Raw genomic sequence first — 60948 nt, 5'->3', positions numbered from 1 at the left:
ACTCTGATGTATGATCTATTTGGGAAAGTGACCAAGTTGGTAATATCAAAGCCACCTGCTAACTCTCCATATTCATTGAATGTAATTTCATCCCCAGCACTGTTGTTGAATGAGATTCTCTGCAGGAATGAGTGGAGCTAAGTGGAAAGAGAATCAAAAAGTTTATAATGCATTCTAATAGTCTGATTAAGATTGTTGGATAGCATCCCTAGATGGAATCCAATCCTTTTCCTCTAGGAGTTAAACACTTCAGTTCACAATGGAATGAAATAGTTCAGTTGCACATACAGGAGGAGTGGGAAACAATGAATCTGTCTCAATTCAACAGTCAAGAGGCTTCCATAAAGAAATGTGAAGGAGAGTTAAGCCTGTAGACCTGTTTGCTTTGCATCAACCTTTGTCAAAACCCAAGAAGGGAAGGAATTTGAGAAGTCAAGTAAGTGATGAGATGGGAGTTCATGTTCTCAAAACATAGGAACGCAATATGAGAACGTCTGACTGGACCTTTCCTTAGTTGATAGAGTGGACTTGAGAATTGGTGTTAGGGACTGACTGGATGCAGAGGAATGGTTAGAGGCACCAGCTGGGGACCCCCAAGCTACCACCACGGAAAGAAGGTTTAGAGCCAGGGGATTGGTGGTGGGATGACAAGGAGTGGTCAATGGCAGAAGAGGGAGCAGACTAGGAAGAGGAGGTGCCAGGAACTGAAGAGGCAACAGGGTTAAGGGAGCAGGAAGAGGCACACAGCAATCAAGGCTCAGAGGCAGAAGAGGAGGATGTAGAGAAGGAGGATCTAGTGACAGTGATCAAATAGTTGCTAACCTCTTCTGGGGAGCAGGTGATCAGGCTAGGTTGGGCTTTAGCAACCAGAAACCCCTGGCATTGGGCAGAGAGGGAAAGATCAGGAGTCAGGGAAGGGCCTTCCAGGACATGCCCAAGCAGCGGAAGCTCCCTGATTGACTGTTTTCTCTTGCACAGGATGAGGATCCCCAGAGAAGACAGTGCCTGGGGTTGGGGTCCTGGTTGTGATCCTTCAGAATTATGGGCCTGGGGCCATGCGTTCCTGGCCCCCAACTTTACACCACTGGGTAACTAGACAGGTTAGAGAGACAGGGACAATTGCGGAGGGATTTGGAGAGAAAACAGAGGGGTTTGCAGTGTGTAGGAGGTGGTTGCCACAGCTTCACTTAAGTGTAGTTATTGGTATACTTTTTTTGGCCAAATCATTTTTATTAAATTTCCAATTATAATTATCACATCAAATATTCCAATTTTACATATAAATATGATCCAAATAATCCATATATATCCAAATACACTGCCATATTATTAATTTTATATGACTTCCCATGCTTCAGACTATCAGGAGTCTTAATGTCGAATTTCCATTGCCTTCCATAGTCCTATCCAATATCTTCAGGTCACTTTCTGATGTTGTCCTTCGTTCTTTTTTCAGGCCACTGGGTTGATCCAACAAGCGAGATAAAACAGCCAAAAATAATCATTTCTGTGTGGATTTTATGTTTGTAGTCTTTTTCTATAAATTGCAGCTCCACCTGACACACTAGTATTTCTTAAGTCCGAACCCAAAAGTTCTTACTGCAGCAGCCGCCATTTTAACACAGCCCCGAAAAAATCCATACAATGCGTTCTGCTTAATATTTTTTTCAAACCGACTACACCAAAAGCCTTTCCAGGGGAGATTGCCTGTCACTGTAAGTTCATATACAGTATAAAGATGAATTAATTTTGGCTTCTTTCCCCCTTTGATTTCAATGGTTCACAGCCCGTTCTTCGACATGACGGTTTCTAATTAAAACTGCATCATAAATCAGAGCCAGACATTTCCAGGACACCGGCCAAAGTTCTTATAACAAAAAGAAAACATCCATTGGCAAGGGGATGCTCTGCCAATTAATAGATTGAAGCACCTTTTTATCCTCTTCCAAACTGCTTCGAAATGTAACTTCTGATTTATAGGAATGGTATTGTTTATCTCTTACTTTCATTTCCACAGTTTATATTTTAGGAACCATATATGTCCACATATATCACACTTTTAAACTTTCCAATCTCGCTTGTTCTGAATGGTGAAAACAGCTCTTCTGGGGGGGGGGGGTTGCCCATTAATGAATTATTATAAAGCAAAGTACAGTAACAAAAGAAGGGGCTCCCCCCCTTTTCGTTCCGTTCCCACATACCGATAAGGAGTTGAAATCTTCTTCCTCTTGGTCTTTCTTCTCTTCTCAGTGGCTGGATTATTTAGCAAAATACTTTTTCTCCTTGTTGTCTGAAGCATGTCCAAAACTTATTATCTAATTATTCATTTTAGTATTGGAACTCGAGCACCAGCGGGGTGGCCTCAGGGAGGGTCGAATTCTCTCGGGGGCTTTCCACCCCAAAGGCCCCCCTGCTCCTTCTTCCTCAGAATTCGGAGCAGAGTTTATGGGCATCCGCGGGTGAGGCAGTGTCTTCCCATAGTCCTGGGAAGATTTGGGAGGCTGCATACACCCATCACAGCCATCAATTACCCCGTGAGAATTAGAACGATGTTATAATCAACCATCACCCATCTGCGCTCGAGCAGAAGTCAGTTGTTGGTATACTGTTGCCTATGAAAGCCTGTGTCGTCTAAAGTCAGTTTACTATAATTACACGAAATATTATAATTCCCATCACTGATACAATAGAATTACTCTATGTTTATATTTAATTTTTTGTTCTATTATTTCTTTCTTGATAATTATATGCCAACACATAATAAAGCAATGCAGTGAATACAATGCAGTAACAGGAAAATATACCTGCCAAGGTTCTACATATTGAGGAGAGAGTTTTCCCATAGCCCTTCTTCCTTTGTGGATGGTTTCAGCCAGCTGCTTTCTATTTAAGGCATGTGCCAAAGCATGGACAGCATTATAGATACTGTAGCTGTGGCCAGTCATGCTCATTTCAAAAAATGGTGCAGGGAGGCTCTCCAGCATCTCTTCTCCAGTACACATGGTTCTTGAGAGAGTGAAATTTGAAAGTGAACAACTGAATGCAACTTCCCAGAAATCTTTGATAAAACCATCTGTCTCTTTCCAATGAGGATGTATACTCTGAAGAAAGTCTTTAAAGTTGTGAATCTCCTTGAAGTGAATTGCAAAGGATATCGCACCATGGAATATTTGTATATTAATATAAATTTTTTGAAGGCTATCTAATATGAAATCAATTTGGGTAGTTGTAATCCAAACTTTTCCTTCACGGGACTTCTTATGAAGAAATACTAGTTGAGTTATCTCCATTATATTTAAAGCATTTGACAACCATATAATAAATCTGCTTTCTCCATATACAAGGATTGCATTGGCACTGCTGGTTGGGAAAGCTGGTAACAAAATCCTTGAGTCATCCAGCATTTCTAGTTTGTTACTGTTATGATTTATATTGAATTGAAGTCTTTCTGTGAATGCCGAACAGATTCCATTCTGGAAAAACATTTTTTCAATTGTCTGTAAGAAACGGTCCCCAGCTTCATTAGCTGGAGTGATGAGCCCGACCCATTTCCATCCAAAATGCAGAAGTAACTGGATAATTCCCCGATACTGAAGGTCTTCATTGGGGACTATGCGGTAAAAGGAAGGGAATGTGGTTCCATCATTTATGCCTGGTTCAAATGAACCATATGAAATCTGGAAAAAGCAAAAGCCAAATGTTTCTAAGTGGAAACAAGAACTCAAGATATTCCATTTTATTTAAATATAAACACACACACACACACACACACACACACAGAGAGAGAGAGAGAGAGAGAGAGAGAGAGAGAGAGAGAGAGAGAGAGAGAGGAGATATATATATCCCAAATGGACAAGTTTAGGGACAACACAAACCCCAGCTTACATAGAAACAAAGAGATAATTTTGCTCAGTGGTTTCTGTAGATATTTATTGTTTTTATTATGACATCATCACAGCTTCATACTTCTGCACATTGATTGCTTCCAAGTAGAAAGGAGCATTTATGAAGGCTCATGTTAATATACTAAGTGGATGATTAAACAAAACTCCAAGGAGGCAGTGGAGTGATAGAAATTGTTGATCATGTGCTTTTGCTCTCTAACCTTTGTAATGATTGTAGGGAGTGGTTGATTTTTAAGAGGAGAAACATTTTTAGTTAGTGTGTTCTCAGTTATTTTTGCCTATGAAGCCAATGTCAATGTCATCATTTAGAAGCTCACAGGAAGCCAGTGCTGTGCTTTCAAGATTGATGCATATGAACCAGTCTAGGTGCCTCATTTACAAACCTGGCAGCTTTACAGAAATCTTCTATTACAGCTATTAAACACAAATTGTCCTTGTTACACACATTGTTGGATATGCATATTATGCCCCTTTTACTTTGTCCATTTCCCCACTCCATATATATGAATCAGTAGATTCCTAATGCAAGGAAAACATGCAATCTCTGTTTTTCAAAACCCATATTCTACCTGTGGAATCTTGAAAAGACCTAAGACGTTTGCCATGCACCAGGAGGTATCAGAGCTAAGGCCCCCAATGACTCCTATTATGTTTTTCTGGATGCCACACCTGTAGTTGGGAACAAAGTGATGTGATTTGAAAAGCAGGTCCAGAGTGTTTCGGTAGGTCATTTTTGAATCAAAATAGCTATCATAGATGTGGAACCCGAGAGAGACATTGGGCAGCATCCTGGGATTCTTGTTGATCTCATCAACAGCAAACACCAAAGCAAGGATGTGCTGGTAGAACTTTGTCACCACCCTGCAAATGAAGTGAGATTTTGTTTGATGGGGAAATTGAACAGTGCCCAGAATCTAGATATGAGAGATTCACCTGCCTGCCGATAAAGAGAGAATGAAGCCAGAAAAGTTTATGCACTTATTTAGGCAATAAAATGATACTGTGTCATTTAAAAAGTTGTTACACATTTCTTCGATATCTTCAACAACCCTTGTTGTTGTAGAGATTTCTAATAAAACCTCTCCACACATATAAAAAATAAAGTTCTAAAGCTATCCCCCCCCCAGTAAATCAAAGTTATTTTCAATTTGATACAGCATATAAGGAATAGATAAAATAATGCTAATTACCGGATACTTACAGTGGGGTATCATCGAAGTCCTGGGAAGGGTGTTTCTTGAAGGATAATTGGGGGACTATGTAATAGATATGAGATGCCATTGCACCGATGACCAGGTCACCTGACTCATGCCACTCGTGTGGAACATGAGCAGGATTACCAGTTGTGCATTTAGCACTTTGTACTTGGGACACCATATTGGGGAGCAGCAGAAGCAGCAGGAGCAACATCCTGATGGCAAATACCCTTGTGTGCATGGACTCCCCTGCTTCTCTCTACAGTATTATTACTCTCCTCCACCTGATCTGAATGAGAAAAATTGGGTGGCAGCTGACTCTGTCAATTTGGTACTTTAAGGGACACGTACCCACCTTATTGTTAACCTGAACACTGCCACAACAGAAAGCCTTGGATGCCAAATAAGATGCAGAGGTTTGATGTGAAAGAGGGAAACTGATAACTGATAAGTAACAGAGGCCAGCCTAGTAGTCTATGGAGCACTGAGGAGCTTATAATCATTTCAGGCTTGCTTGTTGATTCTTTTTCCCCACTGTGACATCTGGAGGATCAGCCAGCTGGATTGATGATTGTAATTTTTATAATGATAGGGGAAAGATTAACTTGTGCAGTGTTTATGGATTATACGGCACATCAGCAATAGGGAAACTGCTAAAAATTACCATTATTAATTTTTTTTATTGATTTCCCAATATTATTCCAATAGCAGCCTAATTATAATAATGCCAATCCTTTAAATGTCAAATTATATAATTTAATTAAACTGCCCCTCTTGCATGCTGGATCTGATGTCTTCATTCTTTTACATAATTTCTGCTTTCAGCTATGTTAATAATTTTCATTACATTCCATGCTAAAAAAATAATCCCTTCTATAACAGCTACAGTCTTGTGATTTCTATTTGTGTTGGTATGTTAGGTAATTCATATAAAGTTTCAAGTGAGGAACTCTAACTGCATTCCTTATTCTTTCCTGCCTGTGACAGGTTTCCCCCATGATATTTTCCCGTCCATATATGCTATTGTATCCTTCATTCCTACAGCGGTTGATGGTTCCCATCATGCCCTGGGAGAAGCAGGTATCCCACAGCTTCCAAAAGTCACTGCATCACTTTGTCCTGTGATTCAGCTTCCAGTAAAAAAGCGGTGTTCACCATTTCTCCCAGCCTAGGAAGAATGGTCTGAACCCAGACTGCAGATAATTAATCCAAAAACTTCTATTCCCGCAGCTGGGAGACTGGAAGCCGGACTTGCCAATGTAATTATATTTGTCACATCACAAAATCACAGGTAAGGAATGAACCTACAAGGTCATCTAGTTCACTTCTTCCTATGGCAGAATATCTAGAGTTGAGCTGGCCCCATCCTTTCCCCACTTCCTAATTTGTTAGAATGGGGGTATCCATCCCTCTCCCACCTACGTAACACTGATCAGACATGGTTTTCCATCACCCTAACTGAATTGTGGCAGCAATTCTGGAGAGCATCCAAGCCTTATCAAGATGTGGGGACCCTGGATAATACACATCAATAGACTTTAGAAACAACACGTCTGTATTCTCTGAAGCCATTTGGTATGCTTGAGATATTCTCTGCCACAACTCTTTTAATCTGGTTAGAAGTGTAATTCAGAAGACTAAAAGCCTTGTCCTGTTAGGGTTAGTAATATCCTATGTGTTTCCCTCCACATATTGTTAAATATGTCTGCTATTTTCGTTTTAAAAACTATTTTAAAAAACAAGGAAAAAATGGCTGTTTTAAACTTCTCCTTCTTCTATTCCCTAGCTGTCTGGTGTGAGGGAAATAAAGAATGTAGAGCCCTCAATTCTTTCACAATATATTATGCTTCTGGTACCCTGTGTTGTCTTCAACACAAATTTGAAGATTACAAGAAATAATTGATAAGAGACTTTTTATTAATAATCAAACACTCATATATGTACACCATTGGCAGACAAAAAAGTTAAGAAGCAAACTCTAAAAATATCCAGAGTAGTGACTCGGAAATTGATACCAGCCAGCAAGTCCATGTAGCCCCAGACCCAACAGAACCATAAATTCTTCTGTCATTTATAACTTTCTTTGTGTTAGCTGCTCTTTGTTGTTCAGTTCAGGCCTCACCACAATGATGTAGCATTTAGGGGCAAAAATGCAAGCCAGTAACCCAGCACCAGAAGCAAAGATGGAGAAGATCTCCACAGCCACCATATATTTCCCTCTGGTGCTCAGGTAGGTGGGAATGAAGGAGAGCCAAACACTGCAGAAGACCAGCATGCTGAAGGTGATGAACTTGGCTTCGTTGAAAGTGTCAGGCAACTTCCTGGCTAGGAAGGCCACAGTGAAGCTGACAGTGGCCAGGAAGCCCATATAGCCCAAAACACAATAGAACAAGGGGACTGACCCTTCATTACAAAGAAATATGATTTCTTCCGTCATTGAGTGCATGTCCACATCTGGGAATGGGGGAGAGGTTGCCAGCCAGAGGACACAGATTCCTACTTGAACAATGGAGCAGGAAAGGACAATGGAATAAGCCAGTTCTTTGCCTACCCATTTCCTCATATTGGTTCCCGGTTTGGTAGCCATGAATGCCAAAACCACCAGTATGGTTTTGGCTAAAATGCTGGAGAGGGCCACAGAAAAGATAATGCCAAAAGCGTTTTGTCGGAGAAGGCAAGTCACCTTATTAGGTTTTCCAATGAACAACAAAGAAGAGAGGAAACACAAGAGGAGGGAGATAAGGAGACCATAGGTGAGGCTTCGGTTGTTGGCTTTGACTATGGCTGTATTGCGATGCTTAATGAAGATGCCGAGCACCAGAATTGTGATCAGAGAGAATAAAAGTGCAGAGAAAGTAGAAACAATGGCCAAGGTTTCATCAAAGGCTAGGAAGTTGGGAATCTTAGGAATGCATAGATCCTGGCCCTTGTTTGGATACTGATCTGCTGGGCAACTGACACAGGTTTCCATGCCTGAAAACAAACAAACAATGTGTGACAATTTGAAACAACCTTAACTCACCTTACAATTTTTCTCATCATTAGTCCATCTAGCATATTGTTTTCTACCTGGGCTGGGTGTTCATCAGTATGCAGATGACACCCAGCTCTCTTTCAAATCAGAACCAGTGAAGGCGATGAAGGTCCTGTGTGAGTACCTGGAGGCGGTTGGAGGATGGATGGCAGCTAACATATTGAGGTTGAATCCTGACAAGACAGAAGTTCTGTTTTTCGGGGACAGGAGGTGGGCAGGTGTGGAGGACTCCCTGGTCCTGAATGGGGTAACTGTGCCCCTGAAGGACCCGGTGCGCAGCCTGGGAGTCATTTTGGACTCACAGCTCTCCATGGAGGCACAGGTTAATTCTGTGTCCAGGGCGGCAGTCTAGCAGCTCCATCTGGTACGCAGGCTGAGACCCTACCTGCCGCGGACTGTCTCGCCGGAATGGTGCATGCTCTGGTTATCTCCTGCTTGGACTACTTCAATGAGCTCTATGTGGGGCTACCTTTGAAGGTGACCCGGAAACTGCAATTAATCCAGAATGCGGCAGCTAGACTGGTGACTGGGAGTGGCCGCCGGGACCACATAACACCGGTCCTGAGAGATCTACATTGGCTCCCAGTACGTTTCCGAGCACAATTCAAAGTGTTGGTGCTGACCTTTAAAGCCCTAAATGGCCTTGGTCCTGTATACCTGAAGGAGCGTCTCCACCCCCATCGTTCAGTCCGGACACTGAGATCCAGCGCCGAGGGCCTTCTGGCAGTTCCCTCACTGCGAGATGCAAAACTACAGGGAACCAGGCAGAGGGCCTTCTCAGTAGTGGCGCCCGTCCTGTGGAACGCCCTCCCAGCAGAGGTCAAAGAGATAAGCAACTACTTGGCATTCAGAAAATACCTGAAGGCAGCCCTGTTTAGGGAAGTTTTTAATCTGTGATATTTTAATGTATTTTAATATTTGTTGGAAGCCGCCCAGAGTGGTTGGGGGGACCCGGCCAGATGGGTGGGGTACAAATATTATTATTATTATTATTATTATTATTATTATTATTATTATTATTATTAACTTCCAGCCCAAATGTCTTCCCACTTGATGCATCAACAATAAAACTCATGTATGAAATCTGGAATTTTTACACCGAGGACATCTGTTTTTATTGCCCTCCTTCCTTTTTCTTAAAACTACATATACTGTGCAGAACATGAGAAATACATTACAGCTAAGATCTTTGAAGCCCAGAAAGATGAGGTAGATGTCATTTTCACCCTCCCATAAAACAACCTAAGTCTTGGAGCAGAAACCACCACTTCTATTCACCCTTGATTTTGCAGACGTTGGAGGTGAAATATATTGCCTACAATTTAAATATTTTTCTTCAAGCCATTTGAAATATAAGGTTACTTCGAAGTTATCTATAAAAAATGAGATCAACGCATCAATTTAATTTAAACCTTCCCTCATTCAGCGGTTTAATAACCATGGAATTGCCAGTGAGCCCAGAGCTTACAAAAATAAAATGCATTGTTTGGTATTGTCTTAAGATGACACTGTCCACCTTTCTCATTTGAGACCATTCCTTCTGGACATGGATCACAATCATAGCAGCAAAACTTCTTCCCCTCCTTCTTTTTCTTCCCGTATCCAGAATGGCAGATGTCATTACATAAAGAAGGGGGTGGCACCTATCCAAAGAGGTAGGAAGAGATAAACATTTTGGGGGATTTATCTAGTATCTAATATCAGCATATTTTACAGTAAATACAAGGACTAACAATGAGAAATATATGATCCATATGTGCACAGGTGTAACATTCGGTGTGGTAAAGAGCTGTTCCTCTAAGCATTATACAAACTCAAGAAAACTGGAATATTCATACGTAGACCATTCACCCTTACAGCTGTGACAGAATTCAGTCTAATTTCACCTCTCAACCTAACTGCATTTTCTTCAAGGATTTCACATATGTTCTTTGTTGTGACTTAAGGAGTTGGGAATTAAAGGTACCCTGTTACAGTGGTTGTGTTCGTACCTGCAAGGGTCACTATGAGAAACTAGTACTAGGAAACAACACCATGGTTTTTGGGCTAGGGTGTCCCAATAGGACCCATTCTGTGTTTTGTTGCCATTTATTATCTGTATGAAACTCTTCAGAATCATATCCTCGGATCCAGAACACAGTGTCATCTGTATGCTGATGATCTGCAGCTCTATCCCTCCATTCCATTTTTAAATGACAGGAGGTGGTGAAGGTACTGGACAGGTGTCTGGAGAGAGTGATGGATTGGATGGGATCTGAATCCTGATAAGAGGGAAATGCTTTGGGTATGTGCTTCCTACTCCTGACCTGTTCAGGGAGAAGTTCTTAAGCCTGGGAGGACTCCTTGAGTCTAACTCACCACTAGAGTCTTAAGTTGCTTCTGTGGCTAGGAGGGCTTACTTCCACCTTAGAACTATTCACCAGCTACAACTGCTCCTAGATGTATGCACCCTGAAATTAGCATCATATAAACTCAAGAATATTACAATGTTCCTCCTCATCCCAAACAATGATATAGCTAGCTTAGTCTTCAATCTAATGCCACTAATTGAAGATTTGCTGCAGGGAATCCACAAACAAGAATGTTGGCCAATGCTGGACTCTCTGGTAGCTGTTGTTCCTTCTTAGTGTGAGATGTCTTCTGTGCCTGTTGATGTTTTGGTATTGTGGCTCCTTTTTATGTACTGATAGATCTTACAGTATTTCTTATAGGACAGTGTTTTCTCCTAGATGGCTTATAGGCATAAAATAAATTTCAGTCTCACATGCAGTATCTTATCATGCATACAGTCGAGCAGGCCGGGCCTCAGAAGCTGAAGGTGCAAACATAGAGGAAAACTCACCCTTACCAATAGAGGACCTCTCCATCAAAGTAGTATTCATGCGGATTGAAATCTTCTTATTTTAAGTCAATATTTCAATAGTGAATATCAAAGTTAATAATGTGTTACGTTCTTTTGTTCCATCCCATTTTGTGGATAGCCACAAATTATGGCATTTTAGGGCCTGTGCCATTATTCCCATACCTGAGTGAAGCCTCTGTGCCATTTGATTCTGTCTTCATTAATGGTGAGCTCTTTGCCAGAAGGGGCCTGAGGATCCAATCTTCCCACTTTGACCCTGATGTATGATCTATTTGGGAAAGTGACCAAGTTGGTAATATCAAGGCCACCTGCTAACTCTCCATATTCATTTAGCGTAATTTCATCCCCAGCACTGTTGTTGAATGAGATTCTCTGCAGGAATGAGTGGAGCTAAGAGGAAAGAGAATCAAAAAGTTTATAAAGCATTCTAATAGTCTGATTAAGATTGTTGGATAGCATCCATTGATGGAATCAAATCCTTTCCCTCGAGGAGTTAACCGTTTCAGTTCACAATGGGGAGCATCCATATTTCAGTTGCACATACAGGAGGATTGGGAAATCATGAATCAATTCAGTTCAAGTCTCAATTCAACAGTCAAGAGGCTTCTATAAAGATATTTTAAGGACAGTTAAGCCTATAGATCTTGGGATCAGCCTTTGTCAAGATTCAAGAAAGGGAAGGAATTTGAGAAGTCAAGTAAGAGAAGAGATGGGAGTTCATGTTCTCAAAAAAATAGGAACGCCATATGAGAACGTCTGACTGGACCTTTCCATAGTTTATAGAGTGGACTTAAGCATTGTTGGTATACCATAGCTGGATATAGAGGAGAGGTAGGACTGGGCAACCCTCAAGGTTCAGAGCCAGGGGGTTGGTGGTTGGATGACAACGAGTGGTCATTGGCAGAATTGGGAGCAGACTGGAAGGAGCAGGTATCAGAAACAGAAGAGACAACATTGTTAAGGGAGTAGGAAGAGGCTGTGGCAGACTGCAATCCAGACTCAGAGGTAGAAGAGAAGAAGGGAGAAAAGCAGGGTCTAGAGTCAGTGATCACACAGTTGCTAGCCTCTTCTGGGGACCTACCAGTAAGACTTCAGTGCCCAGAAACCCCTGGTGGTGGGCATACAGGGAAAGATGAGGAGTCAGGGAAGGGCCTTCCAGGATGTGCCCAGTTAGTGGCAGCTCCCTGATGGGCTGCTCTTCTATTTTCTCCGGGATATGAGGATCCCTGCAAAAGCCAGTGCCTGGGGTTGGGGTCCTGGTTGTGCTCCCTCAGAATTATGCTTCCAGGGCCATGGGCCCCAGGGCCCCAATCTTACACCACTGGGTAACTGGACAGGTAAGAGAGACAGAGAGAATTGGGGAGGGATATGGGGAGAAAACGGAGGGTTTTGCAGTGTGAAGGAGATGGTTGGCAAAGCTTCAGTTACCTGTAGTTGTTGGTAGTCTGTTGCTTCTGAAAGTCTGTGTCATCTAAAGTCTGTTTATTATCATTATAGGAAATACTCTAATTCCCATCTTTCATATAATAAATTTACTTAAGGTTTATTTTTAATTTCTTAAGTTTTATTCTTTTATTTCTTTACTGATGATTAAATGCCAACTCACGTAATGTATCAATGCAGTGAATGATTTGTAAGATGGAACAATACCTGCCAAGGATCTACATATTGAGGAGAGATTCTTCCCATAGCCTTTCTTCTTTTGCTGATTTCTCCAGTCAGCTGCTTTCTATTTAAAGCATGTGCCAAAGCATAGACAGCATTATAGATACTGTAGCTGTGGCCAGTCATGCTCATTTCAAAAAATGGTGCAGGAAGGCTCTCCAGCATTTCTTCTCCAGTACACAGGGTAGTTGAGCTAGTGGTATTTGGAAGTGAACAACTGAATGCATCTTCCCAGAAATCTTTGATAAAACCATCTGTCTCTGTCCAATGAGGACGTATACTCTGAATAAAATCTTTAAAGTTGTGAATCTCCTTGAAGTGAATTGCAAAAGAGATAGCACCATGGAGCATTTGTATATCAACATCAATACTTTTTTGAAGGCTATGTAATAGGAAATCAATTTGGGTAGTTGTAATCCATACTTTTCCTTCTCGAGACTTCTTATGAAGAAATAGTAGCTGAGTTAACTTCATTACCTTTAAAACAGATGACAACCATATAATAAATCTACTTTCTCCGTATACAAGAACTGCATTGGCTTTGCTGGTTGTGAAAGTTGGTAACAAAATCCTTGTGTCTATCATTTCTAGTATGTTACTTTTATAATTTATATTGGGTTTAACTCTTTCTGTAAATGCTGAACAGATTCCATTCTTGAAAAACATTTGTTCAATTGTCTGTAAGAACCGTTCCCCAGCTTCGTTAGCTGGAGTCAAGAGCCCAACCCATTTCCATTCAAAATGCAGAAGTAACTGGATAATTCCGTGATACTGAAGGTCTTCATTGGGGACCATGCGGTAAAAGGAAGGGAACTTGGTTCCATCATTTATGGCGGGTTCAAATAAACCATATGAAATCTGGAAAAAGCAAAAGCCAAATTTTTCCAAGTGGAAACAAGAACTCATGATATTCCAATTTATTTAAATATAAACACACATACCCCATACATATATATTGAATATATATTGAATCTATATCCAAAGTTTACCAAGTTTAGGGACAGCACCCACCCCAACTTACAAAGAAAAACAGAGATACGTTTGCTCAGTGGTTTCTGTACATATTTACTGTTGTTATTATGACATCATCACAGCTTCATACTTGTACATATTGATTGTCTCTAAGTAGAGAGAAACATTTATCAAGGTTCATATTAATATACTAAGTGGATGATTGAACAGAACTCCAATTTGGAGGTGGAGGAATAGAAATTGTTGATCATGCTCCTTTGCTCCGTAACCTTTATAGCGTTTGTAGAGAGAGGTTGCTTCTGCATCTGCTAAAAACTCTCTTGGGAAGATATCTTGGGAAATCCTGAAGATCTCTGAGCACAATAAACCACATCATATAAAATATCAGAAAGATACAGAAAGACCATGCTAAACAGTTCCAGCAAAGATTAAAAGAACAAAAATGAAATCCAACAATGAACCAGAATAGCACAATACTGAAACCAGTACAGGTGAAACTTGAAAAATGAGAATATAGTGGAAAGGTTCATTTCTCTCAGTAATTCAACTTAGAAGGTGAAACTAATATATGAGATAGACTCATGACATGCAAAGCGAGATATGTCAAGCCTTTATTTGTTATAATTGTGATGATTATGGTGTACAGCTGATGAGAAACCCAAATTAACAATTTCAACTTTGGGGTTTTCACCCGCTGTACGCCATAATCATCACAATTATAACAAACAAAGGCTTGACATATCTCGCTTTGCATGTCATGAGTCTATCTCATATATTAAACTCCAGTAGCTAATGTAAACAATTGCTTACATAAATGTACTTTCCCACGATATTTTAATTTTTCGAGTTTCACCTGTATAGAACGCTCTCAAAAGACAGATGAGAGATGACAGAACAACAGCAAGCAAACAGTGTTTTCAATTAGCAACTGAAAGTGATTAAAATCATACTCTGGGAAAGGACTATCTTGATTTTTAAGGGGAGGGACATTTTTAGTTAATGTCTTCTGAGTAATTTTTGCTTATGAAGCCAATGTCAATGTCATATATTGAGTATCTCACAGGCAGCCAGTGCAATGCTTTCAGGATTGATGTATATCAACCAGTCTAGGTGCCTCATATACATACCTGGCAGCTTTAAAGAAATCTCCTATTATATCTATAAAACACAAATTGCCCTTGTTACAAACATTGTTGGATATGATTATTTTGGCTCTTTTATTTTGTCAACATTAACACTCCATATTTATGAATCAGTAGATACCCACTGTAAGGAAAGCATGAAATCTCTGTTTTTCAAAACCCATATTCTACCTGTGGCATCTTGAAAAGACCTAAGACGTTTGTCATGCACCAGGAGGTATCAGAGCTAAGGCCCCCAATGACTCCTATTACGTTTTTCTGGATGCCACACCTGTAGTTGGGAACAAAGTGATGTGATTTAAAGAGCAGGTCCAGTGTGTTTCGGTAGGTCATTTTTGAATCGTAATAGCTATCATAGATGTGGAACCCGAGAGAGACATTGGGCAGCATCCTGGGATTCTCGTTGATCTCATCAACAGCAAACACCAAAGCAAGGATGTGCTGGTAGAACTTTGTAATCACCCTGCAAATGAATTGAGTTAATGTTTAATGGGGAAATTAAAGACTGCACAATATCTAGATATGAGAAATCCACCTGCCTGCCAAAAAAGAGAGGACAAAGACAGGATAGTTTATTTATTTATTTAGGCAATAAAATAATACTGTGTCTTTAAAAAAGCTGTTGCACTTTTCTTCGATATCTTCAGCAACCCATGTTTGTTTTAACCACCTTGAAAATTTGGGTATCGTCAATAAAGTTGAGTACCACACTTCTGGCTAAGGGTTTGTCTTACGTTTTTATGACATCTCTTTTCTCTTTCTCATACTCTCTTTCGCTATCACTTTACAAAATTGAATTTTTTAAAAATCTTAATGTTCATAGCCTATGCACACAGAGATTTCTAATAAAATCTCTCCACATAAAATTCTAAAGCTATTTTTCCCCAGTCAATGAAAGTTATTTTCAGTCAGAAACAGCTTATAAGCAATAGATAAAATAATTTTAATTACTGGTTACTTACAGTGGGGTATCAATGAAGACCTGGGAAGGGTGTTTATTGAAGGATAAGTTGGGCAATATGTAATAGATATGAGATGCCATTGCACCAATGACCAGGTCACCTGACTCATGCCACTCGTGTGGAACATGAACAGGATTACCAGTTGTGCATTTAACACTTTGTACTTGGGACACCATATTGGGGAGCAGCAGAAGCAGCAGGAGCAACATCCTGATGCCAAATACCCTTGTGTGCATGGACTCCCCTGCTTCTCTCTACAGTATTATTACTCTCCTCCACCTGATCTGAACAAGACAAATAGGGTGGCAGCTGACTCTGTCAATTTGCCACTTTAAGGGACACATATCCACCTTATTGTTAACTTGAACACTGTCACAACAAAATGCCCTGGATGCCAAGCAAAATGCAGTTATATTATATGAAAGAGGGAAACTGGCAACTGATAAATAACAGAGGCCAGCCTAGTTGTCTATGGAGCATTAAGGCGCTTACAATCATTTCAGGCTTGCTTGTTGATTCTTTTTCCCTACTGTGACACCTGGAGGTTCAGTCAGGTAGATCGATTATTGTAATTTTAATAATGATAGGGGAGAGAATCACTTGTGCAGTGTTTTTGTATTCTATGGCGCATCAGTAGTAGGGAAACTACTAAAATATTACTATTATTATTTTTAAAATATATTTTTATTGATTTCCCAATATTGTTCCAATAGCAGCGTCATTTTAACAATGCCAATTTTATCTAATTAATGCAATTATGAATGCCAATTATTCAAATGTCAAATGATATAATTTAATTAACCTGGCTCCCTTGCATGCTGGATCTGATGGTTTCATTCTTCTACATAATTTCTGCTTTCCGCTATGTTAATAATTCTCATTACATTCCATGCAAATAAAAGAATCAGACATGGTTTTCCATCACCCTAAATGAATTGTGGCAGCAATTCTGGAGAGCATCCAAGCCTTATCAAGATGTGGGGACCCTGGATAATAACATCAATAGTCTTTAGAAAAAACACATCTAAATTCTCTGAAGTCATTTGGTATGCTTGAGATATTCTCTGCCACAACTCGTTCAATCTGGTTAGAAGTGTAATTCAGAAGACTAAAAGTCTTGTCCTAGTAGGGTTAGTAATATCCAATGTGTTTCCCTCCAGATATTGTTGCATATGTCTGCTACTTTTCCCTTTAAAAACTATGTTAAAAAACAAGGAAAAATTGTTGTTTTAAACTTCTCCTTCTTCTATTCCCCAGCTGTCTGGTGTGAGAGAAATAAAGCATATAGAGCCCTCAATTATTTCACAATATTTTATCCTTCTGGGACAGCATTGTCTTCAACACGAATTTGCGGTGGACAGAGTGTTAGGGGGTGGATAGTAATGGTGGGGAACAAGTCATGCTCCTTCTGGGGTAGTTTGTCTACCTCTGATCCCCACCCTGCACTCAGTTCTCACCTGTGGATCCTAGAAGGTGTCAAGATGCAAGAGCAGCCACAACCCAGGAAACAGATTCAGCTGGCTGCCTAAACCAGGTGAGGGCAGCCAATGGGCCTCAAATTCTCAATGAGTTAGGAAATTTCCCTGCATGCAAAGACCGGATCTGGCAGATTGAGTGGATGAGAGCAAAAGTGGGTCCAATGCTCAAAAAGGTCGCTACTGCAGGTGCTGTACAGGGAAAAGAGGGGCAGATGTGGGTTTTAAACCTAGGAAGGGAGCCCATCTAGGAGGAGGAAACTTTGAACTTAAACCACCACTGCTTTCAGCTTTACTCATTCCTGAAAAAGGCTTTGGGAGTAGACCCTGAAGAAAAATCTGTACCCATTGCCTTTGGGAAATCTTTGGGAGATATAAAAGGTAAAGAGTGAATTCTACAAATATCTGTAATGGGGACCTGGACATTTATACCAGCCACCCAGTCCATGTAGCCTCAGACCTAACAGAACCACAATTTCTTCTTTATTTATAACTTTCTTTGTGTTAACTGCTCTCTGCTGTTCAGGTCAGGCCTCACCACAATAATGTAGCATTTAGGGGCAAAAATGCAAGCCAGTAACCCAGCACCAGAAGAAAAGATGGAGAAGATCTCCACAGCCACCATGTATTTCCCTCTGGTGCTCAGGTAGGTTGGAATGAAGGAGAGCCAAACACTGCAGAAGACCAGCATGCTGAAGGTGATGAACTTGGCTTCATTGAAGCTGTCAGGCAACTTCCTGGCTAGAAAGGCCACCGTGAAGCTGACAGTGGCCAGGAAGCCCATATAGCCCAAAACACAATAGAACAAGGGGACTGACCCTTCATTACAAAGAAATATGATTTCTTCCGTCATTGAGTGCATGTCCACATCTGGGAATGGGGGAGAGGTTGCCAGCCAGAGGACACAGATCCCTACTTGAACAATGGAGCAGGAAAAGACAATGGAATAAGCCAGTTCTTTGCCTACCCATTTCCTCATATTGGTTCCTGGTTTGGTAGCCATGAATGCCAAAACCACCAGTATGGTTTTGGCTAAGATGCTGGAGAGGGCCACGGAAAAGGCAATGCCAAAAGCGTTTTGTCGGAGACAGCAGGTCACCTTATTAGGTTTTCCAATGAACAACAAAGAAGAGAGGAAACACAAGAGGAGGGAGATAAGGAGACCATAGGTGAGGCTTCTGTTGTTCGCTTTGACTATGGCTGTATTGTGATGTTTAATGAAGATGCCGAGCACCAGAATTGTGATCAGAGAGAATAAAAGTGCAGAGAATGTTGAAACAATGGCCAAGGTTTCATCAAAGGCTAGGAAGTTTGGAATCTTAGGAATGCATAGATCCTGGTCCTTGTTTGAATATTGATCTGCTGGGCAACTGACACATGTTTCCATCTCTGAAAACAAATGAGCAATGTGTGACAATTTGAAGCAACCTTAACTAATCTTACAAATTTTCTCTTCATTAGTCCATCTACATGAAAATGTTTCTGAACTTGCAGCCCAAATGTCTTCCCTCTTGATGCATCAACAATGAATCTCATGTATGAAATATGTAATTTTTACACCGAGGACACCTGTTTTTAGTGCCCTCCTTCCTTTTTCTTAAAACCACATATACTGCACAGCAAAATGAGAAATACATTACAGCTGAAATCTTTGAAGCCCAGAATAGTGAGGTTGATGTCATTTTCACCCTCCCATAAAACAACCTAAGTCTTAGTGCAGAAACCACCACTTCTATTCAACCTTAACTTTGCAGAAGTTGGAGGTGAAATATATTTGCTACAATTTAAATAATTTTCCTCAAGCCATTTGAAATATAAGGTTACATCGAAGTTATCTATAAAAAAATGAGATCAACACATCAATTTAATTTAAACCTTCCCTCATTCAGCAGTTTAATAAGCACAGAATTGCCAGTGAGCCCAGAGCATACAAAAAAATAATAATGCATTGTTTGGTATTGTTAGGTGAGGTTACAGGGAACTAGACAGAGGGCCTTTTCGGTAGCGGCCCCCACCCTGTGGAACAGCCTTCCATCAGATGTTAAGGAAATAAGCAGCTACCCTATTTTTAAGAGACACCTGAAGGCAGCCCTGTTTAGGGACGTTTTTAATATTTAATGCTGTATTGTTTTAACATTCATTTGGGAGCCGCCCAGAGTGGCTGGGGAAGCTCAGCCAGATGGGTGGGGTACAAAAAAGATTTATTATTATTATTATTATTATCTTAAGATGACATTGTCCACCTTTCTCATTCGAGATCATTCCTTCTGGACATGGATCACAATCATAGCAGCAAAACTTCTTCCCCTCCTTCTTTTTCTTCCCGTATCCAGAATGGCAGATGTCATTACATAAAGAAGGGGGTGGCACCTATTCAAAGAGGTAGGAAGAGATAAACATTTTGGGGGATTTATCTAGTATCTAATATCAGGTGATTTAACAGTAAATAAGAGGACTTATAATGAGAAATATATGATCCATATGTGCACAGGTGGCATATTGTTGTTGTTCTGTCATTCAGTCATGTCCAACTCTTCGTGACCCCATGGACCAGAGCACGCCAGGCACCCCTATCCTCCACTGCCTTCCGCAGTTTGGCCAAACTCATGCCAGTCGCTTCGAGAACACTGTCCAACCATCTCATCCTCTGTCATCCCCTTCTCCTTGTGCCCTCCATCTTTCCCAACATCAGGGTCTTTTCTAGGGAGTCTTCTCTTCTTATGAGGAGCCTCAACTTCAGGATCTGTCCTTCCAGTGAGCGCTCAGGCCTGATTTCTTAAAGGATGGATAGCTTTGATCTTTTTGCAGTCTATGGGACTCTCAAGAGTCTCCTCTAGCACCATAATTCAAAAGCATCAATTCTTTGGCGATCAGCCTTCTTTATGGTCCAGCTCTCACTTCTGTACATTACTACTGGGAAAACCATAGCTTTAACTATATGGACCTTTGTCGGCAGGGTGATGTCTTTGCTTTTTAAGATGCTGTCTAGGTTTGTCATTTTTTTTCTCTCCCAAGAAGCAGGCGTCTTCTAATTTCGTGACTGCTGTCACCATCTGCAGTGATCATGGAGCCCAAAAAAGTAAAATCTCTCACTGCCTCCATTTCTTCCCTTTCTATTTGCCAGGAGGTGAACAAATTAGCACATTTCAGGGCCTGTGCATTTATTTCCCATACCTGAGTGAAGCGTCTGTGCCATTTGATTCCCTCTTCATTAATGGTGAGCTCTTGGCCATGAGGGGCCTGAGGATCCAGCCTTCCCACTTTGACTCTGATGTATGATCTATTTGGGAAAGTGACCAAGTTGGTAATATCAAGGCCACCTGCCAACTCTCCAAATTCATTTAATGTAATTTCTTCCCCAGCACTGTTGTTGAATGAGATTCTCTGCAGGAATGAAAGGAGCTAAGAGGAAGAGAATAAAAATGTTTATAGAGCATTCTAATAATCTGATTAAGATTATTGAATAGCTTTCCTGTAGTATGAAATAATTAATTCCCCTCCCTCTAGGAGCTGAACATATCAGTTCACAATGTATGGGATCCACATTTCAGTTGCACATACAGGAGGAGTAGGAAACCATGAATCAGTCTCAATTCAATAGTCAATAGTCTTCCATAAAGGTATGTGAAGGAGAGTTAAGCTTATAGACCTGTTTGCTTTGCATCAACCTTTGTCAAAATCCAAGAAAGGGAAGGAATTTGAGAAGTCAGGTAAGCGATGAGATGGGAGCTCATGTTCTCCAAACATCAGAAGGCTACATGAGAACGTCTGACTGGATCTTTCCTTTGTTTATAGAGTGGACTTGAGAATTGGTGACATGGACTTGCTGGATTCAGAGGAGTGGCAGGAAGCAGCTGCTGGGGAACCCCTAAGGGACAGCCCAAGGAAAGGAGGCTCAGAGCCAGGGGATTGGTGGTGGGATGACATTGAGTGGTCTGTGGGAGAAGAGGGAGATGAATGGAAGGAGGAGGTGTCAGAAACTGAAAAGGCAACAGGGTTAAGGGAACAGGAAGAGGCAGACTCTGATCCGGGTCAGAGGTAGAAAAGGACGATGGGGAGAAGGAGGGTCCAGAGACAGTGATCAAACATTTTGCTAGCATCTTCTGGGGAGCTGGTGATGAGGCTAGGTTCGGCTTTATCACCCAGAAACCCCTGGTGTTGGACAGAGAGGGAAAGATGAGGAGTCATGGAAGGGCCTTTCAGGACATGCCCAAGCAGTGGAAGCTTCCTGATTGACTGCTCTTCTGTTTTCTCTTGGACAGGATGAGGATCCCCAAAGAAGCCAGTGTTTGGGGTTGGGGTCCTGGTTGTGATTGCTCAGAATTATGGGCCCCGGTGCCATGCGTTCTTGGCCCCCAACTTTACACCACTGGGTAAGGTTAGAAAGAGGTTAGAGAGACAGAGATAATTGCGGAGGAATTGGAGAGAAAACAGAGGGGTTTGCAGTGTGGAGGAGGTGGTTGTCACAGCTTCACTGACGTGTAGTTGTTGGTACATTTTTGCTTGTGACAGCCTGTGTCATCTATAGTCTGTTTAGTATAATTATACGAAATATTCTAATTCCCATCTTTGATACAACAAATTTACTTAAGTTTTATTATTAATTTCTTAAGTTGTATTCTTTTATTTCTTAACTAAGAGTTAAAAGCCAACTCACACAATAAAGCAATGCAGTGAATACAATGTGGTAGTAGGAAAATATACCTGCCAAGGTTCTACATATTGAGGAGAGAGTCTTCCCCCAGCATCTCTCCTTTTGCAAATGACTCCAGCCAAGTGCTTGCTATTTAAGGCATGTGCCAAAGCATAGACAGCATTATAGATACTGTAGCTGTGGCCAGTCATGCTCATTTCAAAAAATGGTGCAGGAAGGCTCTCCAGCATCTCCTCTCCAGTACACATGGTTCTTCGGGGAGTGGAATTTGAAAGTGAACAACTGAATGCATCTTCCCAGAAATCTTGGATAAAACCATCTGTTTCTGTCCAATTGGGATATATATCCTGAAGAAACTCTTGAAAATTGTGAATGCCCTTGGAGTGAATTGCAAAGGAGATAGCACTATGGAACATTCGTATATCAATATCAACAATTTTTTGTAGGCTATGTAGTATGAAATCAATTTGTGCAGTTGTAATCCATACTTTTCCTCCAAGTGACTTCTTTTGAGGAAATAGTAGCTGAGAAAACTCCATTGTGCTTAAAAACTCCATTGTGCTTAAAGCATTTGACAACCATATAATGAATCTACTTTCTCCGTATACAAGAACTGCATTGGCTTTGTAGGTTGTGAAAGTTGAAAACAAAAACTTTCTTTCTATCGTTTCTAGTAAGTTACTGTAAGAATTAATATTGAATATAACTCTTTCTGTGTATGCAGAACAGATTCCATTCTGGAAAAACATTTTTTCAATTGTCTGTAAGAAATGTTCTCCTGCTTCGTTAGCTGGAGTGATGAGTCCAACCCATTTCCATCTGAAGTGCAGAAGTAACTGGATAATTCCCCGATACTGAAGGTCTTCATTGGGGACCATGCGGTAAAAGGAAGGAAACTTGGTTCCATCATTTATGGCTGGTTCAAATAAACCATATGAAATCTGGAAAAAGCAAAAGCCAAATGTTTCCAAGTGGAAAAAAGAACTCATGATATTCCAACATATTTAGTTATAAACATGCACAGGCACACACACTTAAACATTGAATATATTTTGAATATATATCCCAAATGTACCAAGTTTAGGCACAGCACCGACCCGAGGTTACAAAGAAAAACAGAGATAAGTTTGCTCAATTGTTTCTGTAGATATTTATTCTTATTATTATGGCATCATCACAGCTTCATTCTTTTACATATTGATTGTATCCAAGAATAGGGGAGCATTTATCATTGATAAACCACAGAGCCTAGGGCTTGCTGATCAGAAGGTCGGTGGTTCGAATCCCCGCGACGGGGTGAGCTCCCGTTGCTCGGTCCCTGCTCCTGACCACCTAGCAGTTCGAAAGCTCATCAAAGTGCAAGTAGATAAATAGGTACCGCTGCGGTGGGAAGGTAAACGCCATTTCCGTGCGCTGCTCCGGTTTGTCAGAAGCGGCTTTGTCATGCTGGCCACATGACCCGGAAGCTGTAGTCCGGCTCCCTTGGCCTGTAAAGCAAGATGAGGGCCGCAACCCCCAAGTCGGACACGAATGGACCTGATGGTCAGGGGTCCCTTTACCTTTACCTTTTTATGTTAATATACTAAATGGACGATAGAAATTGTTGATCATGTACTTTTGCTCTGTAACCTTAGTAATGATTTTAGGTAGAGATTGACTCTCTATCTGCTAAGAACTCTCTTGGGAAGACTTCCTGGGACATCCTGAAGATCCCCATTAGATTGTATATGCTATTCTTCTCTGAGCACAATAAACCTAATAATATAAAATATGAGTAAAATACAAAATACCGTACCAGCATTAATTAAAACAACTAAAATGAAATCCAACAATGAAGCAGAATAGCACAACAGTGACACCACTTTATATATAACTCTCTGAAATGAGAGATGACAAATGCCAGAACAATAGCAAGAAAGCAGTGTTTTCAATTAGACTCTGCAAGTGAAAAATGTCGATTAACATCATACTTTGGGAAAGGACTATCTTGATTTTTAAGAAGAGAAACATTTTTAGTTAATGTGGTCTCAGTTATTTTTGCCTATGAAGCCAATGTCAAGGTCATACATTTAGAAGCTCACAGGAAGCCTGTGCTGTGCTTTCAAGATTGATGCATATGAACCAGTCTAGGTGCCTCCTTTACAAACCTGGCAGCTTTACAGAAATCTTCTATTACAGCTATTAAACACAAATTGTCCTTGTTACACACATTGTTGGATATGCATATTGTGCCCCTTTTACTTTGTCCATTTCCCCACTCCATATATATGAATCAGTAGATTCCCAATACCTAAGGAAAACATGCAACCTCTGTTTTTCAAAACCCATATTCTACCTGTGGCATCTTGAAAAGACCTAAGACGTTTGCCATGCACCAGGAGGTGTCAGAGCTAAGTCCCCCAATGACTCCTATTACGTTTTTCTGGATGCCACACCTGTAGTTGGGAACAAAGTGATGTGATTTAAAGAGCAGGTCCAGTGTGTTTCGGTAGGTCATTTTTGAATCAAAATAGCTATCATAGATGTGGAACCCGAGAGAGACATTGGGCAGCATCCTGGGATTCTCGTTGATCTCTTCAACAGCAAACACCAAAGCCAGGATGTGCTGGTAGAACTTTGTCAACACCCTGGAAATGGAGCGAGAGTGGGGAAATTAAACATAATCTAGATATGAGAGATTCACCTGCCTGCCTAAAAAGAGAGGACAAAGCCAGAATAGTTTTATTTATTTATTTAGGCAATAGAATAATACTGTGTCATTGAAAAAGCTGTTGCACCTTTCTTCGATATCTTCAGCAACCCATGTTTGTTTTAACCACCTTGAAAATTTGGGTATCATCAATAAAGTTGAGTACAACACTATTGGCTATTTGTTTATCGTATGTTCTTATGCCATCTCTTTTCTCTTTCTGCTACTCTCTTTTCTGTCTCTCTTTACAGAATTGCCTTTTTAAAAAATCTTAATGTTCATAGCCTATGCACACAGAGATTTCTCATAAAATCCCTCCACATTTAAAAAATAAAATTCTATAGCTATTTCCCCCACCCCCCAATCAATCAAAGTTATTTTCAGTCAGAAACAGCTTATAAGCAATAGATAAAATAATATTAAATATGGGTTACTTACAGTGGGGTATCAATGAAATAAAGTTCTAAAATCTATAAAGTTCAAAAGCTATGTTTTTCCAAATCAATCGAAGTTATTTTCTTTCAGATACAGATATAAGGAATAAATAATGCTAATTACCAGATACTTACAGTGGGGTATCAATGGAGTCCTGGGAAGGGAGTTTCCTGAAGGATAATTTGGGGACCATGTAATAGATATGAGATGCCATTGCACCAATGACCAGGTCACCTGGCTCATGCCACTCGTGTGGAACATGAACAGGATTAGTAGTTGTGCATTTAACACTTTTTACTTGTGAAACCCTATTAGGTAGCAGTAGAAGCAGCAGGAGCAACATCCTAATGGCAAATACCCTTGTGTGCATGGACTCCACTGCTTCTCTCTACAGTATTATTACTCTCCTGCACCGGATCTGAACAAGACAAATAGGGTGGCAGCTGACTCTGTCTATTTGCCACTTTAAGGGACACATATCCACCTTATTGTCAACTTGAACACTGTCACAACAGAATGCCTTGGATGTCAAGCAAGATAAAGTGATTTTATATGAAAGAGGGAAACTGGTACCTGATAAAGAACAGAGGCCAGCCTAGTTTTTCATGGAGCACTAAGGCGCTCACAATCATTTCAGGCTTGCTTGTTGATTCTTTTTCCCCACTGTGACATCTGGAGGTTCAGTCAGGTGGATCGATTATTGTAATTTTAATAATGATAGGGGTGAGAATCTCTTGTGCAGTGTTTTTGTATTCTATGGCGCATCAGTAGTAGGGAAACTACTAAAATATTACTATTATTATTTTTAAAATATATTTTTTATTGATTTCCCAATATTGTTCCAATAGCAGCATCATTTTAACAATGCCAATTTTATCTAATTAATGCAATTATGAATGCCAATTATTCAAATGTCAAATTATATAATATAACTAAACTGGCCCCCTTGCATGCTAGATCTGATGGCATCATTCTTCTACACTATTTCTGCATTCCTCTATGTTAATAATTCTCATTACATTCTATGCAAATAAAATACTGTAATCCCTTCTATAACAGCTACAGTCTTGAACCCAGACTGCAGATAGTTAATCCAAAAACATCTATTTCCGCAGCTGGTAGACTGGAAGCCGGACTTGCCAATGTAATTATATTTGTCACATCACAAAATCATAGGTAAGTAATGAAACTACAAGGTCATCTAGTTCACTCCTCCCTATGGCAGAATATCTAGAGTTGAGAAGGCCCCATCCTTTCCTCTGCTTCTTAATTTGTTAGTACTGGTGTATCCATCCCTCTCCCACCTACGTAACACTGATCAGACATGGTTTGCCATCACCCGAATTGAATTATGGCAGCAATTCTGGAGAGCATCCAAGCCTTATCAAGATGTGGGGACCCTGGATAATAACATGAATAGACTTTAGAAAAAACACATCTATATTCTCTGAAGTCATTTGGTATGCTTGAGATATTCTCTGCCACACCTCTTTCAATCTGGTTAGAAGTGTAATTCAGAAGACTAAAAGTCTTGTCCTAGTATGGTTAGTAATATCCAATGTGTTTCCCTCCAGATATTGTTGCATATGTCTGCTACTTTTCCTTTTTAAAACTATTTTTAAAAAGAAGTAAAAATGGCTGTTTTACACTTCTCCTCCTTCCATTCCCTAGCTGCCTGGTGTGAAAAAAAAAGAATGTTGAGCCCTCAACTATTTCACAATATATTATGCTTCTGGTACCCTGTGTTGTCTTCAACACAAATTTGAAGATTACATGGAATAATTGATAAGAGACTTTTTTATTAATAATCAAACACTCATATATGTACAACATCCATCAACTGAACTTAACCATGTTTTAATTGAAAGTCTGACAGTTTTGCTATTAGGAATGTATTTTATTCAAAGGCACAGTAATACATATCAGGGGTGCATAGAGTATTAGGGGGTGGATAGTAACGGTAGTGGGGAACAAGTCATGCTCCTTTTGGTGTAGTTTGTCTAACCCTGATCCCCAAACTGCACTCAGTTCTCACCAGTAGATCCTAGAAGGTGTCAAGATGCAACAGCAGCCACACCCTAAGAAAAAGATTTAACTGGCTGCCTAAACCAGGTGAGGGCAGCCAATGGGCCTCAAATTCTCAATGAGTTAGGAAATTTCTCTGCATGCAAAGACAGGATCTGGCAGATTGAGTGGATGAGAGTGAAAGTGGGTCCAATGCCCAAAAAGGTGGCTACTGCTGGTGGTGTAGAGGGAAAAAAGGGGCAGGTGTGGGTTTTAAACCTAGGAAGGAAGCCCATCTAGGAGGAAGGAACTTTGAATCTAAACCACAACTGCTTTCAGCTGTACTCATTCCTGAAAAAGGCATTGGGAGTAGACCCTGAAGAAAAATCTATACCCCTTTCCTTCAGGACATCTTTGGGAGATGAAAAGGGCAAGGAGCAAACTCTACAAAGATTTGGAGTAGGGACCAGGAAATTGATACCAGCCAGCAAGTCCATGTAGCTTCACACCTAACAGAACCACAAACTCTTCTGTCATTTATAACTTTCTTTGTGTTAGCTGCTCTTTGTTGTTCAGGTCAGGCCTCACCACAATAATGTAGCATTTAGGGGCAAAAATGCAAGCCAGTAACCCAGCACCAGAAGAAAAGATGGAGAAGATCTCCACAGCCACCATGTATTTCCCTCTGGTGCTCAGGTAGGTGGGAATGAAGGAGAGCCAAACACTGCAGAAGACCAGCATGCTGAAGGTGATGAACTTGGCTTCGTTGAAAGTGTCAGGCAACTTCCTGGCTAGGAAGGCCACCGTGAAGCTGATAGTGGCCAGGAAGCCCATGTAGCCCAAAACACAATAGAACATGAGGACTGACCCTTCATTACAAAGAAATATGATTTCTTCTGTCATTGAGTGCATGTCCACATCTGGGAATGGGGGAGAGGTTGCCAGCCAGAGGACACAGATCCCTACTTGAACAACGGAGCAGGAAAATACAATGGAATAAGCCAGTTCTTTGCCTACCCATTTCCTCATATTGGTTCCTGGTTTGGTAGCCATGAATGCCAAAACCACCAATATGGTTTTGGCTAAGATGCTGGAGAGGGCCACAGAGAAGACAATGCCAAAAGCGTTTTGTCGGAGAAGGCAAGTCACCTTATTAGGTTTTCCTATAAACAACAAAGAAGATAGGAAACACAAGAGGAGGGAGATAAGGAGACCATAGGTGAGGCTTCGGTTGTTGGCTTTAACAATGGCTGTATTGCGATGCTTAATGAAGATTCTGAGCAGCAGAATTGTGATTAGAGAGAATAAAAGTGCAGAGAAAGTTGAAACAATGGCCAAGGTTTCATCAAAGGCTAGGAAGTTGGGAATCTTAGGAATGCATAGATCCTGGCCCTTGTTTGGATACTGATCTGCTGGGCAACTGACACAGGTTTCCATGTCTGGAAGTAAACAAATGATGCATGAAAATCTGAAGCAACCAAAACTATTCTTAAGAATTTCCTCATCAATAATCCATCTAGCATAGAGTTTTCTACCAAAAAAGGTTTAAGAATTTCAAACCGAAATGCTTTTAACCCAGAGGCATCAAAAATAAACCTCATGAGGATATCTGCTCTTATAGTCCCCCTGCTTTTTCTTAGAACCAAATAAACTGTACAGCAAATTAAGAAATACATTACAGCTGAAATCTTTGGAGTGCAGAAGGGCAAGTTTAATGAGACTTTCACCCTCTTGTTAATCAACTTAATTCTTAGAGGAGAAAACACCACTTCTATTCCACGCTAATTTTGGAGAGGTTGGATGTAAAATATATATTAAAATTATTTTTCAAGATGTTTTAAAGATTATAATATTTCGATGTTATGTATAAACAATTAGAACATGGCGTCTATTAATTCAAGCCTTCCTTCCTGCAGCAGTTTCTTGCCAACAAAATTGCCAACAGTCCAGAGCTTTCATAATATCTGAAGATCCCACCTTTCTCATTTGAAACCATTCCTTCTGGACATGGATCACAATCATAGCAGCAAAACTTCTTTCCCTCCTTCTTTTTCTTCCCGTAACCAGAAAGGCATTTGTCATTACATAGAGAAGGGGGTGGCACCTATCCAAAGAGATAGGAATAGTTTAATATTACAATATTGTTTTGAGGAATTTATCAATTACCCAATATCAGGTGCTTTAACAGTTGCTGTTCTAAGCATCATACATACTTAAGAAGATTTCAGTATTCATGCCAGGATCATCCAACCTTACAGCTGTTTTAGAATGCAGTATAATTTCACCCCTGGCTTTGCCTTTTGATGGAGTCACCACTTAACTGCATTTGCTTCAAGGATTCACATGGTGTTCTTTTGTGGAGGCTCAAGGAGGTGGGAATTTAAGGTACCCCATTTAGTGTTTCTGCTCCTTCCTGCAGGGTCGCAACAAGAAACTACTACTAGGAAATCACTGAGAGATCTTTGGATTGTGGTGTCCTGTTAGGCCCCATTCTGTCTCCTATGGTATTTGTCATCTATATGAAACTCTTAGAAATAATATCCTAGGATCTAGCACATGGTGTTGGTGGTTGCAATGCCTGACCAGGTCTGGGAGGGGTTGCATTCCCTTTGAAGCAAGAGGTCTGGGATCACTCCTTGATTCTATCTCATCACTAGAGTCTGAAGTGCTTTTTGGTGCTCGCTAGGAGTGCTTATGCCCTCCTTAGACATATCCACCAGTTACAATCATTCCTAGATATATATAACTCAGCTTCATACAAACTCAAGAAGATCATAATGTTCATTCTCAACCCAAATACTGATACAGCTAGTTTAGTATTCCATCTAATGCCACTAACTGGAGAATTGCTTCATGGATTTCATAAACAAGAATGGTGGACGATGCTGGACACTCTGATAGCCATTGCTCCTTCTTAGTGGAAGATGTCTTCTATGCATGTTGCTTATTTTGTTCTTGTGGCTCTTTGTTTATGTACTGATAGACCTTACAGCATTTCGCCTAGATGGCTTATAAGCATGCAATAAATAAAAAGGGAATGTCAGTATCCCATGTAATGTAATATTATGTACAAAGAAAAGTGCCATTAGCAGAATTGAAGGCCAACAAGCACAGCCCCAGAGGCTGAAGGTGCAAACTCGGAGGAAAAGTCACTCTTTCAAACAGAGTATCTCTCCATTAAAGTACTATCCATCTAGATAGGAAAACCACATATGAAAACTAAGCTATATTTAATAATAAATTTCAAAATTAATAATGTATGAATTGCTTTTGTTACATCCCATTTTGTGGATAGCCACAAATTATTGCATTTCAGGGACTGTGCCATTATTTCCATACCTGAGTGAAGGCTCTCTGCCATTTGATTCCGTCTTCATTAATGGTGAGCTCTTTGCCAGGAGGGGCCTGAGGATCCAGCCTTCCCACTTTGACTCTGATGTATGATCTATTTGGGAAAGTGACCAAGTTGGTAATATCAAGGCCAGCTGCTAACTCTCCATATTCATTTAGCGTAATTTCATCCCCAGCACTGTTGTTGAATGAGATTCTCTGCAAGAATGAGTGGAGCTAAGTGGAAAGAGAATAAAAAGGTCTTTAAAGCATTCTAATGGTCTGATTAAGATTCTTTAATAGCTTTCCTAGGCAGAATTACTTTCTTTTCCTCCAGAAGTTGAACACTACAGTTCACAATGAAGAGGAGGAAGGAGAAAAGCGGGGTCTAGAGACAGGCATCACACAGTTGTTAGCATCTTCTGGGGACCTACCAATGAGTCCAGGTTTGGTTTCAGGGCCCAGAAACCCCTGGCGGTGGGCAGACAGGGAAAGATGGGTCCTTCCAGGATGTGCGCAGGCAGTGGCAGCCCCCTGAATGCCTGGGGTGGGGGTCCTGGTTTTGCTCCCTCAGAATTATGTAAACAGGGACACGGGCCCCCGGCCTCCATCCTTATACCACTGTGTTACTGGACAGGTAAGAGAAACCGATTGAATCATAGAGGGATTTGGATAGAAAACAGAGGGGTTTTGCACTGTGGAGAAGGTGGTTGGCACAGCTTCACTTACGTTTTGTTTTTTGTAGTCTGTTTCTTATGAAAACCTGTGTGATTCATTCATAATACCAGCTCAAAAGGCACATATAGGACGGCTTTCACAAAAGTAAAATACAGTGCTACATTGGGTTACATACGCTTCAGGTTACAAACTCCGCTAACCCAGAAATAACGCTTCAGGTTAAGAAATTGTGCTCTGGCGGCGCAGTGGCAGCGGGAGGCCCCATTAGCTAAAGTGGTACTTAAGGTTAAGAACAGTTTCAGGTTAAGAACGGACCTCCAGAACAAATTAAGCCCAGTGGTACCTCGGGTTGAGAACTTAATTCGTTCTGGGATTTGTTCTGTCTACATGGGTAGAAAAGGTGGCTTGGAAAGGAGCCCACCAATCTGCCTGAGTTTTTAACATTTCGGGGAGAATACCATCAGGGCCAGGGGCTTTGGCCATTTTTAATTGGTTTATGCAATTTTACATCTACCGTGTTTCCCCTATTTTAAGATACCGTCTTATATTTATTTCCCTTCAAAAAGCACAGTATGTCTTGTTTTCAGGGGGTGTCTTGTTTTTTTAAATTATTATGTCAGGAGCAGCGCGCCTCTCGCTCGCTGGCTCCCTGCGCGCGAGGAGCAGGAAGGACTCGGGTGAGAGGCTGTCTTTCTTTCTGTGCCTCTTGCTGGCTTGCTGGCTCCCTGTGGGGCAGGACTTTTGACTGAAAGAAAAGGGCGGGCAACAGCCACTGCCAAGCACCGTGAGAGAGAGTCTGAGGGAAGGGAGGTGTGTGCGTCGCCAGCATTGACTTCCAGCCCTCTCTCCCTGGCCCTGGGATGTTCCAAGGGGAGGGAATGGCGGTTGGCGAGGGAGGGAGGGAGGGAGCTCCTCCGAAGGGCCACTCTCTCTCTCCTCAGAAGGGGGCGGGGGGCTCGCTTAATAGCAATCTGCTACACTGGAGCTTCTTAAATTTAAACCAGTATACTGGAATCTAGCCAGCTTCCCAAGACTTAAGACCCAAAGTCTGAAGTTCCAACAATTCACTTTGTACTTTGCACTTTGTAGCAAACACTGATAGAAACAGGCTACCAGCTGAGAACCAGTGCTTTCAAGTATCCCATTTCCCCCGGGAATCTCCCTTATTTCAAGCAGTTTCCCGCTGCTATCCCTTATTTTTTATATCCCTTTAATTTCCCATTTTTTCAAAGGAAGCAGCTCCTCTCCCTCCCCCTGCTGGCCAGGGACTGGGAAGACCTCGCCTCCTTGCAGCCTCAAAGCAAGTGGGAGCCATTTCCCAGGCTTACAGGGGGGTGTATTTTGCCCCCTGCACCAGCCCCTATCAGCTGCCGCCGAGCCCCTCAGCTAGACAATAGGGTTAGCTGGGGGGGGTGAGCCTGGCTGCCTTTGAAAACGTGCGGCTGATGCTTTGAAACGTTACAATACGACGGAGCGGTGTGCGCTTTATAACTTTTTATCCGGCTTCTGGCAGCCTCAGCCTTATCCCAAACTTTTATTTTCACCAAAACTTCCCCATTTCCACGGGCTTTGGCACTGGCTTAGCAACCTCGTCGCAACCTCTCGGGTTGCTGGAGTGTGTCAACTCCGGTTTCGAAGTCTGCGCAGGTCACAACATGCCCGGGAAAGAAGCTCTTCGGTTGGCGGCAAGTGACGCAACGGCCGCGCACGAGTCAATATAGCAACCCTCGCAGCAGCACGTTCATGACCTTTATAATTAAATTCCCCGTTTCACAATAAGCGCAATAAAGGCACTTGGGGTGGTGCATTTGCAAAAAGTAATTATGAAGGGACCTGGCACCGGAGCTCGCTGAACAGCCGGGGCGTCATAGCCCACAGGCAGCGTTTCCAAAATACAGTAAGCCTACTGCGCGCGTTCACACCAGTGCCGCCCACTTTTGCCGCCCACTGCCATGTGACTGTCCCTGGGATAGGTGAGGCTGCTGATCCCTTATTTTCAAATCCGAAACTTGACAGCTATGCTGAGAACAGAGACAATGAAGGCAGAAAATGCTACCGTAAGAGATAGGAAACAAAGAAGCCAGCTTTAACTTTTGTGACGGTGTAGGGCAGCCGTTTAGCAGCTCGCAAACAGCGAGAAGGAAAAATCCCTCACTGCAGGAGGCATTTTAAAAGGCTGCTTTATGCCTTTGGTAAAAGCAAGGAGACAACAACCAGACACGTATGAGTTGCCCGCTCTGCGCCTCAAGCTGATCGGCAGGAGGGGAGGAGGGCATTCTCAAGCAAGTGCGGGGAGAGAAAGAGAGGACGCAGGAACTCTCCTTTGCTTTCAAAGCCCCCACCCCCTGCCTATCTCTGTGGCTTATTTTCGGGGTATGGCTTATTTCTCGCAAATGTGGAAGAAACCTGCTATGGCTTACTTTATGACTACGTATTAAAACAGGGGAAACACGGTATTAACGAGACTGTTGGCCATTTGGCCAGCTGCTCTATTTCAAGGTCCTTATTGGGATGTTCAACGTCCTCATGCATGGATTGAAAATAGGAGACCCAGCAGTCAACCTGTGTCATGTAAAGTCTGTTTAGTATCATTCTAGGAAATATTCTAATTCCCATCTTTGATAAAATTACTAAAGGATTGTTTTTATTTCTTAATTTTCATTCTTTTATTTCTTTACTGATAAGTAAATGCCAACCCACAAAATGTACCAGTGCAGTGAATGCTTTGTAAAAGGGAACAATACCTGCCAAGGATCTGCATACTGAACATCTCTCCCTTTGCGTATGGCTCCAGCCAAGTGCATTCTATTTAAGGCATGCGCCAAAGCATAGACAGCATTATAGATACTGTAGCTGTGGCCGGTCATGCTCATTTCAAAAAATGGTGCAGGAAGGCTCTCCAGCATCTCCTCTCCGGTACACATGGTAGTTGAGCGAGTGGAATTTGGAAGTGAACAACTGAATGCAACTTCCCAGAAATCTTGGATAAAACCATCTGTCTCTGTCCAATTGAGATATATATTCTGAAGAAAGTCTTGAAAATTGTGAATCTCCTTGGAGTGAATCGCAAAGGAGATAGCACCATGATACATTCGTATATTAACAGCAAATCCTTGAAGGCTATATAATATGAAATCAATTTGGGTAGTTGTAATCCATACTTTTCCTTCACGTGACTTCTTTTGAGTGAATACTAGCTGAGCGAACTCCATTGTGCTTAAAGCATTTGACAACCATATAATAAATCTACTTTCTCCGTATACAAGAACTGCATTAGTTTTGCTGGTTATGAGAGTTGGTAACAAAATCTCTATGTCCACCATTTCTAGTATGTTAGCCTTATAATGTATATTGTGTTTAACTACTTCTGTGAATGCTGAACAGATTCCATTCTTGAAAAGCATTGGCTCAATGTTCTGCAAGAAACGTTCTCCAGCTTCATTTGCTGGAGTTATGAGCCCAACCCATCTCCATCTGAAATGCAGAAGTAACTGGATTATTCCCCGATACTGAAGGGCTTCATTGGGGACCATGCGGTAAAAGGAAGGGTACTTGGTTCCGTCATTTATGACTGGTTCAAATGAACCATATGAAATCTGAAAAAAGCAAAAGCCAAATGTTTCCAAGTGGAAAAACGAACTCATGATATTCCAGTTTATTCAAATATAAACACACACACACACACACACACACAGAGAGAGAGAGAGAGAGAGAATATATATATCCCAAATGTACCAAGTGTAGGAACAGAACCAACCCCAACTTACATAGAAAAACAGAAATAATTTTGCTCATGGTTTCTGTAGATATTTATTGTTACAATTATGGCGTCATCACAGCTCTATACTTGTACACACTGATTGTCTCCAAGTAGAGAGGAGCGTTTATCAAGGCTCATGTTAATATACTAAGTGGATAATTAAACTAAACTCCAAAGTGCAGGTGGAGTGATAGAAATTGTTGATCATGTACTTGAGGACAGAGTTGATTCTCTATCTACTAAGAACTCCTTCAGGAAGATTTGAAGAGCTCCAAAATATTATATATGTCATTGTTCTCTGACTACAATAAACCACATAATATAAAATATAAGTAAAATGCAAATTAACATACCAGCACTAATTAAAACAACTAAAATGAAATCCAACAATGAAGCAGAATAGCACAATATTGACACCACTATGTATATAACTCTATGAAAGGGCAGATGAAAAAATGCCAGAACAATATCAAGAAAACAGTGATTTCAATTATCCTCTGAAAGTGAACAATGTTGATTAACATCATACTTTGGGAAAGGACTATCTTGATTTTTAAGGGAAGGAACATTTTTTTAGTTAATGTGTCCTGAGTTATTCATACCTTTGAGGCATTTGTCAATGTCATAAATTGAGTAGCACACAGGAAGCCAGTGAAGTACTTTCAAGATTGATGTATATGAACCGGTCTAGTTGCCTCCTTTACAAACCTGGCAGCTTTAAAGAAATCTCCTATTATATCTATTAAACACAAATTGCCCTTCTTACAAACATTGTTGGATATGCATATTATGCCCCATTTACTTTGTCCATTTCCCCACTCCATATTTATGAATCAGTAGATTCCTAATGCAAGGAAAGCATGAAATCTCTGTTTTTCAAAACCCATATTCTACCTGTGGCATCTTGAAAAGACCTAAGATGTTTGCCATGCTCCAGGAGGTATCAGAGCTAAGGCCCCCAATGACTCCTTTTACGTTTTTCTGGATGCCACACCTGTAGTTGGGAACAAAGTGATGTGATTTAAAGAGCAGGTCCAGAGTGTTTCGGTAGGTCCTTTTTGAATCAAAATAGCTATCATAGATGTGGAACCCGAGAGAGACATTAGGCAACAGCCTGGGATTCTCGTTGATCTCATCTACAGCAAACACCAAGGCCAGGATTTGCTGGTAGAACTTTGTCACCACCCTGCAAATGAAATTAGAGTGGGGAAATTAAACACCTCATGAGAAGAGAAGACTCCTTGGAAAAGACCCTGATGTTGGGAAAGGGGACAAGGAGAAGGGGACGACAGGGGATGAGATGGTTGGACAGTGTTCTCGAAGCGACTGGCATGAGTTTGGCCAAACTGTGGGAGGCAGTGGAGGTTAGGGGTGCCTGGCGTGCTCTGGTCGATGGGGTCACGAAGAGTCGGACACGACTGAACGACTGAACAACAACAATATATGAGAGACTCACCTCGTGCCTATATAAAGAAACGACAAAGCCAGCAAAGTTTTTTTACTTATTTAGGCACGCTCATAATACTGTGCCATTAAAAAAGCTGTTGTACATTTCTTCGATATCTTCAGCAACCCATGTTTGTTTTCACCACCTTGAAAATTTGGATATCGCCTACAAAGTTGAGTACAACACTTTTGGCTATATGTTTCTCCTATGTTTCTATGCCTTCTCTTTTCTCTTTCTCCTACTCTCTTTTCTGTCTGTCTTTACAGATTTGGTGTTTTTTTTTTTAAAAAGGTTAATGTTCTTGAAATTATACACATAGCTTATGTGCACAGGGATTTCAAATAAAATCTCCTCACTCATTTTTTTTTAAATATAAACTTCTAAAGCTATATTTTTCCAAATCAATCAAAGTTATTTTCGGTAAGATACAGCATATAAGGAATAAATAATACTAATTACCAGATACTTACAGTGGGGTACCATTGGGCTCATTGAAAGGATGTTTCTTGAAGGATAATTCAAGGACTATGTAATACATATGAGATGCTATTGCACCGATGACCAGGTCACCAGGTTCATACCACTCGTGTGGAACATGAACAGGATTACCAGTTGTGCATTTAGCACTTTGTACTTGGGACACCATATTGGGGAGCAGTAGAAGCAGCAGGAGCAACATCCTGATGGCAAATACCCTTGTGTGCATGGACTCCTCTGCTTCTCTCTACAGAGTATTATTACTCTCCTCCACCTGGTCTGAACAAGACAAATTGGGTGGCAGCTGACTCTGTCAATTTGGCACTTTAAGGGACACCTTGTTGTCAACTTGAACACTGTCACAACAGAATGCCTTGGATGCCAAATAAGATACAGTGATTTGATATGAAAGGGGGAAACTGACAACTCATGAGTAACAGAGGCCAGCCTAGTAGTCTATGGAGCACTGAGGCGCTTATAATCATTTCAGGCTTCCTTGTTGATTCTTTTTCCCCACTGTGGCATTTGGAGGATCTGCCAGCTGTATTTATTATTGTAATTTTCATAATGATAGGGGACAGAATCACTTGTGCAGTGTTTTTGGATTCTATGGTGCATCAGCAGTAGGGGAACTGAGAAAATATTACTATTATTATTTTTTAAATTGATTTTTTTATTGATTTACCAATATTGTTCCAATAGTGGCCTCATTATAACAATGCCAATTTTATCTAATTAATGCAATTATGAATGCCAATTATTCAAGCGTCAAATTATATAATTTAATTAAACTGGTCCCCTGGCATGCTAGATCTGATGGCTTCATTCTTCTTCATTATTTTTGCCTTCCCCTATGTTAATAATTCTCATTACATTCCATGCAAATAAAAGAGTCCTTTATATAACAGCTACAGTCTTGTGATTTCTATTTGTGTTGGTATATTAGGTAATTTCTATAAAGTTTCAAGTGAGGAAATCTAACTGTATGCCTTATTCTTTCCTGCGTGTGACAGGTTTTCCCCATGATGTTTTCCTGTATATACACAGTATGCTGTTATATCCTTCATTACTACAGCTGTTGATGGTTCCCATCATGCCCTGGGAGAAGCAGTTATCCCACAGTTTCCAAAAGTCACTGCATCGCTTTGTCCTGTGATTCACAGTCCAGTAAAAAATGTAGTGTTCACCATTTCCCCCAGGCTAGGAGGAACAGTCTGAACACAGACTGCAGATAATGAATCCAAAAACTTCTATTCCCGCAGCTGGTAGACTGGAAGTCGGATCTGCCAATGTACAGTGGTACCTCGGGTTAAGAACTTAATTTGTTCTGGAGGTCCATTCTTAACCTGAAACTGTCATTAGCCTGAAGCACCACTTTAGCTAATGGGACCTCCCGCTGCTGCCGTGTTGCCAGAGCACGATTTCTGTTCTTATCCTGAAGCAAAGTTCTTAACCTGAAGTGTTATTTCTGGGTTAGCGTAGTATGTAACCTGAAGCATATGTAACCTGAGGTACCACTGTAATTATGTTTGTCAAATCACAAAATCATAGGTAAGGAATGAACTTACAAGGTCATCTAGTTCACTCCTTCCTATGGCAGAATATCTAGAGTTGATCTGGCTCCATCCTTTCCTCGCTTCCTAATTTGGGAGATCCTTCACTCTCCCACCTATGTAACACTGATCAGACATGGTTTGACATCACCCTAACTGATTTGTGGCAGCAATTCTGGAGAGCATCCAAGCCTTATCAAGATGTGGGGACCCTGGATAATAGCATCAATAGACTTTAGAAACAACACATCTATATTCTCTGAAGCCATTTGGTATGCTTGAGATACTCTCTGCCACAACTCTTTTAATCTGGCTAGAAGTGTAATTCAGAAGACTAAAAGTCTTGTCCTATTAGGGTTAGTAATATCCAATGTGTTTCCCTCCAGATATTGTTGCATATGTCTGTTATTTCCCTTTTAAAGACTATGATAAAAAACAAGGGAAAATTGTTGTTTTAAACTTCTCCTTCTTCTATTCCCCAGCTGCCTGGTGTGAGAGAAAGCCCCTTCTGCCCATAGAAAGGAGGGGGAGTTGCAGGCATCATGAGCCCTTCACGTGCACAGGGGATGGCTCCATCCCCTGACGCCATTGGCTGAGCCCTGGGCGCGTCCCCTGGCTGGCTAACCAACCAGTGCAGCCGACAGGCGTGGCTGGTTGCATTTAAACAAGCGCGTGGCCAGGGCTCAGCCTCTTGCTTCCTGCTCCCAGCTGACACGTTTTCCCCGCCCCCTCCCTTTAGGCAGCGTTTGAGGGGCCTGGTAGGAATTTTCCTACTTGGCAAATTGGCTTTGGCCTGGTGGTTTTCTCCTACCTCATAGCAATTCGTCACAACTTTGGTCTTGGCGGTTTGGCATTGGATTATCTTGGGAAGGCTGAAAGTGGGGGGGGGGGAGGTTGGGCCATCACCTCCCCCAAATGCTGAAGGGTACTTCGTTAAATGAGTCCAGGGGGGGGCGTGTCCCTGTCCGAAGCAGTGGTAGGTGAGGGCCAAAGGCACGCCCCATATCGGTGACCACAGGGTGAGTCCCTAGCTCCCTTCCCAGACTACCAGCATGACGTACTGGAGTCGGATATAGAATCATAGAATCATAGAATCATAGCGTTGGAAGAGACCACAAGGGCCATCCAGTCCAACCCCCTGCCAAGCAGGAAACACCATTGGCTTTTTTAGCTGGTGCATCACACTGGTATAGTTGGTTAGTTCCAATGCCTAAGCCAATACCGATCAACATCCGTAACCAATAAAGTTGTGGCCCTTTCATGCCCATTAACCTTACTTGCTGAGTCCTGTGTCTTTATTTCACCAGGGGAGGGGTTGGGATATTGACATGCAAATAAAGCATGTAGAGCCCTCAATTATTTCACAATATATTATCCTTCTGGGACAGCATTGTCTTCAACAGGAATTTGCAGATTACATGAAATAATTGATAAGAGACTTTTTATTAATAATCAAACACTCATATATGTACAACATCCATCATCTGAACTTAACCCTGTCTTAATTGAAAGTCTGACAGTTTTGTTATTTAGAACTTATTTGATTCAAAGGTACATTAATACATATCAGGGGTGTATGGAGTGTTAGGGGATGGATAGTAACTGTAGTGGGGAACAAGTCCGGCTCCTTCTGGGGTAGTTTGTCTACCTCTGATCCCCACCCTGCACGCAGTTCTCACCTGTGGATCCTAGAAGGTGTCAAGATGCAACAGCAGCCACAACCCAGGAAACAGATTCCACTGGCTGCCTAAATCAGGTGAGGGCAGCCAATGGGCCTCAAATTCTCTCTCTCTCTCTCTTTTTTATAAGAATTTATTGAATTTTACTAATACAACAACAACAAAACACTACAAAAATTTCAAAAAACAAACAAAAATAAAATACAATTAATCCAAATGCAACAATACAAATCTAAATTAACAACAAAAACCAAACAACACTTATTTAGTTATAATCATACTATTAACTATACATTATTAATGGTGACCTCCTCTCATCCTCTCTTTGTGCGTTCATTGCATATCATCTTTAGTAATTTCCAAACATTGTATAATCATCATTCTCTTCTAATCTTATTTCAAATTATAACTTTCTATTTATCTAACTCTTATCTTCTGTCTTGAAATTAACTAGCTTCACAACTATAACCTAATATATCTTCTGATTCCATTCTAAATAACAATCTTTGCATACTGTTTCAAATAGTCTTTAAATTTCTTCCACTCTTCTTGTGCCACTTCTTCCCTCTGGTCTTGGAGTTTCCCGGTCAGTTCCTTCATTTGCCAATCTTCCACTGTTGGTAAATGTTCAGTTTTCCAATTTTTAGCTAGTAAAATCCTAGCAGCTGTTGTGGCATACATAAAAAATGTCCTATCCTTATTGGGAAATTCATAGTTGGTCGTGCCCAGCAGAAAGGCCTCTGGTTTTTTACTAAATGTGTTTAGCAACACCTTTTTCAATTCATTATATATCTTCTCCCAGAAGTCCTTTACTTTGGGCATGTCCACCACATATGAAAGAAGGTACCTTCTACTTGTTTGCATTTCCAACATTTATTACATAAACCATGATAAATTTTTGCTAGCTTAACTGGCGTTAAGTACCATCTATAAATCATTTTCATAATATTTTCTCTTAACAAATTGCATGCTGTAAACTTGCTACCATCTTTCCACAGTCTTGGATTTCTCTGACTGAAAGCCGTGTTTCTTATCCAACTTAAAAACTTCATTTATCTGATAATGCTGCAACCAGTCAGATAGTTTCCCTTTCAATTGTTCATAACTTTTCAACTTATAATACTGACCTTCTTGTTCTAATATGTCAACATATTTCGGCCAGTTACCAGGCATATTAGGTCTTTTGTAAGCTTTTGATTCTAATGGAGATAACTATCTAGGGGTTTTTCTTTCTAACAGATCTTTGTTCCGATTCCAAACCTGATACAATGCATTTCTAATAATGTGAGATTTAAAGCCTTTGTGGGCCTTCACTTTATCATACCAAAGAAAAGCATGCCAACCAAATACATTATCATGTCCTTCCAAATCTAAAATGTCAGTATCTTCTAACTTGATCCAATCCTTCAACCAACAAAAGGCAGCTGCTTCAAAATAGATCCTAAGATCTGGTAGGGAGAATCCACCTCTTTCTTTAGAGTCTGTTAAAATCTTGTATTTTATCCTTGGTTTCTTCCCCTGCCAGATAAATTTAGACAAGTCCTTTTTGCCATCTTTTAAAACATTCTAATTTATCGATTATTGGAAGAACTTGAAATAAAAACAACATCTTTGGCAATATATTCATCTTGATGACAGCAATTCTACCCATCAAAGACAGTTTCAATCTAGTCCACATCTCCAAGTCTCTTTTGATCTCACTCCACAATTTCTTATAATTGTCTTTAAACAGGTTTAGATTTTTAGGAGTCAAATTAACCCCTAGATATTTAACCTTATTAACAAAACTGAGTCCAGTTAGAGTTTGTAACTTGCCTGCCTGGATACTTGAAAGGTTCTTAGTTAAAACTTTAGTTTTTGTTTAATTTAAATCCTGAAACCTGTCCAAATGATTCAATTATCTCCAGTGCTTTAACCACACTGGATTCTGGGTCTTGTCAGGACAGCATCAAATCGTCAGCAAAGGCCCTCAGTTTATATTCTTTCTCCCCCACCCAAATCCCTTTTACATTTGGATCTATTCTAATCAAATTCAATAAGACCTCCAGTACCGTTATAAAAAGTAGAGGGGACATTGGGCATCCTTGTCTCGTTCCTTTTTCTACTCTAATTTCTTCTGATATCACATTGTTTATTATAATTTTTGCTTTTTGATCTTTATAAATGGCATTTATACCATTCAGAAAACTTTGGCCGACCTCCATCCTTTCCAAGTTTTTCTTCATAAAACTCCAAGAAATGTTGTCAAAGGCCTTCTCTGCATCAATAAACATTAATGCAGCTGCACTATTTATCTTCTTTTCCAGCCTTTCCAGTATATCCACAACATTCCTTGTATTACTATTCATATGCCTGCCAGGCAAAAAGCCTGCTTGATCTTTGTGGATATAATCCTTCAAGATTCTTTTCAACCTTGAGGCCATGGCATTCACAAAAATTTTATAATCCACATTTAAAAGTGAAATCGGTCGGTAATTCTTCATCTGGGTTTTATCAGTATCTGGTTTCAATATCAATGTGATGTATGCTTCTTTCCATGACTCGGGTGCTCTACCTCCCCTCAGCATTCCATTGCAAACTTCCAACAGAGGTTGGATCAGCCATTCCTTCAAGGTTCTATAATATTTTGCAGTTAGTCCATCTGGTCCTGGGGCTTTACCCAATTGCATTTTGTTAATTGCTTCCTCGATCTCTTGACTTGTGATAGGGTGGTTGAGTGTTATTCTCTGTTTTTCTGGGATTTTATGCAATCCATTCTTTTCCAAAAATTGATGTATGTTGCCTTCTTCTTGTTTATCCTCCTTGTACAATTATTTGTAAAACTTCTGAAAACATTTTCTAATCTCCACTGGATTCTCCACCAATTTATCATTGACCTTGATACTAGTGATGATATTCAGTTTCTCTTTTCTTCAACTGCCAAGCAAGTAACTTTCCACACTTATTTGCCGATTTGAAAGTGTTCTGCTTCATTAGTCTGATTTTCCATTCAATCTCTTGGTTTATTAATTTAGAATATTAGGACTGCAAGATCTTGATTTCTTTCTGTATCTGTTGGTTTTTAGGGTGTCCTCTTAATTTTTTCTCTTTCTCTCTTATTTGTTCCAAAAGTTTTTCCTTTTCCAGATTTTGCTCCTTATTCCTCCTTGCTTTTTCTCTTATGAGGAAACCTCTCATAACCGCTTTACTTGCGTCCCATATCATTCTTCCTTCCACCTGAGTTTTCAAATTTATCTGAAAATATTCTTTAATCGTTTTTTGGGCTTCTTCAACTATTTTTGGTATTCTCAGCAGAGAATCATCCATTCTCCATCTAAATGAATCCTTGGAGAAAATTTTCAAGTCCAATTGCACTGCAATATGATCTGACCAAATTTCAGCCTTGTGAATCTTAGGTGCAAGTATTCTAGAGATCCATATGTAATCTCACCGTGACCATGACATCTGGGATTCAGAATAGAATGTTGCCTCTGTTTCTGTAGGGTTCTTTAATCTCCATGAATCAATCAAGTCCAAATTGTCCACCATTTTGAAAAAAGTTTTTGGCAGTTTCCCTTCATTTGTGATTTTAGTTCTTTGTGATCTGTCCATCAAAGTGGAAACTGCCCCATTAACGTCTCCCAGGCAAATAAAATTGTAATCCATATAGTCCAACAGAATGTCATGGATTTTCTTGAAAAAATTGATTTCCCATCATTTGGTGCATAAATACCCAGTATCAGATATTTCTCGCCTTGTACAGTTATTTCGATTGCAATGTATCTGCCTTCTTCATCTTTAAACAATTGTCTTGGATTGTATTTCTCCTTAGCATATATCACAACTCCTCTCTTCTTGACTCTGTCCGATGAAATAAATTCTTGTCCTAATTTTTTGTTTTGTAATATCCTTCTAGTCTGATTACATGAGTCTCTTGTAGGCAAATTATATGCAGATTCTTTTTTTCCAATGCATAATTGACCCTATGTCTTTTGGGCCTCTGGTTCAAACCGTGAACATTCCACGTTAAAAGCTTCAAAGTCATTTTTTTTATCCAGTCTGGGGTCAACTCCTCCTACAGCTCCCTCTACTTCCTCTTCTTCCCCTGGCGCCGATCTTCCTGGTGGTGGTGGGTAAGGATTTTTCCAATTCAGAGATGTTCCTTCAAAATCTGCTGTGTGTTTGTCCAGAAATTTGATTTTGTCCTCGATTGATCTAATCCTCACTCTTCTTTCTTTATACTTGAACGTAAGGCCTTGTGGAAATTCCCAACTGATTTTTTTCCCCCTTCTCAATTCAGCTGCCAGGTCTGCAAATCCTGACCTCAAATTCAATAGATATCTGGGGTTGTCCTTAAAGATGATTACCGGTTGCTGTTGGACCACCAAATTGTTTTTATAATGAAGGCCTAATATCTGGTCTCTCTGTTCTGGAACAGTATCATACAGTCATTGGTTGCTCTTATATTCCTCTTGCCTTTTGTTCCAAATCTGTAGGCCTTCACTATTGATGTTGCTAAGTCCTCTTCTTCAAGTTCCCAGTAAGCAGACAATTCTTTTACTATGAAATCCTTAAGACTCTCTTGTTCCAACTCTGGCAAATGTCTCAATCTCAGATTCTGTTCCCTCTCTTTCAGTTGTAACAGAACAAGAGCCTCTTGCACTTCCTCTTGCTGTTTTTGCAGCTTTTGTATTTTTTGTGTGTGTGTCCAAATCGTCAACTTTTTGTTCCACTGCTGCGATTTTAATTTGAGCTTCTTCAAATTCTTTTTTCAGAGAGCCAACTTCCTTGCCAATTTGTTTAATAGTCTCAGTGTTCTCCTGCACTGTTTTCTCAACGGCTTTAATATTTTGGTCCAGCCTTTCTGTAGTTGCTTGTATATTAGCATTCACATTGTCAAAACCAGCCAAAACCTGCTCTTCTAATGTTTTAGAAATCTTCCTCTCTGGTTTCTCTGCCTTTTCTTGCTTTGTTCTCAACCTTGATGAAACAGGTGCTGGAGTACCACTTTCTTTTTCCATTTCAATATACCGTACTCTGCAGCTGCGAACTCAAGGTCACTCCAACTTGTTTTGTAGCTGAAACCAAAATAACTCTCCAAATAGTTCTCAAGGTTGAGCCAGAGTACCAAAACAGTCTTAAGCTCTATCTATCTTTCCAGTCATTCAATCACCAGACTAAGTCAAAAAAGAGGAGCCAGCAAAATGTTCTTTTAACCAAGACAAATTGTTGCAAACCTATTACCATTAAAAGTATCCTCAAAAGTTCAATTGAACAGTTGCAGACTTTAAAGTCAGAAACGAAGTAGCAAAAGGTCTATTGTGATGTAACAATCGCTGCCCGCTAACTGACCTGGTCTCCTAAATCCAGAGGCTGAGCAGTGTCTTCTTAATTTATTTGTAATCCACAGGGAAAAGTCAATAACATTCTGACCCCCTAGGTCCCTATCCTATGGGGGGTTTCCACAGTCTATGAAAGCAGAGCAATACTTTAGTCCAAATCTTTTCGTGGCTACAGTTTTACTGTATTACTTTGATCCTGCCGCTGTCATAGAGAGACGGACTTCCTCTTTTGATCTCTCTCTGTTAGCCAAATAGTTTAAAACTTTTAAGTAGAATTAAGTTCCAGTACTTACGGAGTCCTTTCTTTCAAACCAAATTAGAGGAAAAGCAAAGCGCTCAGGAATCCGCCAGCAGCCGCTGCTTCGTGTCTCCGGGAAAGTGGTCGATCCTCAGTACCGCACCTTCAACTCCGCTCACTCGTGCAGCCATTACAAGGGCTTACTCGAGAGTAGAGGCGGCGCGATATGGTACCAGCTGGATCCCAGGTCTTCAGGACGCTCCTCCTGAAGTTTTTACAGAGGTCCACAGCGCGGTTGCGGTTCCTCCAAGCCCAAAAACACCGGAGCCCCTCAGAGCCAAGAGAGCTCCCGACTGACGAGAATGGTGCTTCACCAGAAGTCCCCAATGGGCCTCAAATTCTCAATGAGTTAGGAAATTTCTCTGCATGCAAAGACAGGATCTGGCAGATTGAGTGGATGAGAGTGAAAGTGGGTCCAATGCTCAAAAAGGTGGCTACTGCAGGTGCTGCAGAGGGAAATGAAGGGCAGATGGGGCTTGTAAACCTTGGAAGGGAGCCCATCTAGAAGGAGGGAACTTTGAATCTAAACCACAACTGCTTTCAGCTGTACTCTTTCCTGAAAAAGGCTTTGGGAATAGACCCTGAAGAAAAATCTGTACCCCTTTCCTTCAGGACATCTTTGGGAGATGAAAAAGGCAAGGAGCAAACTCTACAAAGATCCGGAGTAGGGACCAGGAAATTGATACCAGCCAGCAAGTCCATGTAGCCTCAGACCCAACAGAACCACAAACTCTTCTGTCATTTATAACTTTCTTTGTGTTAGCTGCTCTCTGTTGTTCAGGTCAGGCCTCACCACAATAATGTAGCATTTAGGGGCAAAAATGCAAGCCATTAACCCAGCACCAGAAGCAAAGATGGAGAAGATCTCCACAGCCACCATGTATTTCCCTCTGGTGCTCAGGTAGGTTGGAATGAAGGAGAGCCAAACGCTGCAGAAGACCAGCATGCTGAAGGTGATGAACTTGGCTTCGTTGAAAGTGTCAGGCAACTTCCTGGATAAGAAGGCGACTGTGAGGCTGACAGTGGCCAATAAGCCCATGTAGCCCAAAACACAATAGAACATGGGGACTGACCCTTCATTACAAAGAAATATGATTTCTTTCTTCATTGAGTGCATGTCCACATCTGGGAATGGGGGAGAGGTTGCCAGCCAGAGGACACAGATCCCTACTTGAACAATGGAGCAGGAAAAGACAATGGAATAAGCCAGTTCTTTGCCTACCCATTTCCTCATATTGGTTCCTGGTTTGGTAGCCATGAATGCCAAAACCACCAGTATGGTTTTGGCTAAGATGCTGGAGAGGGCCACGGAAAAGACAATGCCAAAAGCTTTTTGTCGGAGAAGGCAAGTCACCATATTAGGTTTACCAATAAACAACAAAGAAGAGAGGAAACACAAGAGGAGGGAGATAAGGAGACCATAGGTGAGGCTTCGGTTGTTGGCTTTGACTATGGCTGTATTGCGATGCTTAATGAAGATGCCGAGCACCAGAATTGTAATCAGGGAGAATAAAAGTGCAGAGAAAGTTGAAACAATGGCCAAGGTTTCATCAAAGGCTAGGAAGTTTGGAATCTTAGGAATGCATAGATCCTGGCCCTTGTTTGGATACTGATCTGCTGGGCAACTGACACAGGTTTCCATGTCTGAAAGTAAACAAATGATGCATGAAAATCTGAAGCAATGAAAACTATTCTTAAGAATTTCCTCATCAATAATCCATCTAGCATAGAGTTTTCTACCAAAAAAGGTTTAAGAATTTCAAACCGAAATGCTTTTAACCCAGAGGCATCAAAAATAAACCTCATGAGGATATCTGCTCTTATAGTCCCCCTGCTTTTTCTTAGAACCAAATAAACTGTACAGCAAATTAAGAAATACATTACAGCTGAAATCTTTGGAGTGCAGAAGGGCAAGTTTAATGAGACTTTCACCCTCTTGTTAATCAACTTAATTCTTAGAGGAGAAAACACCACTTCTATTCCACGCTAATTTTGGAGAGGTTGGATGTAAAATATATATTAAAATTATTTTTCAAGATGTTTTAAAGATTATAATATTTCGATGTTATGTATAAACAATTAGAACATGGCGTCTATTAATTCAAGCCTTCCTTCCTGCAGCAGTTTCTTGCCAACAAAATTGCCAAGAGTCCTGAGCTTTCGTAATATCTGAAGATGTCATCTCCCACCTTTCTCATTTGAAACCATTCCTTCTGGACATGGATCACAATCATAGCAGCAAAACTTCTTTCCCTCCTTCTTTTTCTTCCCGTAACCAGGAAGGCATTTGTCATTACATAGAGAAGGGGGTGGCACCTATCCAAAGAGATAGGAATAGTTTAATATTACAATATTGTTTTGAGGAATTTATCAATTACCCAATATCAGGTGCTTTAACAGTTGCTGTTCTAAGCATCATACATACTTAAGAAGATTTCAGTATTCATGCCAGGATCATCCAACCTTACAGCTGTTTTAGAATGCAGTATAATTTCACCCCTGCTTTGCCTTTTGATGGAGTCACCACTTAACTGTATTTGCTTCGAGGATTCACATGGTGTTCTTTTGTGGTGGCTCAAGGAGGTGGGAATTTAAGGTACCCGATTTAGTGTTTCTGCTCCTTCCTGCAGGGTCACAACAAGAAACTACTACTAGGAAATCACTGAGAGATCTTTGGATTGCGGTGTCCTGTTAGGCCCCATTCTGTCTCCTATGGTATTTGTCATCTACATGAAACTCTTAGAAATAATATCCTAGGATCTCGCACATGGTGTTGGTGGTTGCAATGCCTGACCTGTTCTGGGAGGGGTTGCATTCCCTTTGAAGCAAGAGGTCTGGGATCACTCCTTGATTCTATCTCATCACTAGAGTCTGAAGTGTTTTTTGGTGCTAGCTAGGAGTGCTTAAAGGACCCAGGTGGCGCTGTGGGTTAAACCACAGAGCCTAGGGCTTGCTGATCAGAAGGTCGGCGGTTCGATTCCCTGCCACGGGGTGAGCTCCCGTTGCTCGGTCCCAGCTCCTGCCCACGTAGCAGTTCGAAAGCATGCCAAAGTGCAAGTAGATAAATAGGTACCGCTCCAGCGGGAAGGTAAACGGTGTTTCCGTGCACTGCTCTGGTTCCTCAGAAGCAGCTTTGTCATGCTGGCCACATGACCCGGAAGCTGTCTGCGGACAAACGCCGGCTCCCTCGGCCTATAGAGCGAGATGAGCGCCGCAACCCCAGAGTCGGACACGACTGGACCTGATGGTCAGGGGTCCCTTTACCTTTACCTTTAGGAGTGCTTATGCCCTACTTAGACATATCCACCAGTTACAAACATTCCTAGATATATATATCTCAGCTTCAAAAACTCAAGAAGATCATAATGTTATTTTGTTACATCCCATTTTGTGGATAACCACAAATTATTGCATTTCAGGGACTGTGCCATTATTTCCATACCTGAGTGAAGGCTCTCTGCCATTTGATTCTGTCTTCATTAATGGTGAGCTCTTTGCCAGGAGGGGCCTGAGGATCCAGCCTTCCCACTTTGACTCTGATGTATGATCTATTTGGGAAAGTGACCAAGTTGGTAATATCAAGGCCAGCTGCTAACTCTCCATATTCATTTAGCATAATTTCATCCCCAGCACTGTTGTTGAATGAGATTCTCTGCAAGAATGAGTGGAGCTAAGTGGAAGAGAATACAAAGGTCTTTAAAGCATTCTAATGGTCTGATTAAGATTCTTTAATAGCTTTCCTAGGCAGAATTACTTTCTTTTCCTCCAGAAGTTGAGCACTACAGTTCACAATGAAGAGGAGGAAGGAGAAAAGCGGGGTCTAGAGACAGGCATCACACAGTTGTAAGCATCTTCTGGGGACCTACCAATGAGTCCAGGTTTGGTTTCAGGGCCCAGAAACCCCTGGCGGTGGGCAGACAGGGAAAGATGGGTCCTTCCAGGATGTGCGCAGGCAGTGGCAGCCCCCTGAATGCCTGGGGTGGGGGTCCTGGTTTTGCTCCCTCAGAATTATGTAAACAGGGACACGGGCCCCCAGCCTCCATCCTTATACCACTGTGTTACTGGACAGGTAAGAGAGACTTATAGCATCATGGAGGGATTTGGATAGAAAATGGAGGGGTTTTGCACTGTGGAGAAGGTGGTTGGCACAGCTTCACTTACGTGTAGTTTTTTTGTAGTCTGTTTCTTATGAAAACCTGTGTGATTCATTCATTTGTTTATTATGGTTAAATACCGGATCAAAAGGCACATATAGGACAACTTTCACAAAAGTAAAATACAGTGGTACTTCAGGTTACACACGCTTCAGGTTACATACGCTTCAGGTTACAAACTCTGCTAACCCAGAAATAATACTTCAGGTTAAGAAATTGTGCTCTGGCGGCGCAGTGGCAGCGGGAGGCCCCATTAACTAAAGTGGTGCTTCAAGTTAAGAACAGTTTCAGGTTAAGAACGGACCTCCGGAATGAATTAAGCCCAGTGGTACCTCGGGTTAAGAACTTAATTCGTTCTGGGATTTGTTCTGTCTACATGGGTAGAAAAGGTGGCTAGGAAAGGAGCCCACCAATCTGCCTGAGTTTTTAACATTTCGGGGAGAATACCATCAGGGCCAGGGGCTTTGGCCATTTTCAATTGGTTTATGCGATTTTAGGTCTACCGTGTTTCCCCTATTTTAAGACACCGTCTTATATTTTCTTTCCCTCCAAAAAACACAGTATGTCTTGTTTTCAGGAGGTGTCTTGTTTTTTTTAAAAAAAATTATTATGTCAGGAACAGCGCGCCTCTCGCTGGCTGGCTCCCTGCGCGCGAGGAACAGGCAGGACTCGGGTGAGAGGCTGTCTTTCTTTCTGTGCCTCTCGCTGGCATGCCGGATCCCTGTGGGGCAGGACTTTTGACTGAAAGAAAAGGGTGGGCAACAGCCACTGCCAAGCACTGTGTGAGAGAGTCTGAGGGAAGAGAGGTGTGTGCGTTGACTTCCAGCCCTCTCTCCCTGGCCCTGGGATGTTCCAAGGGGAGGGAATGGCGGTTGGCGAGGGAGGGAGGGAGCTCCTCCAAAGGGCCGCTCTCTCTCTCCTCAGAAGGGGGCGGGGGGCTCGCTTAATAGCAATCTGCTACACTGGAGCTTCTTAAATTTAAACCAGTATAACGGAATCTAGCCAGCTTCCCAAGACTTAAGACTCAAAGTCTGAAGTTCCAACAATTCACTTTGTACTTTGCACTTTGGAGCAAACACTGATAGAAACAGGCTACCGGTTGAGTGAGAACAGGGACAATGAGGGCAGAAAATGCTACCGTAAGAGATAGGAAACAAAGAATCCTGCTCTAACTTTTGTGACGGTGTAGGGCAGCGTTTAGCAGCTCACAAACAGCGAGAAGGAAAAATCCCTCACTGCAGCAGGCGTTTTAAAAGGCTGCTTTATGCCTTCTGTAAAAGCAAGGAGACAACAACCAGACACGTGGGAGTTGCCTGCTCTGCTGATCGGCAGTAGGGGAGGAGGGCATTCTCAAGCGAGTGCGGGGAGAGAAAGAGAGGACGCAGGAACTCTCCTGCGCTTTCAAAGCCCCCACCCCCTGCCTATCTCTGTGGCATATTTTCGGGGTATGGCTTATTTCTCGCAAATGTGGACAAAACCTGCTATGGCTTACTTTATGACTACATATTAAAACGGGGGAAACACAGTATTACCGAGACAGTTGGCCATTTGGCCAGCTGCTCTATTTCAAGGTCCTTATTGGGATGTTCATCGTCCTCATGCATGGATTGAAAATAGGAGACCCAGCAGTCAACCTGTGTCATGTAAAGTCTGTTTAGTATCATTCTAGGAAATATTCTAATTCCCATCTTTGATAAAATTACTAAAGGATTGTTTTTATTTCTTAATTTTTATTCTTTTGTTTCTTTATTGATAAGTAAATGCCAACTCACAAAATGTACCAGTGCAGTGAATGCTTTGTAAAAGGGAACAATACCTGCCAAGGATCTGCATACTGAACATCTCTCCTTTTGCGTATGGCTCCAGCCAAGTGCATTCTATTTAAGGCATGCGCCAAAGCATAGACAGCATTATAGATACTGTAGCTGTGGCCGGTCATGCTCATTTCAAAAAATGGTGCTGGAAGGCTCTCCAGCATCTCCTCTCCGGTACACATGGTAGTTGAGCGAGTGGAATTGGAAAGTGAACAACTGAATGCAACTTCCCAGAAATCTTGGATAAAACCATCTGGCTCTGTCCAATTCGGATATATATTCTGAAGAAAGTCTTGAAAATTGTGAATCTCCTTGGAGTGAATCACAAAGGAGATAGCACCATGATACATTCGTATATTAACAGCTAATCTTTGAAGGCTGTTTAATATGAAATCAATTTGGGTAGTTGTAATCCATACTTTTCCTTCACGTGACTTCTTTTGAGTGAATACTAGCTGAGCGAACTCCATTGTGCTTAAAGCATTTGACAACCATATAATAAATCTACTTTCTCCGTATACAAGAACTGCATTAGTTTTGCTGGTTATGAGAGTTGGTAACAAAATCTTTATATCCACCATTTCTAGTAAGTTAGCCTTATAATTTATACCTGTATTGTGTTTAACCACTTCTGTGAATGCTGAACAGATTCCATTCTTGAAAAGCATTGGCTCAATGTTCTGCAAGAAACGTTCTCCAGCTTCATTTGCTGGAGTTATGAGCCCAACCCATCTCCATCTGAAATGCAGAAGTAACTGGATAATTCCCCGATACTGAAGGGCTTCATTGGGGACCATGCGGTAAAAGGAAGGGTACTTGGTTCCGTCATTTATGACTGGTTCAAATGAACCATATGAAATCTGGAAAAAGCAAAAACCAAATGTTTCCAAGTGGAAAAACGAACTCATGATATTCCAGTTTATTCAAATATAAACACACACACACACACACACAGAGAGAGAGAGAGAGAGAGAGAGAGAGAGAGAGAGAGAGAGAGAGAATATATATATCCCAAATGTATCAAGTTTAGGAACAGTACCAGCACCAACTTACATAGAAAAACAGATAATTTTGCTCATGGTTTCTGTAGATATTTATTGTTACAATTATGGCACCATCACAGCTTTATACTTGTACGCACTGATTGTCTCCAAGTAGAGAGGAGCGTTTATCAAGGCTCATGTTAATATACTAAGTGGATAATTAAACAAAACTGCAAAGTGCAGGTGGAGTGATAGAAATTGTTGATCATGTACTTGAAGAGAGAGGTTGATTCTCTATCTACTAAGAACTCCCTCAGGAAGATTTCCTGGGAAATCACGAAGAGCTCCAAAATATTATATATGTTTTTGTTCTCTGACTACAATAAACCACATAATATAAAATATAAGTAAAATGCAAAATAACATACCAGCACTAATTAAAACAACTAAAATGAAATCCAACAATGAAGCAGAATAACACAATATTGACACCACAATGTATATAATTCTCTGTAATGACAAATGACAAATGCCAGAACAATATCAAGAAAACAGTGATTTCAATTAGCCTCTGAAAGTGAACAATGTCGATTAACATCATACTTTGGGAAAGGACTATCTTGATTTTTAAGAGGAGAATTTTTTTTAGATAATGTGTTCTCAGTTATTTTTGCCTATGAAGCCAATGTCAAGGTCATACATTTAGAAGCTCACAGGAAGCCTGTGCTGTGCTTTCAAGATTGATGCATATGAACCAGTCTAGGTGCCACCTTTACAAACCTGGCAGCTTTACAGAAATCTTCCATTACAGCTATTAAACACAAATTGTCCTTGTTACACACATTGTTGGATATGCATATTATGCCCCTTTTACTTTGTCCATTTCCCCACTCCATATATATGAATCAGTAGATTTCCAATGCCTAAGGAAAACTTGCAATCTCTGTTTTTCAAACCCCATATTCTACCTGTGGCATCTTGAAAAGACCTAAGACGTTTGCCATGCACCAGGAGGTATCAGAGCTAAGGCCCCCAACGACTCCTATTACGTTTTTCTGGATGCTACACCTGTAGTTGGGAACAAAGTGATGTGATTTAAAGAGCAGGTCCAGAGTGTTTCGGTAGGTCATTTTTGAATCAAAATAACTATCATAGATGTGGAACCCGAGGGAGACATTGGGCAACAGCCTGGGATTCTTGTTGATTTCATCAACAGCAAACACCAAGGCCAGGATTTGCTGGTAGAACTTTGTCACCACCCTGCAAATGAAATTAGAGTGGGGAAATTAAACATAATCTAGATATGAGAGACTCACCTCGTGCCTATATAAAGAAACGACAAAGCCAGCAAAGTTTTTTTTACTTATTTAGGCAATCTCATAATACTGTGTCATTAAAAAAGCTGTAGTACATTTCTTCGATATCTTCAACAACCCATGTTTGTTTTCACCACCTTGAAAATTTGGATATCGCCAACAAAGTTGAGTACAACACTTTTGGCTATATGTTTCTCCTATGTTTCTATGCCCTCTCTTTTCTCTTTCTGCTACTCTCTTTTCTGTCTTTACAGATTTGGTGTTTTTTTTTAAAAAAAGCTTAATGTTCTTGACATTATACACATAGCTTATGTGCACAGGGATTTCAAATAAAATCTCCCCACTCATTTTTTAAAATATAAACTTCTAAAGCTATATTTTTCCAAATCAAAGTTATTTTCAGTCAGATACAGCATATAAGGAATAAATAATGCTAATTACCAGATACTTACTGTGGGATATCAATGAACTCATAGAAAGGGTGTTTCTTGAAGGATAATTCAAGGACTACGTAATAGATATGAGATGCCATTGCACCGATGACCAGGTCACCAGGTTCATACCACTCGTGTGGAACATGAACAGGATTACCAGTTGTGCATTTAGCACTTTGTACTTGGGACACCATATTGGGGAGCAGTAGAAGCAGCAGGAGCAACATCCTGATGGCAAATACCCTTGTGTGCATGGACTCCTCTGCTTCTCTCTACAGAGTATTATTACTCTCCTCCACCTGGTCTGAACAAGACAAATTGGGTGGCAGCTGACTCTGTCAATTTGGCACTTTAAGGGACACCTTGTTGTCAACTTGAACACTGTCACAACAGAATGCCTTGGATGCCAAATAACATACAGTGATTTGATATGAAAGGGGGAAACTGATAACTGATAAGTAACAGAGGCCAGCCTAGTTGTCTGTGGAGCACTGAGGAGCTTATAATCATTTCAGGCTTGCTTATTGATTCTTTTTTTCCACTGTGGCATTTGGTGGATCAGCCAGCTGTATTGATTATTGTAATTTTCATAATGATAGGGGAGAGAATCACTTGTGCAGTGTTTTTGGATTCTATGCCGCATTAGCAGTAGGGGAATTGACAAAATATTACTATTATTATTTTTTAAATATATTTTTTATTGATTTCCCAATATTGTTCCAATAGCGGCCTCATTATAACAATGCCAATTGTATCTAATTTATGTAATTATGAATGCCAATTATTCAAACGTCAAACTATATAATTTAATTAAACTGGCCCCCTTGCATGCTAGATCTGATGGCTTCATTCTTCTTCATTATTTCTGTGTTCCACTATGTTAATAATTTCCATTGCATTCCATGCAGATATAATAATTTCTTATATAACATGTACAGTCTTGTGATTTCTATTTGTGTTGATATGTTAGGTAATTTATAAAGTTTCAGGTAAGGAACTCTAAGTGTAATCTTTATTCTTTCCTGTGTGTGACAATTTCCGCCCATGATGTTTTCCCATCCATAAATGGTGCTGTATTCTTCATTCCTGCAACTGTTGATGGTTCTCATAATGCCCTGGGAAAAGCGGCTATCCCACAGTTTCCAAAAGTCACTGCATCATTTTGTCCTGTGATTAGGCTTCCAGTAAAAAAGAAGTGTTCACCATTTTTCCCAGCCTGGGAAGAATGGTCTGAATCCAGACTGCTGATAGTTAATCCAATAACTTTTATTCCCGTAGCTGGTAGACTCCTTTCCTCCCTGCTGCTGATTTATGGCCAATTGTCCTTCTCTCAAACACATTCCTTTGTGGATATCAGAGGTTAGGGAGGACGTTACTCTATATTTTCAAATCATAGCATTCCCTCCCTTCCCTCTCTGTTGCTTTCTCTCACAAACGTAGTTCCAATTTTGTTCAATTCCATCTTTATATCCCAATTTCTCCCATCCTCACTTGTATAAATATTTCTTAAATAAAGCTTGCATTCAAGGTGGGGTTCCCGTGTCTTAAATGTAGAGGAAATTTTTAAATTATCAAACAGATCGCTTCTCCCCCTCCCAAAGGCTGTCTTAAGCATTTGTGGTGCCGGGGTGCAAAGAACTGCCTGGTGCCTGCCCCCCAGGTTGTCCAGTCCCAGGCATCCAGGAGGGCAGAGCTGGCCGGCCACCTCAGCGTCACCCCCGAATTCATGGCGCAAAGCCGCCAGCAGTATAAGAGCCTGCCATGGCACTCCGACTGACAGGAGGGCTCTTCCCCAGACCCAACTCTCGGGCCCCAGACAAGTCATGCTCCTTCTGGTGTAGTTTGTCTACCTTTGATCCTCACCCTGCACACAGTTCTCAGCTGTGGCTCCTAGAAATTGTCAGCATGCAACAGCAGCCACACCCCACAAAACAGATACAGCTGACTGCCTAAATCAGGAGAGGGCAGCCAATGGGCCTCAAATCCACAATGAGTTAGGGAATTTATCTGCATGCAAAGACAGGTTAAGACTGATTGAGTGGATGAGAGCAATAGCAGGTCCAATGCTCAAAAAGATGGCTACTGCAGGTGCTCCAGAGGCAAATGAGGGGCAGATGGGTCTTGTAAACCTAGGAAGGGAGCCCATCTAGGAGAAGAAAAACTCTGAACATAAACCTCCACTGCTTTACTGCTGTACTCATTCATGAAAAGGCTTTGGGAGTAGACCCTGAAGAAAAATCTGTAACCATTGCCTTCTGGACATCCTTGGGAGATGAAAAAGGTAAGGAGCAAACTCTACAAAGTTCCGGAGTAGGAACCCGGACATTTATACCAGCCAGCAAATACACGTAGCCTCAGACCTAACAGAACCACAAACTCTTCTGTCATTTATAACTTTCTTTGTGTTAGCTGCTCTCTGTTGTTCAGGTCAGGCCTCACCACAATAATGTAGCATTTAGGGGTGAAAATGCAAGCCATTAACCCAGCACCAGAAGCAAAGATGGAGAAGATCTCCACAGCCACCATGTATTTCCCTCTGGTGCTCAGGTAGGTGGGAATGAAGGATAGCCAAACGCTGCAGAAGACCAGCATGCTGAAGGTGATGAACTTGGCTTCGTTGAAAGTGTCAGGCAACTTCCTGGCTAGGAAGGCGACTGTGAGGCTGACAGTGGCCAGGAAGCCCATATAGCCCAAAACACAATAGAACATGAGGACTGACCCTTCATTACAAAGAAATATGATTTCTTCCTTCATTGAGTGCATGTCCACATCTGGGAAAGGGGGAGAGGTTGCCAGCCAGAGGACACAGATCCCTACTTGAACAATGGAACAGGAAAAGACAATGGAATAAGCCAGTTCTTTGCCTACCCATTTCCTCATATTGGTTCCTGGTTTGGTAGCCATGAATGCCAAAACCACCAGTATGGTTTTGGCTAAGATGCTGGAGAGGGCCACGGAAAAGACAATGCCAAAAGTGTTTTGTCGGAGAAGGCAAGTCACCTTATTAGGTTTTCCAATAAACAACAAAGAAGAGAGGAAACACAAGAGGAGGGAGATGAGGAGACCATAGGTGAGGTTTCGGTTGTTGGCTTTGACTATGGCTGTATTCCGATGCTTAATGAAGATGCCAAGCACCAGAATTGTGATCAGAGAGAATAAAAGTGCAGAGGAAGTTGCAACAATGGCCAGGGTTTCATCAAAGGCTAGCAAGTTTGGAATCTTAGGAATGCATAGATCCTGGCCCTTGTTTGGATATTGATCTGCTGGGCAACTGACACATGCTTCCATGTCTGAAAAACAAACAAACGATGTGTGACAATTTGAAGCATTCAAAAATATTTTAAGAATTACCTCATCAATAATTTAAGTTTAATGAGAGTTTCACCCTCTGGTCAAACAACTGAATTCTTAAAGGAGAAAATACCACTTATATTCCACCCTAATTTTGTAGAAGTTGGAGGTAAAATATATATTAAAAATATTCTTCAAGGTGTTTTAAAGATAAAAATATTTTGATGTTATCTATAAACAATTGGAACAGGACCTCTGTTAATTCAAGCCTTCTGTTCTTCAGCAGTTTCATGGCAACAAAATTGCCAAGAGTCCAGAGCTTTTGTAATATCTGACGATGTCATCTCCCACCTTTCTCATTTGAAATCATTCCTTCTGGACATGGATCACAATCATAGCAGCAAAACTTCTTTCCCTCCTTCTTTTTCTTCCGGTAACCAGGATTGCAGTTGTCATTACATAGAGAAGGGGGTGGCACCTATCCAAAGATATAGGAATAGTTTATTATTACAATATTGTTTTGAGGAATTTATCAATTAACCAATATCAGGTGCTTTAACAATTGCTGTTCTAAGCATCATACAGACTTAAGAAGATTTCAGTATTCTTTTTTGCCAAATCATGTTTATTAGGGTTTCCAATACAACAGAATCACATGAAACATTTCATATTACATTCCAAATTATTTATCCAATTATCAAATAAAAAGAAGGAGTTCCAAATCAACCGAATTATTATTATTTTAATTTTCTTTACTGGCTTCCCATGCTTCAAATTCCAGAGGTTCTTAATCTTAATTATTATCCTTTGTTTTCACATTCCAATATTTTCACAGCCTCTGATATATTCCAACAGGCGAGATAAATCAAAGCAAACAGTGTCTCTGTGAGGATTTAAGTCCATATTTCTCCAAAATACGGTCCCGTCCCCCTTGACAAACTGAGTCCAAAAGCCACATATGAACAATCACCATCTTTTTTGTATTCCACATATTTTTCCATATTTATTATGCACCCATCTGCAACCACTTACATCTTTTAGGAGAATTAGCCAGTCGTAATTGAAGATTCATATATTAAAGAAGATTTGGCACCTTCTCCCTCCAGTGTCGCACTTTGCAGTCCGGGCAAATTCAAACTGCGTCATTTCTGGGCAGTCAACCAAATTCTTCCAATTAAAGTCAGTCAGTGTCCAAGGCGTTCCTCTTTTGCCAAAATCAACAGATAAAAACGCTTCTTATCCCCTTCCAGATGGTAACAAATCTTTTCTCCAGTCATTAGGACAGCGTGTTTACTTTTCTTTAAGTCCCACACAGTTATAACTTATACTTTCAAATTTTTGTTGTTGTTGAGTCGTTCAGTCATGCCTGACTCTTGGACCAGAGCACGCCAGGCACACCTATCCTTCACTGCCTCTCGCAATTTGGCCAAACTCATGTTAGTAGCTTCGAGAACACTGTCCAACCATCTCATCCTCTGTCGTCCCCTTCTCCTTGTGCCCTCCATCTTTCCTAACATCAGGGTCTTTTCTAGGGAGTCTTCTCTTCTCATGAGGTGGCTTAAGTACTGGAGCCTCAAATTCAGGATCTGTCCTTCTAGTGAGCACTCAGGGCTGATTTCTTTAAGAATGGATAGATTTGATCTTCTTGCAGTCCATGGGACTCTCAAGAGTCTCCTCCAGCACCATAATTCAAAAGCATCAATTCTTCGGCGATCAGCCTTCTTGATGGTCCAGCTCTCACTTCCGTACATTACTACAGGGAAAACCATAGCTTTAACTATACAGACCTTTGTCGGCAAGGTGATGTCTTTGCTTTTTAAGATGCTGTCTAGGTTTGTCATTGCTTTTCTCCCAAGAAGCAGGTGTCTTCTAATTTCGTGACTGCTGTCACCATCTGCAGTGATCATGGAACCCAAGAAAGTGAAATCTCTCACTGCCTCCATTTCTTCCCCTTCTATTTGCCAGGAGGTGATGGGACCAGTGGCCATGATATTAGTTTTTTTGATGTTGAGCTTCAGACCATATTTTGTGCTCTCCTCTTTCACCCTCATTAAAAGGTTCTTTAATTCCTCCTCACTTTCTGCCATCAAGGTTGTATCATCAGCATATCTGGGGTTGTTGATATTTTTTCCGGCAATCTTAATTCCGGTTTGGGATTCATCCAGTCCAGCCTTTCGCATGATGAATTCTGCGTATAAGGGGGGGGGTATTTGCCCGTTATTTAAAATATTAAAGCAAAATACAATCACAGAGTCCAGGGCTCCCCCCCTTCCGTCCCACTTCACATACCAATACAGTGATAAAATCTTCTCTTCTTCTTGTCCGTCAGTGGCTGAGTTTTTTTTAACAAAATACTTTTTCCTCTTTCGTTTGAAGCATGCCTAAGGCTTCTCACTAATTTATATCTTAAAGCGTTGGGAATCTTGGACGATCGGGCCAGCTGCAGGAGTGCCTTTCCCCTGGGTGCTCTCTGCCCAGGCCCCCCTGCTCATTTTCCGGAAGGGTCAGAGCAGGTTTAGGGGCATCTGCGGGCAAGGCAGCCCTTCCCACACTCCTGGGAAGGTTAGGGAGGCTGCATACTCCCATTGCAGCCTCGGAGTTCCCCATGGAGGTCGGGAGTGATGGTATCTCTGCCATTCCCGTCCGTGCCGGAAACCGGAAGCAAGAAGATTTCAGTATTCATGCCTGGACCATCCAACCTTACAGCTGTTTTAGAATGCAGTGTAATTTCACCCCTGGCTTTGCCTTTTGATGGAGTCACCACTTAACTGCATTTGGTTCAAGGATTCACATGGATTCACATGGTGTTCTTTTGTGGTGGCTCAAGGAGGTGGGAATTTAAGGTACCCCATTATAGCGGTTCTGCTCCTTCCTGCAGTGTCACAACAAGAAACTTTTAATAGGAAATCACTGAGAGATCTTTGGATTGTGGTGTCCTGTTAGGCCCCATTCTGACTCCTATGGTATTTATCATCTATATGAAACTCTGAGAAATAATATCCTAGGATCTAGCACACGGTGTCATCTGTATGCTGATGATGTGAGGTTCTACCTTTCCACTTCATTGGAATGAGAGAAGGTGGTGAAGGTGCTGGACAGGTGTTTGGAGCAGTGATGGATGGGATCAGGGCTGAATCCTCATCAGATGGAAATGCTTTGGGTTGGTGGTTGCAATGCCTGACCTGTTCGGGGGGGGGGGGTTGCATTCCCTTTGAAGCAAGAGGTCTGGGATCACTCCTCGAGTCTATCTCATCACTAGAGTCTGAAGTGTTTTTTGTTGCTAGCTAGGAGTTTTTATGCCCTCCTTAGACATATTCACCAGCTACAAACTTTCCTTGATGTATATAACTCAGCTTCATACAAACTCAAGAAGATCATAATGTTATTTTGTTATTGTGGCTCATTTGTTTATGTACT

At 41.1% G+C, this 60948-nt stretch overlaps 5 protein-coding genes across 5 annotated transcripts in view; all 5 read right to left on the bottom strand.

Moving 5' to 3' along the window:
• Positions 1-7172: 7172 nt before the first annotated feature.
• LOC117057339 (vomeronasal type-2 receptor 26-like) lies at positions 7173-15915 on the bottom strand. Its single transcript, XM_033168179.1, has 6 exons — positions 15740-15915; positions 14949-15240; positions 13390-13521; positions 11161-11388; positions 9652-9778; positions 7173-8074 (listed from the first exon to the last, which is right to left on the bottom strand). The coding sequence occupies exons 1-6, from the start codon at positions 15913-15915 to the stop codon at positions 7173-7175; spliced, it is 1857 nt and encodes a 618-aa protein (XP_033024070.1).
• Positions 15916-17701: 1786 nt separating this feature from the next.
• Positions 17702-25206, bottom strand: LOC117057338 (vomeronasal type-2 receptor 26-like). The gene is made up of 6 exons (XM_033168178.1): positions 25127-25206; positions 24204-24495; positions 22678-22809; positions 20389-20616; positions 19458-19584; positions 17702-18603 (listed from the first exon to the last, which is right to left on the bottom strand). The coding sequence occupies exons 1-6, from the start codon at positions 25204-25206 to the stop codon at positions 17702-17704; spliced, it is 1761 nt and encodes a 586-aa protein (XP_033024069.1).
• A 2327-nt stretch (positions 25207-27533) lies between these two features.
• Positions 27534-36857, bottom strand: LOC117057337 (vomeronasal type-2 receptor 26-like). The gene is made up of 5 exons (XM_033168177.1): positions 36682-36857; positions 35659-35950; positions 30336-30563; positions 28974-29100; positions 27534-28435 (listed from the first exon to the last, which is right to left on the bottom strand). The coding sequence occupies exons 1-5, from the start codon at positions 36855-36857 to the stop codon at positions 27534-27536; spliced, it is 1725 nt and encodes a 574-aa protein (XP_033024068.1).
• A 9424-nt stretch (positions 36858-46281) lies between these two features.
• Positions 46282-54434, bottom strand: LOC117057336 (vomeronasal type-2 receptor 26-like). Its single transcript, XM_033168176.1, has 7 exons — positions 54259-54434; positions 53459-53750; positions 52134-52367; positions 51226-51327; positions 48982-49209; positions 47729-47855; positions 46282-47183 (listed from the first exon to the last, which is right to left on the bottom strand). Exons 1-7 carry the CDS (start codon positions 54432-54434, stop codon positions 46282-46284), a joined length of 2061 nt encoding a protein of 686 aa, XP_033024067.1.
• A 2194-nt stretch (positions 54435-56628) lies between these two features.
• Positions 56629-60948, bottom strand: part of LOC117057335 (vomeronasal type-2 receptor 26-like) — a 10573-nt gene continuing 6253 nt past the window's right edge. The window contains exons 5-6 of the mRNA XM_033168175.1: positions 57883-58009; positions 56629-57530 (exon numbers count right to left, since the gene is read on the bottom strand). Coding sequence (XP_033024066.1) covers positions 56629-57530; positions 57883-58009 — 1029 coding nt within the window. The remainder of the gene's footprint in view (positions 57531-57882; positions 58010-60948) is intronic.

This window comes from Lacerta agilis, chromosome 14 (genome assembly GCF_009819535.1).
Source record: "Lacerta agilis isolate rLacAgi1 chromosome 14, rLacAgi1.pri, whole genome shotgun sequence".
In the NCBI taxonomy this organism is placed as follows: Eukaryota; Metazoa; Chordata; class Lepidosauria; order Squamata; family Lacertidae; genus Lacerta; species Lacerta agilis.
Note: the sequence above shows the minus strand (reverse complement) of the source record. Positions and strands in the feature narration are given on the sequence as shown.

Bases quoted from the DNA above. Each gene is read 5' to 3' on its own strand.
- LOC117057339 (XM_033168179.1), bottom strand. From the start codon at position 15,915: ATGGTGTCCCAAGTACAAAGTGTTAAATGCACAACTGGTAATCCTGTT. The intron at 11,389-13,389 runs GTTGGGCTCTTG...CTTTCCTCTTAG, and splicing joins TGCATTTTGAATGGAAATGG to CTCCACTCATTCCTGCAGAG. The intron at 8,075-9,651 runs GTGGACAGTGTC...GTTTGTTTTCAG, and splicing joins AATGGTCTCAAATGAGAAAG to GCATGGAAACCTGTGTCAGT.
- LOC117057337 (XM_033168177.1), bottom strand. From the start codon at position 36,857: ATGGTGTCCCAAGTACAAAGTGCTAAATGCACAACTGGTAATCCTGTT. The intron at 35,951-36,681 runs GTAAGTATCTGG...TTTCATTTGCAG, and splicing joins GAGCCCAATGGTACCCCACT to GGTGGTGACAAAGTTCTACC. The intron at 30,564-35,658 runs GTAGAATATGGG...CTTTCCACTTAG, and splicing joins GTCTTTTCAAGATGCCACAG to CTCCACTCATTCTTGCAGAG.
- LOC117057336 (XM_033168176.1), bottom strand. From the start codon at position 54,434: ATGGTGTCCCAAGTACAAAGTGCTAAATGCACAACTGGTAATCCTGTT. The intron at 52,368-53,458 runs GTAGAATATGGG...TGCTTTTTCCAG, and splicing joins GTCTTTTCAAGATGCCACAG to ATTTCATATGGTTCATTTGA. The intron at 49,210-51,225 runs GTAATACTGTGT...TCTTCCACTTAG, and splicing joins CCAAATGGCCAACTGTCTCG to CTCCACTCATTCTTGCAGAG.
- LOC117057338 (XM_033168178.1), bottom strand. From the start codon at position 25,206: ATGGCATCTCATATCTATTACATGGTCCCCAAATTATCCTTCAGGAAA. The intron at 22,810-24,203 runs GTAGAATATGGG...TGCTTTTTCCAG, and splicing joins GTCTTTTCAAGATGCCACAG to ATTTCATATGGTTTATTTGA. The intron at 19,585-20,388 runs GTATGGGAAATA...CTCTTTGAATAG, and splicing joins GGCACAGACGCTTCACTCAG to GTGCCACCCCCTTCTTTATG.